The sequence below is a fragment of the Notolepis coatsorum genome (genome assembly GCF_963971535.1).
Source record: "Notolepis coatsorum genome assembly, chromosome: 18".
Classification (NCBI taxonomy): Eukaryota; Metazoa; Chordata; class Actinopteri; order Aulopiformes; family Paralepididae; genus Notolepis; species Notolepis coatsorum.
Genome location: NC_140182.1, coordinates 63,441,210 through 63,513,298, shown reverse-complemented (window position 1 = coordinate 63,513,298; position 72,089 = coordinate 63,441,210). Strand labels below are relative to the sequence as shown.

General features: G+C 42.8%; 4 protein-coding genes across 4 annotated transcripts; 2 read left to right on the top strand and 2 right to left on the bottom strand.

Annotated features, from left to right (window-relative positions):
* Window positions 1–12,278: 12,278 nt before the first annotated feature.
* Window positions 12,279–13,115, bottom strand: ch25hl1.1 (cholesterol 25-hydroxylase like 1, tandem duplicate 1; the record flags this gene model as incomplete). Its single annotated transcript, XM_084335220.1, has 1 exon — window positions 12,279–13,115. The coding sequence occupies one exon, from the start codon at window positions 13,113–13,115 to the stop codon at window positions 12,279–12,281; it is 837 nt and encodes a 278-aa protein (XP_084191346.1).
* Window positions 13,116–14,467: 1,352 nt separating this feature from the next.
* Window positions 14,468–32,665, bottom strand: LOC311245156 (uncharacterized protein). Its single transcript, XM_084334956.1, has 12 exons — window positions 32,512–32,665; window positions 31,148–31,831; window positions 29,657–29,716; window positions 29,239–29,291; window positions 27,076–27,220; window positions 25,649–26,022; window positions 24,550–24,778; window positions 20,632–20,746; window positions 18,908–19,025; window positions 18,697–18,808; window positions 16,535–16,647; window positions 14,468–14,851 (listed from the first exon to the last, which is right to left on the bottom strand). The coding sequence occupies exons 1-12, from the start codon at window positions 32,539–32,541 to the stop codon at window positions 14,782–14,784; spliced, it is 2,103 nt and encodes a 700-aa protein (XP_084191082.1). The 5' UTR covers window positions 32,542–32,665; the 3' UTR covers window positions 14,468–14,781.
* Window positions 32,666–33,462: 797 nt separating this feature from the next.
* On the top strand, window positions 33,463–34,260 carry ch25hl1.2 (cholesterol 25-hydroxylase like 1, tandem duplicate 2; the record flags this gene model as incomplete). Its single annotated transcript, XM_084335219.1, has 1 exon — window positions 33,463–34,260. One exon carries the CDS (start codon window positions 33,463–33,465, stop codon window positions 34,258–34,260), a length of 798 nt encoding a protein of 265 aa, XP_084191345.1.
* A 3,204-nt stretch (window positions 34,261–37,464) lies between these two features.
* On the top strand, window positions 37,465–70,284 carry LOC311244739 (tetraspanin-3). Its single transcript, XM_084334418.1, has 7 exons — window positions 37,465–37,673; window positions 45,363–45,554; window positions 53,156–53,230; window positions 58,910–59,011; window positions 59,173–59,325; window positions 59,445–59,528; window positions 69,096–70,284. The coding sequence occupies exons 1-7, from the start codon at window positions 37,611–37,613 to the stop codon at window positions 69,186–69,188; spliced, it is 762 nt and encodes a 253-aa protein (XP_084190544.1). The 5' UTR covers window positions 37,465–37,610; the 3' UTR covers window positions 69,189–70,284.
* Window positions 70,285–72,089: the final 1,805 nt, after the last annotated feature.

Below are 72,089 nucleotides of genomic sequence, written 5' to 3'. Positions count from 1 at the left end.
CGGCTTGACGTCTGGAGTGGGAACACTGGCAACCTCCCGTAGAGAATTAGAGAGCAAAGGCGGTGTCCCACTCCAGGCACGGAGATCCTCTTCCTCCTCCTCGGGGGGGCCGGGCACGGAGACTTGACTTGACTTGACTTGAGACAGGGGCCCGACAGCGGAGGCCGGGGGGAAGACCAAGCTCGGTTGAGACGTGCGGTTGGAGAGAGGGTCGCAGCCAGGAGTTGATTGATTGAAAACTTTATTACCAGATTGCAGAATGGGTACAATACAGTAAAATACTTCCCCAACCCTAACCCTAACCTCTATGGTTGAGGGCCTATGTTGCTTTGTTACAGGAAGGATTACCAGCCCTGACTGTCACTCTAACCTTAACCTCTCTTAGACGAGGGCCTAAACCTAACCAGTGTCGTGTTGCTGATATCAAAACTGGTTGCACGCACGCTAATGACGCCACGTGCACGCGCGCTCCCGTTACCTAACCCTTAAGAGAAACTTCCGCTCTCTGTGGCTGCCACAGTGTCTAGTGAGGGGCTCGCTCCGCGGTTGCAGCTGGAGGCTATTGCAGCTTCTTCCCCTCAGCTGTCATCTCTCTGAACTCTGTACCATGATGACAGCCCCACCCCCAAAAATTCTATACTACGTATATACATTTATCCACATCTGTCTGAATATGTTACTTACTATGTTACTATGTTACCTACTATGTTACTTGTTTATTTCACAATGTTGTTTTATTGGATTTTATTATATGTTGTTACTACTGTATTGCACATCGTTGCGGGCAAGACCACCCGCATTTCATTGTATACTTGTATGCCATGACAAATAAAACTCTTGACTTGACTTGACTTGATATACCTGCATATATTTTTTATATACCTATTTATAGGCAACAATATGTGCAGTTGGCAGATGTCAAATCTGAGCTCATGAAAATTGAATGTGGGGTACCGCAAGGTTCGGTTTTGGGGCCCAAACTCTTTCTTTTATATATTAATGATATTTGTGATGTTTCAAAACTATTACAGTTTGTCTTGTTTGCTGATGATACCAATTTTTTTGCCTCTGGAAATAATTTAAAGGAACTAGCAGAATATATTGTGTATGAAATGACAAAGCTAAAGAAATGGTTTGATGTAAATAAGCTATCACTGAATCTGAAAAAAACTAAATTTATGATTTTTGGCAATCGAAAACTAGATGAAAATATAGTACTGACAATAGATGGAGTTGATATAGAGAGAGTTAATGAATTTCGTTTTCTTGGTGTGATTATGGATGATAAATTAACATGGAAATCGCACATAGCACACGTTAAAAAAAAGATGTCCAAGAGTATTTTTGTTATGAATAAAGTAAAGGATGTGTATGAGGCAATGAGAACACTCTACTGTTCACTCATCTCACCTTATATCAGTTATTGTATTGAAGTATGGGGGAATACTTATGGGACCATAAGAATCACACATAAAGTGAGTTATCGAGAACACACATACATTATTTATTAAATCTAGAATAATTAAACTTGAAGACATGGTTAAGTTTCAAACAATGTTAATTATGTTTAGGGCAAGAAATAATACACTGCCAGAAAAACTACAAAATATTTTTCATTTAGAAAGTGAGTTTAGTAGGAGAAAATACAATTTTAAACATCAGTTTGCACGTACCACACTTAAACAGATGTGTCCTTCAGTTATTGGTGTAAAGTTGTGGAATTCTCTCCATAGCGAGCTTAAGGGATGTAATAGTGTTTATCAATTCAAAAAAAATTATAAAAAAGAAATATTTAGTCAGTATGAAAATCAAATGTGATCTGAATAGTGAGATATTTTCTTTTCTTTTTTTTCTCTCTTTCTTTTATTCTTTATTCTTTATTATTATTATTATTAAATTTTTTCTTTGTTTAACTAACTGTGGATTGTGAGTTTCTGTATAATGGTATAAATTATTATTGGTATAAATTAGGTTGTACGCCGACCATTAAGAAAATACTTTTTTAGTTTAGGAATAAGGGGCAGGTTGTTATGGTTTGACACCGACCCCAAACGCAACGACACAAGAGAGTAGGATTCAGAGTTGCCAAAAACAAGGCTTGTTTATTAAGACTAAATAAACAGCACAGACTTGGAAGAGTTCAAACAAAGATTGGAATACAAGCAAGGATGAATGTTGCTGCTCTGCAGCTTCTCCCGGGATGGTAGTCAGGGGAAGCAGACGCTGACGTCAGAGCCGCTCTGCAGACTTCTCTCGGCAGAATCTCCGAGGTGGTTGCGGGACCGAGAGAGAGAGAGGGAGCGAGTTAACTCAGAGTGCAGGTGGAACAGAGCAGGTGAACAGGAGAGGTGACTTGTACCCGAAAACAGAGTTATCCAAGTGACTGAATCTTCGGTGTAAATACACACTGTGAGTAACGTTCCAAACACAATCCCAAGTGATAGATATCTTCGGTGCAAAATAAACACTGTGAGCGAAGTCCCAAAATACAAATCCAATGTGATAATATCTTCGGTGTGTAAACACACAGTGGGAGATGTTAGGCCAAAATATTATCCCAATGAAACAATCCAAAAAAGGCTAAACGCTGGGTGAGTGACTGTCTGATAAAAAGCTGGAAATCTTCAGTGTTATATAAACACACGAAAAACGGAATTGGATCAAAGACAGTCATAAAAAACTCACCCAGGCGTTGTGCGTAAAGAGCGTTGGAACAGAATGGAACGAGCGCGTCGCCTCGGGGAAAGGGTGTCCAAGAGGAATGCTTCTTGAATATCCTGGAGGCAAAGCACAGGGAAACAACAGCAGGCAGCAGGAACGGCGAATGCAACTGAAATATCAAAACGATCCAACAAAACTTGAATGGGGAAACGGGGTATAAATAATACGGGAATGCTTAATTGACAAGCAGTGACAGCTGAGGGATGTGATTGATAAGCGTGTGGACGGGGGAGAACCAATCAACGACGTCTCTGGGAAGAAGCGTGTGAATAGGGGAATGAAATGATTAACAGAAAACAAATGGAAATAGAGCGAGGAGGCTTAAAGGAACAGAGCGAGTAAGTGAGCAAAGGACAAAAACCTCACAGTACCCCCCCCTCCACGGGAGCCACCCGGCGACCAGGCCGACCCGGCTCGTCAGGATGGGCACGATGGAAGTCAGTGATCAAGCCGGGATCCACGATGAGCTGCCGGGAGACCCAGCTACGCTCCTCAGGGCCGTAACCCTCCCAGTCCACCAGGTATTGGAACCCCCGGCCCCGCCGACGAACGCCCATCAACCGGCGGACCTGCCACTGGGGGTGACCATCCACCAACACGGGAGGCGGAGGATCAGGAGCTGGAGGCATAAGGGGACTGAGGGAGACGGGCTTAACCCGGGAGACATGGAACACGGGGTGAATGTGCATGGACGCAGGAAGTTTCAGGCGTAGGGCCGCCGGACTGAGTACCTTCAGGACCTCGAAAGGTCCGACGAAACGGGGGTTGAGCTTCTTGGCCGAGGACCGAAGCGGGAGGTCCTTTGCGGAGAGCCACACCCTCTGCCCAGGGCGGTAAGTCGGCGCAGGAACCCGGCGCCGGTCGGCACCACAACAGGCGCGCTCAGATGTCCGGAGCAGCGCGGTCCTGGTGATCTCCCAAACTCGTCGGCAGCGGTCGAGGTGGTCCTGCACGGAGGGAACTGCCACTTCCGCCTCCTGTGCAGGGAAAAGAGGGGGTTGGTAGCCCAGGGAAACCTCAAATGGTGAGAGGCCGGTGGCGGAACTGACCATTGAATTGATGGAGTATTCAACCCAGGGAAGGAAACGGCTCCAGGATGCCGGTCTCTCGGCTGCCACACACCGAAGAGCAGACTCCACGCTCTGGTTCATCCTCTCCGTCTGTCCGTTAGTCTGGGGATGATAACCAGAGGAAAGACTGACCGTCGCCCCCAATCCCTTGCAAAAGGCCCGCCATACCTGGGAGGTGAACTGGGGCCCCCGGTCAGAGACGATGTCCTGGGGAAACCCATGAAGGCGGAACACGTGGTGAGTCAGGAGGTCCGCCGTCTCGGCCGCCGAGGGAAGCTTGGAAAGGGCCACGAGGTGAACCCCCTTGCTGAATCGATCCACCACGGTCAGAAGGCAAGTGTTCCCCTGGGAGGAGGGAAGACCTGTGACGAAGTCTAGCGCCACATGTGACCAAGGACGGCTTGGAACGGGAAGTGGCTGTAAGAGCCCGGAGGGTGCCTGGTGTGAGGCCTTGCTGCGGGCACAGACCGCGCAGGCCAATACGAACTCCTTGACGTCGTTCCGCATGGTGGGCCACCAGAAACGACGAGCCAGGAAGGAGAACGTGCGATGGACGCCAGGGTGGCAGGCGAACCGGCTGGTATGGCCCCAAAGCAGTACCCGGGACCGGACAGAGTCGGGGACGAAGAGACGACGAATAGGAACGTTGCTTGGAGCACGCTGGAAGCGTAGGGCACGTCTAACCACACCCTCGATGCCCAAGGTGATGGCTCCAACCACTCGGGCCTCCGGGAGGATGGGAGTAGGGTCCTCAGAGGGTGGAGCCCCCTTGGAGTGTAACCGGGACAGGGAGTCGGCCTTCGTGTTGCGGGAACCGGGACGGAAGGTCAGCGAGAAGTCGAACCGACTGAGGAAACTGGCCCATCTCGCCTGCCGACCGTTGAGGCGCCTGGAAGCGCGGATGAATGTCAGGTTCTTGTGGTCCGTCCAGATGGTAAAAGGCTCCTCGGCCCCCTCTAGCCAATGACGCCACTCCTCCAACGCAGCCACGACCACCAGCAGCTCCCGATTGCCGGTGTCGTAGTTCCTCTCTGCAGGGAGGAAACGACGCGAGTAGAAGGCGCAAGGATGTACCTTCTGGTCTGAAAGAGACCGTTGGGATAGGACAGCGGCCAGTCCAGTATCCGAGGCGTCCACCTCCACAATGAACTGTCTCTTGGGGTCAGGGTGGAGCAGGATAGGGGCGGAAGTGAACCTCTTCTTGAGGGAGCGGAACGCAGCACATGCCGCTGGGGACCAGTCGAACGGCAGAGCGGGGGAGGTCAGCTTGGTAAGTGGCTCCGCCACTTGACTGTAGTTCCGGATGAACCTTCGGTAGAAGTTGGCGAACCCGAGGAAACTCTGTAACTCCTTCCGAGTGGTGGGTTCAGGCCAATCCTCCACAGCTTGGATCTTGCGAGGATCCGCTCGGGTCAAGCCCTTCTCAACGATGAAGCCCAGGTAGTCGACGGAGTCGGAGTGGAAACGGCACTTCTCCGCCTTGACGAAGAGCCGATTGTGGAGGAGGCGCTCCAGCACACGGCGGACATGCTGGATGTGTTCCTCGAGGGTCCTGGAGAAGATGAGGATGTCGTCCAGGTACACCACCACGAACACCTCCAGCATGTCACGAAGGACGTCGTTCATGAGTGCCTGGAATACCGCCGGGGCGTTGGTGAGGCCGAACGGCATCACTAGGTACTCGTAGTGGCCCCTGGGGGTCTTGAAGGCGGTCTTCCATTCATCGCCCTCACGGATACGGACAAGATGGTAGGCACTCCGGAGGTCCAGCTTGGTGAAGACGGAGGCCTGGGTCAGTGGCTCGAAGGTGGAGTTCATGAGAGGTAGAGGGTACTTGTTCTTGATGGTGATCTCGTTGAGCTGGCGATAGTTGATGCAGGGTCGCAGGTCCCCATCCTTCTTACCAACAAAGAAGAAACCGGCCGCCACCGGGGAGGAGGAAGGCCGAATGAGTCCTGCTTCCAATGACTCAGAGATGTAGAGATCCATCGCCTTCTTCTCCGGAACGGTCAGACTGTAGAGGCGGCTGCCGGGAAGGGGAGCCCCTTGGCGGAGGTCGATGGCGCAGTCATAGGGGCGGTGAGGTGGAAGGGCCTGAGCCCTGGATTTACTGAAAACCTCCAAGAGGTCGTGGTACTTGGGAGGTATGGACGAGAGGTCCGGAGGCGACTCACCAGCGGGCCTCCGGGGCGGGGGACAGGACGCCGCCTGCAGACACAGGGCGTGACAGGAGGAGCTCCAGCCCTTGATGGTACCGGAGGACCAGGCGATGTGGGGCTCGTGCAGCGCGAGCCAGGGCCTACCCAGGACCACCGGGACAAGGGGGGATTGGGTGATGAGGAACTGGATTCTCTCGACGTGGTTCCCAGCGATGGTCAGCACGACTGGGCCGGTGCGTTGAGAGATGTCGGCCAGGCGGTGTTGGTCCAACGAAAAGATCTCCAAGGGCCTCACAAGGTCCTCAAGTGGAATGTTGGCTCGGGTAGCAAACTCGAAGTCGAGGAAATTCTCGTCTGCCCCAGAGTCGATGAGGGCCTCCACCGTGGCTCGTTGGTCCCCCCAGGCCAGGGTGACGCTCATCAGATGGTCAGGTGGTGCGCGGCTCTGGGAATGGGAAAAACGGCTCACCAGGATTTCCCGGGGTCTCGGCGAGCCTGATCTTTTGGCCGGGTGGGGCAGTCTGCGATTCGGTGTCCCTCCCTTCCGCAGTAGAGGCAGAGACCGGACCTGAGCCTTGCCTCACGCTCCGCCTGGCTCAGATGAGAGCGTCCCAGCTGCATGGGTTCCTCCTCGCGAACCGAACGGGAGGACCCGCTACCACCAGTTGTGCTGAGGACAGGGCGTCCAGGAGTGACGTCATGCGTCCGGGGAATCCGGGGTACCTCAGGAGGTAACAGTCGGGTCCTCTCGCGCCTTCTCTCCTGGAGGCGTCCGTCGATGCGGATGACGAGGCTAAACAGGTCCTCGAGGGAGTCGGGCACCTCCCGGGTAGCGAGCTGGTCCCGGACTGCGTCACTGAGCCCCCTCAAGAAGGTTAGGCGAAGTGCAGGGTCGTTCCATCCACTCTCCACCGCCGCCAGTCGAAACTCCAGGACGTAGTCAGTTACCCTGCCGCTCCCCTGTCGGAAGGTCCCCAACCGGGCTCCAGGGTCCAGACCTCGGGCTGGATGGTGGAACACTCTGCGGAGCTCCGCCACGAAGTCTGGATAGGAGAAAACAAAATCTGCATCCATTGCCCAGGAGGAAGTGACCCACTGGGCAGCATGGCCTGAAAGCAAGTTCGTCATATAGGCCACTTGGGACCCTCTAGCAGTAAAACGGCTTGGTTGATGACGGAAAACCAACTCACATTGCATGATGAATGTGGCACACTCCTCGGGATTGCCGTCGAACAGCCGTGGGACGGAGAGACGGGGTTCCCGAGGTGCGGGATCTGCTGGGGCTGCGGGGAATGCTCCTGAAGGATGTGAGGGAAGTAAAGCATTAACGGTGTCGCTCAGCGAGTGAAGCTGAACGAGAATACCAGACTGTTGTCCCGCCAGAGCGGCCAGTGACCCTTGAATAGGCAGGACCTGTTCCCTGAGATCCTGCACCGCAGCCGCAGCCCTCTCTAGTTGGTGGCTGTGATCCTTGGTCAACTCGACTTGAATAGCAAGTGCGGTTCTGACCCTCTCTGTGTCGGCTGGGGTCGTCATTTTGGTTGGATCGTAATGTTATGGTTTGACACCGACCCCAAACGCAACGACACAAGAGAGTAGGATTCAGAGTTGCCAAAAACAAGGCTTGTTTATTAAGACTAAATAAACAGCACAGACTTGGAAGAGTTCAAACAAAGATTGGAATACAAGCAAGGATGAATGTTGCTGCTCTGCAGCTTCTCCCGGGATGGTAGTCAGGGGAAGCAGACGCTGACGTCAGAGCCGCTCTGCAGACTTCTCTCGGCAGAATCTCCGAGGTGGTTGCGGGACCGAGAGAGAGAGAGGGAGCGAGTTAACTCAGAGTGCAGGTGGAACAGAGCAGGTGAACAGGAGAGGTGACTTGTACCCGAAAACAGAGTTATCCAAGTGACTGAATCTTCGGTGTAAATACACACTGTGAGTAACGTTCCAAACACAATCCCAAGTGATAGATATCTTCGGTGCAAAATAAACACTGTGAGCGAAGTCCCAAAATACAAATCCAATGTGATAATATCTTCGGTGTGTAAACACACAGTGGGAGATGTTAGGCCAAAATATTATCCCAATGAAACAATCCAAAAAAGGCTAAACGCTGGGTGAGTGACTGTCTGATAAAAAGCTGGAAATCTTCAGTGTTATATAAACACACGAAAAACGGAATTGGATCAAAGACAGTCATAAAAAACTCACCCAGGCGTTGTGCGTAAAGAGCGTTGGAACAGAATGGAGCGAGCGCGTCGCCTCTGGGAAAGGGTGTCCAAGAGGAATGCTTCTTGAATATCCTGGAGGCAAAGCACAGGGAAACAACAGCAGGCAGCAGGAACGGCGAATGCAACTGAAATATCAAAACGATCCAACAAAACTTGAATGGGGAAACGGGGTATAAATAATACGGGAATGCTTAATTGACAAGCAGTGACAGCTGAGGGATGTGATTGATAAGCGTGTGGACGGGGGAGAACCAATCAACGACGTCTCTGGGAAGAAGCGTGTGAATAGGGGAATGAAATGATTAACAGAAAACAAATGGAAATAGAGCGAGGAGGCTTAAAGGAACAGAGCGAGTAAGTGAGCAAAGGACAAAAACCTCACACAGGTAACTATAAGATTTATTCTTCTTCCTGCTCCTTTTGTCCATGGAATGTTATTTATGATTGTGTAATGAAGAAACTCTGATTGTATGATTCCATGTGGCAAATAAAACTCTGAATCTGAATCTGAATATACCTGCATATAACCCATATAACTTTGTAGCATGTACAATACTGCTGTATATACCATATGGTCGTGGATTATCGTGGATTATAGGAGAGGACAGCAGGAGACGCACACACCACTGATGATTAACGGGGCTACCGTGGACAGGGTGAGCAGCTTTAAGTACCTGGGGGTCCACATCTCAGAGGATCTGACATGGTCAACACACATAGACACAGTAGTAAAGAAGGCGAAACAGCGCCTCTACCACCTGAGACAGTTAAGGAAGTTCAGAGTATCGGGGAAGATACTCCAGTCCTTCTACTCAGGAGCGGTAGAGAGCATCCTGACCGGAAACATCACTGCCTGGTATGGAAACAGCACGGCACAGGACAAGAAGGCCCTACAGAGAGTGGTGCGCTCAGCCGAGCGTACCACGGGTATTGCACTACCTCCCCTGCAGGTTCTATACAACAAGAGGTGCAAATCCAGAGCCTGCAGAATAATGAAAGACCCCCACCACCCCAATAACAGCCTGTTTCAGCTGCTGAGGTCAGGCAGACGCCTGCGAACCCCAGCTACTAGGACAGAGAGGCTTAGGCTTAGCTTCTTCCCCCAGGCCATCAGAGTCCTGAACAATGAACATTGAGTACCACAGAACACTGAACTATCCACACATAAGCACACATGAGCACACACACGACACGCACGCTGTGCACGCTCACACACTAGCAGCCACTTAACACTTTAACATGAGCGGGCACACACTCATGCGCACACACTCACACTTATTGCCAAAAGGAAAGGCCACTTTAAATCAGTAGTAGCAACAGTAACAGTGTATTGCACTACCAAAGCTACCTAGCATGTCCTATATGCTCTGTAAATAACTATGTACAGATACCGTTTTTGATATCACACCATGTTACCTGTTACCTGTTATTGCACAATGTTTTTGTTGGATTCTATTATATGTTGTACCCACTGTATTGCACATCGTTGCGGGCAAGACCACCCGCATTTCATTGTATACTCGTATGCCGTGACAAATAAAACTCTTGACTTGACTTGACTTGATATACATATAGAGATTGATATTTACCATATTATATATTTAAATATGGTAAATATCAATATGTATCTATTTATCCACATCTGTCTGTAAATACCTGCATATGATCCTTTACATATTCCTTATCTACTCTTACAGTAGTTATACCACTGGCAGTATGACTTATCATAGTGTCTTTATACCTGTATTACTGTACATAATAATAGTATAACACTGTACATACATCTGATTAGCAGTATTACTCAATAGTACTCATTTATATATTATACTCCAGTTTATATACATTGTATATTGCTATTGCACTTTACTGTTACATTTTCACTCTGGTTAGATGCCACATTTATTTTTGTTGTACTGTACTTGTGCTGTATAATGACAATACATTTGAATCTAATCTTGAATCTAATCTAAAGAACAATTATTTGCTGACTGTTGCTGCGTCTGAAAAGAGTGGTTTGCTGCCATCTTCTGTAGTTGAAGTGAACTGTTTTGCATGACAGATGTGATGATGTGATTGATGTGCTAGTGCCAAGTGCCTAAAATCACAAATTTTGGCAAAAAAGGGTTTCATTTAAATTACAGTCACTTAAAATTAAATGTAAGCCTAGACAATACAAACACCCTAAATGAAAACAATAATAATAATAATAATAATAATGTGAAAATAAATTATGTAATAATAATCTACATAATGACTGTCAGCTTTAGATAGAGGCCTATGGTGCTGAGTCAGCCTCTGCTTTAGATAGAGGCCTATGGTGCTGAGTCAGCCTCTGCTTTAGATAGAGGCCTATGGTGCTGAGTCAGCTTCTGCTTTAGATAGAGGCCTATATGGTGGTGAGTCAGCTTTATAGATAGAGGCCTATATGGTGGTGAGTCAGTTTCAGCTTTAGATAGAGGCCTATGGTTCTGAGTCAGCTTCAGATAGAGGCCTATGGTGCAGAGTCAGCTTCAGCTTTATAGATAGAGGGATATATGGTGGTGAGTCAGCTTCAGATGGCCTCTATGGTGGTGACACTGACATCTCACAATAAACTGAGTTGGTGAGATTCTAGTAAAATAAATGTTGTGGCCATTCCCCCCATTTTTTATGAATTAATGAATTCAAACTGATTTATATGTCGGAGACACATTGTAGGTGGGCCCTCGTATTAGATTACAGATCAAATACAATTTTTAAAAACATTTAGAAACGGTGTGATTAGAGATCGTGTTTATAAAATGCCCAATATATATATCCTAATATACTAACCAACACTATAGCACTCAACACTTTGATTAACATTGTTACTCAGCTGATAGAGTTGTACCCTTCCTGCTGTCTTGTTGTACAAAACTTGTAAGTCGCTTTTGATAAAAGCGTCAGCTAAATGACAAAATGTAAATGCCCCAAGGTTATCAGACTATCGATTTTGAAGATGTGTTGAATCAAGAATCAAGAGGTTTATTTGTCACATACATACCAGGGCTGAGGGCATACAGTGAAATGCGGGTGGTCATGCCTGCATCGATTGTGCAATAATACAATAATAAAATAGACATAGAAAAAAATAGGTAAGACACAAGATGTGCATGACAAAAAAAGACATGCTAAGTTCCTGAGAAACTGGTTCCTATGTACACTACTATACAATTTACAATTTTAACTCCGTAATCTTTATACTTAATGTATCTAAACTATAGTATTACAATACCTCCTTCCTTTAAAGTGACTTTTCCATTATTTAAAGTGACATTTTGTTTAAAGTGATTGTTTAAAGCGGTTGCAGCATGAGTGTTGTGTGTGTGCGTCATGTGTACTTGTGAGTGGAGAGTTCAGTGTTCTGATGGCCTGGGGGAAGAAGCTGAGCCGGAGTCGGAGCCGGAGATGTAAGTTCATTCCGTGTATCAGGGGCACAAAATCCAAATATATCCAATCCAAATAGTATTTCTGAGTTCAGATTCAGAATGAACTCTGGAGCATATGGTTGTTGTTGGAGCAAGTCTGATTTCCAACGATCCAGTCTAACAGTTGTATAATGCAAGAGAAAAAAGCTATTTACAAAGCATTATGCGCTTTGTACAAATACAGGTGTTTATCACATCTTGCAGACAGAGAAGAAAACATGTAAGAACATTCCTACAATGAGTGTAAAACAAACAAATGTTCTATATCTACACAACTATACACATACCTCAAACCATAGTCTACCCTTATAACTTTATGATAGCATGCACATGTGTATATATATATATATTAACCCAATTTTATGAAGTCTGTACTGGTGTATAAGGGCACGTTCACACCTACCCTGTTTGGTCCACTTTAACAGTAGGCCTACCTCTGAATGATCTTAAACTGAGTAAATTTATGCCGTACATGCCAACTATATAAGCGAAGTTTTGAGAAACAAAACCATATTTGGGTCATCATAAAGACAATGGTTATGCTGAGTTGTAGGAAAAAATATATTTATTCAACCATGTGAAATAAAACAAAACAAAAATAACATACCATTATTTACAACACTATATTTACAAAGTATTCCCATTTATATTTTACATTTCTTTAAGAGTCTTCTTCTCAAGTTGGACCTCGGTGCCGAAGATCCTGTCCCAGTGGCTGAAGAAGGGCGCGTAGTTACTGAAGGGCTTCTGGTGGTGCAGGTCGTGGGCCGGCGCTCCTCCCAGGAGCCCAAACGGCACCAGGTGGTTCAGAGTCCACGGCAGGTCGTACCCTATGTGGTCCTCCACGGACAACCAAATACTGAAGACGGTGACGCACCACGTGGTAAACGGGTGACACCTCAACAGAATCGGGTCCAGGTTGCTCCAGAACCCGACGGCCACCAGCTCCGGAACGCTTAGCTGCTGGGTGGCCCAGGAGAAGGGTGCCGCGTACTCGTGGTGGACGGCGTGCACCCAGCGGTAGAGCTGCGGGTGCTTGTGATGCGCGACGTGCCAGATGTAGTACTGGGTGTCAAAGAGGAGGAGCGAGGCCAGTCCGTCGACGAACACCTCGCGCACTGTGGGCGCGCTGTCTGGCAGCACCAGCGGAGGCAGGATGAAAGTGCCCATCGCAATGGCAGGCAGGACGAAGACCAGGTGGTTGTATACGGCCATCGAGAAGCTGTTAGCCATCATTCCCAGTGTCGGGCTCCTATCTGGTTGGAGCTTGTAGCGATGGAAGAACCGCAGCCTCTCTCCCAAGAGGTCCAGCACAGCGAAGGGTAAACTGCAGACGAAGTAAGAGGAGAAGACCAGCAGGACGGGGAAGAAAGGAGATGAGATGAGGGGCATGTAGTGGAGAAGCAAATAGTCCCAGAGGGGCTGCAGGAGCAGGTCAGAAGACCCGGGTGAAGGGAGCTGCAGAGGCAGCTCGCTGATGTTCTTCATCTTGGGTATGGAAGCAGTAGAGCCTGTTGCTGCACTTTTCAGGGATCAGAGAGAAAAAGGTGCTCCATTTATACAGTGCTGAGCAAGGGACTTTGCTCTCAAACAGAGCAATGAGACAGCCTTTCCCCAGCAAGATCCAATCTTCACAAAAAGTCATTCACCAGTAGATTAATGAAATCCATTCAGGAACACACCAGACCCCATGCACAGAGATTTCAGTTAAAATGAGGCGTTACTGGCAACAGGTCAGAATAACCCATTAAGCTGTGAACTATTACAACAGTTCAAACATTTCATATAAAAAAAAACTAACCCTAACTAACCTTACTGTCATGCACTTGTCCTAATAAACTAACCTAGACTTAGACTTTGATGAACATTATTACTCAGCTGATAGAGTTGTACCCTTCCTGGTGACTTGTCGTACAGAACTTGTAAGTCGCTTTGGATAAAAGCGTCAGCTAAATGACTAAATGTAAATGTAGGACAATAAACCTCCCCCCATGAATTAGTTTCAGAATGCTAACTCAAGAGATACAGAAGTGTCTCACGTTCTTTTGATATGAATGTCCTCATTTCTACACGTCCTGAAATTAATTCATCCACTTATTCAAGAATTTGTTAACACGATAAGCTATTATGTAAATTAATTATTAGCTTGCGGCACATTATAATTTGGTGTATCTATTGGAGTGATAGATTAACTGAAGACATGAGCGAGTATCAGCTTGAACTATATTTGAACCATCCTTATCATTGCGCTACATCTGTGTGGTGTGTGTACAACCACGGTTAATGTCAATAAAAGTTACATAAATACAAACTGGTGTCAAACACAGGTCATTTGTCACTTCTCAGAATGTACACTAAAAGCACATTTTGATTTGATACAATGAGAGACAATCAGATCCAAATTAAGTGAGAAACAAATAGGACTTAATGGAAAATAAATGTTTTAATGATCTTAAATAAATAGGAATATATTTATTAATATTTTATCATTTATTATAGTAAATAAACATGTAATACTTTATTGTGTCGTCATTTCACAGCTTACAGCATGTTTTGGTCCATGCCTTTGTTTTGTTTGTTTAATAGGATTATACTGGATTTGGCAGTGGGACTGTGCAGAATGTTGGATAACAGTAATTGCACGGTCTAGGGTTTCCAACTTTCCATACAGCTTGTGATTTCATCTCATTGCCCGTTTCTCATTGGTCATACAGTCAAACATGTGAAACATGGTCAGACTTGTGTGTGGAAACAGTTACACTGACATAGATATAATAATCAGAACAGTATTTATTTCAAAAATGAGGCATCATTGCAATGAAGAAAACAGCAAGATGGACTGTGTTTATATAGCAGTTTTTATTCAAAGCACTTCATGACTTGTGCCTCACTTTCACCCGTTCACTCACACACCGATGGCGGAGGCGACCGTGCAAGGTGCCGAGCTGCTCATCGGGAGCAGTTGGGGGTTAAGTGTCTTGCTCAAGGACACTTCGACGCGCTGCCAGGAGGAGCTGGAATCGAGCCAGGAACCTTCCGATTACCGGACGACCAACTCTACCTCCTGAGCCACTGTCGCCCCCGCAGAGAGAGAAAGAGCACAGTGAGTCATATAGTTTCATTATTACAAATCACTTATGTCCTCTTTCACGGTCTACTTCTTGTCACCGGCCGCTTTCCTTGAAATAGTCTTGTTGGTGTTGCTGTATTTATGTCGATCATTTCTGTTGATTATAAAAAAAGGAAACAATGTCAATCGATGTAACACTGAAAATATGTTACCCGCCCTCTTTTCTCGATCCTCCAATCACAACTGGGGAAGCAGCAGTTGTTATTGGAGGATCAAGAAAAGATGGCGGGGAGGGTGGCTGGGTGGCGCAGCGGAGATTGCGCTCGTCACCAATGCAAGAGACTCCGGTATCGAATCCGGGTGTCAGCATTGCCTCCGGCTTGGGCCGGCCGTCATACTGGCTCAATTGGCAGAGCCAGCGGGTGGAAGTCGATGGGTGGTGATTTGGACGTTGTGGACAGCGACCCCTACAGGTCGGTTGGGGGACGCCTGCACAGCAGAGACAGGAAATGACGGGGGTAGTGTGAGCCTCCCATGCATTACACCTCTCCAATGAGAGTCCGCGCTGGCAGGTGAAAAGATGCGACAGGCTGCCTCCTCGTGTACCGGAGGGGACACGTGATGCAAGGCTTCTATCCTCCCTACAACCGACCAGTGGGGGGCATAGTCGAGGAACGTTCAAGACAGGGGAGGGGAGAATTGGAAACACGAAATTGGGATGGGAGAAAAATTGCAAATAAGGAGAAAAAGTGGATAATTTTTTTTTAAAGATGGCAGGGCTTGAGATAGGTCAATTAACTGGTTCTGCGCCAAAAACGAGTATACTCGTTATTGGCCGCCAATCTAATAACGCCAACAACGAGTTTACTCGTTTTTATGATCGTTATTTCCTTTATTGGCATTCATAATTCATCCAGCAAGGCTCCGGGAGCCAGCTGGACTCTGTCTGATATTGGAACGCCTCAATACCACCGCCTGGTGGATTTCGGGCGAGTTGCACTCCACTCTAAACCGGATGTGGCACTCTGTGCATCGGGGAAAATGTAAAATATCTTGTTACGTGGATCCAGACAAACACCTCGAGTGCATTGGATCGCTTTCGAGACGCAAGAATCAATATGCTTTCGGCGTTTATTGCGTCGTACAAACGGAAAATGAATCTAGCAGATCAAAATCAAATAATTGGAATTTCTTTTCTCCAGACTCATCAGCCACAGGTAAGAGAAATCTAACGTTAATTCCAGCTTGTGCATTTATTTTATTGCAATCCATCTGATCACCGTATGATGTCGTACTAAAGAAAGCCGTTACTGACTATCAAGGAATCATAAACGACCCCCCCCCCCCCCTTTCCTTCACGCATGATGGAGCATAATGTATAGCGACCATATGCATTTAAATTTTTTAATATAGCGTGTATAGGAACGAAACGCCAATCAATTATGTATAATATGCGTCGGGCCTATAACTCGCGTTCTAGGAATTACTGCTCCACACTCTAAAAACATACTTATATTCACGACGGTACTAACACGACAATGTATGAATGGAAAAATATAACGTTCCCACATCCGGAACGATAGATACCCGATGTTGAATGGGCCATAGTAATGTCGATATAGCTATAATATTTAAAAAGTTATAGCCATGCAAAGAAGGTGAGCGACTCCATAGGGTTACAGCACTGGCAGAGAGTGGTATAAGATGGGAAAACTGCATGGCAGACAATGTGTTAAGACCGAATAAAACATTTTGTTTTGTTCTTTAAAAAAACAAAAAACTACATTTTATATAATGTTACACTAGTAACATACTAGTAAGTGAGTGAAAGATCTACCTGTTCATTTTGATTTTGTTCCTGCAGCCTTGTCCTCCCTCCCAGTGGCTGGTGCGGCTGCCCCTCGTCATCATGCCTCCACAGGTCACACAAGGTGTTCCATTGCTGTATGGCTGCAAAAGATTTCAAGGGATTGTGATAAAAAAAAAAAAATTAAGGAAAAAAAAGTCCATTTCTAATACAGTACCTTGGGTATTCGTGCTTCCAATAGGAATCCAATACAGGATTATTTGACGGAATTGACGCGTCATGCTAATTAGGCCAAACAGGTTCCCACGGATTTCTAATTAACTCAATGGCCGCCAAACAATGATTATATACGTGTTTGGCTGACAACCGTTGAACGCCAACCACGTATATATACGTTATTTGATCGTTTTCCCTTTTTTTCTCTCGATATATTTTTTTTTCTCCACTTTTTCTCTATTTTTCTCCCATCCCAATTACCCGCTGTGCCAATTCTCCCCTCCCCTGTCTTGAACGTTGCTCACATATGCCCCCCACTGGCCGGTTGTAGGGAGGATAGAAGCCTTGCATCACGTGTCCCCTCCGATACACGAGGAGGCAGCCTGTCACATCTTTTCACCTGCCAGCGCGGACTCTCATTGGCGAGGTGTAACGTGTGGGAGGCTCACACTACCCCGCCATTTCCTGTCTCTGCTGCGCAGGCTTCCCCAACCGACCTGTAGGAGTCGCTGTCCACAACGGCCAGATTACCACCCATCGACTTCCACCCGCTAACTCTGCCAATTGAGTTAGTATGACGACTGGCTAAGCCGGAGGCAACGCCGACAGCCGGAGTCGAACCCGGTGTCTCTTGCGTTGGTGACGAGCGCAATGTCCGCTGCGCCACCCAGCCGCCTCCTTTTTTCCAATTATTCAGGGACCCGTATGTTGCCGGTAGAAGGCATACTGCGACGCCAAGGGTGCAGTACCGGCCAGATCCTCCCAGGTGGCGGTATCGAGCACCCGTTGAAACCTTATATCTTGGCCTGTGCGTCGATCAAATGTCTCCGGGTAGTTTTTTTTTCTTCTGGCAATCTGATCGGTTATAACGGTCAGAGTGAGAAGGATCAAATGCTCCCGATGCATGATGTGTGGTGGATTATGTTGGCGACACGATGGAATCGCGATCAGATCATTGGAATATTCTTTTTGGGGTACATCCTAGTCAAGGTAAGGGCTATATGATATCAATCTTGTGTTGATCCAACCATGTCTTCATATCGATCCGAACGTGTGTGTAACGTTACTCCACAACGTATGCCGTTGGTGACGATCAAAGCATCATGATGAAACATAATACCTATGATATAGATTTGATTCGAGAATAATAGCAGGTCCAGGCAAGAAACGGCAACAGTTATAGTATAATACACGCATAAGGCTATTCCTCAGCATTTCGGGAATTACCCCAGACCGATCTAAAACCACTCATATTCACCACGGTATAAAACGGGAATGTATGGATGCATTTATTTTTTCCCACATATTGAACGATAGATACTCTATGTCAAATGGGCCATAGTATTGTATCCATAGCTATAATATAGTTATAGCTCTACAAACAAGGTGACTCACTCCTATCTTTTAAAGCGTGGCAATGCTACCACAGGGCCAAGGCTAATAGCTGGCAGTCAATGAGTTAAAGGTGCTGTAAGTGGTCTACATGTTAAAACAATAGCTCTACATTCTGACAGCCATCACTGAAGTAAAAAAAATCTACCAGTGCAGTGATCTAATTTGGCTTGGCAAGATTTCTTGAAATAAGTAGGCTATATCTAGGTTCTCTCTCCTGATTGGATGAAGTGGGAAGGGATACCAGAAAATTTATTTTCTGTTTACTACAAAGCAGGAGGGACTGGGAGACCAATGTTACTGACCAAACACTCTATATCAGTGATGACTGTTGGAATCTAGAGTGATTCTTTTAACATGCAGACCACTTTAATTTGTTCACTTTAACCCTTTCACTGCCACACGGCAAAGGGTTAACCCTTTCACTACCACACTACAGAAGGTTAACCGTTTACTATTACACTACAGACTGTAGTTTGATAGTAAAAGGTTAACCTTTTGTAGTGTGGTAGTGAAAGGGTTAACAAAAGGGAAAGCACCACTTACAGCACCTTTTTAAAGGGTCCAGAAGGGTCTGAGCTCACCTGCTCTTTGGCACAGTGTCCACAGATCATCCTGGTGGCCAGCTCCATCGGGTGGTCCTGGTCCTGGTCGTGGCACGCGTCACAGGGGTAGGCCCGGCCGCAGCATGGGAACCTGACGGCACATGGACCCGACTTAACTTCCACCGGCACGGCTCAGCGCTCCGTCATGCACTTCTCTAATTTACAGTCTATGAGCGAAAGAGACGGGTACCTCAGCCAGCGGTGACTCTGGTTGTAATGTTTGCACGTTCCCTTCCCCGGCAGCGGCTTCCCTTTCTGCACGGCGGGGTCTCTTATGTTCCTCCGACCCAAAGCTGAGTCACTCGGCCCTGAGTGAGAAACACTTTACAGTTGAGGAGGTGCAACAGCCATTCAGAGTAGGAATAAATAAACACTTTATTCACCTAATGCAACTACGATTACAATTTAGTCATTCAGCTGACACTTTTATCCAAAGTGACTTACAGATTGTGAACAACAAGTCAGCAGGAGGGGTACATCTCTGGCAGGTAAGGGTATTTTTGACATTTTATTTCAGATATTGTTTGAATTGATGTACAGGATTTATTTTCTGCTGACACTTAACACATTGGGCGCCAGAGGTCGCTGTGGGCGTATGGCCATGTGTGCCAGCACTGTAATGAATGGGGGTACATGCCGGTGTTTGCAGTGCTAAAACTATATTAAATATTATAGCTATGGATCTAATAATATAGTCGATTGTCATTGAGTTTCTTTCGGTCAAGATGCAAAACACAGATAATTTTTTCATCAATACATTTCCGTTTTATACCGTGGTGAATATGAATATAGTTTTAGAGTAATTCTGTGTAATCCCAAGAAACGCAGCTAAACAGCGTTTTATTGCATTTCACTATAAAGCGTGCCATTCCTCGCTTGGATCGACAATCAATCTGAAATCAACGCTAGATTATCAGTATTATGTTTCATCATGCATGCATGAAAGGGGGGACCGCCGCCGCTCAGATCTGAAAAAAGCGCCCCCTATCGTCTCCCAGGTGGTAAATCACCCTTTTGGAATGGACTCAATGAAAGTGAATGGGAGAACGGATTTCTGACTCCACATTTTACTTTTCACTGATGCAGCCGGGGTTACCAGAGTTCATCCTGGAGTCTCTGAGCCACGTGGATCATGTGTTATACTGTATACACGTTGGATCTATACACTTATCGATTTTTTTCGAATGGTGATCAGGAATTGGAATATACCATTTGGATACCATCTGATGTCAGGTAAGGAATCTATGTTATCAGTGTTAGGATAATCAGACTCGTTTTCACAGAGATATAAGCTTTTTTGTGATATGTGCTCTAGCTGTTTTCACTGTAAAAGCCATGAGGAATGAGAGCAGCTATTATCAGCGCGCGGCTCGAACGTGCGTGCACATATACTATCGATCATCTAGCGTTTATTTGAAAACAATTCATAAATAGGCCGACAAATATCAACGTTCTGGAATATTCCAGTAAAAGGCGATTATCATAGAATGTGTTGTTTTTCACCTGAAAACGGGTGCTTTTCAAAATGCTATCAAACGGAAATGAAGCGATAAAAAACCAATCTGCCTTGACAACATTGACTGGAAAATGATTCTTTGATAAGCGACGGGCAGATTAGACACATAGCCATCATTTAAAACATAGATTAGGCGATATTAACGTTAACATTGGCGCCGATGGTGGCATTCAAGGGACTAAATGGGAATTAACCTCCGGCGCTCAAAGTGTTAATGTGCAAAGACACGTCAACAACTTAATAAGTTTAAAGCGCAACAGACACACATGGTGCAATAATAAAAAATACAATAATAAAAAAGGACCTTACATACAGTGCACAGCGATAGCACAACAAACTAATGTCACCTCGCATCACACCCTGTTGACCCGTGTGTAACATGGTATTTGAACTCTAACCTCTATTGTTGGAACGTGGCTGAATATACTGGAATCTTGTGCTGTCGGCCAGGATGCTGAGTTTGCTGTGGCAGTGCTCACAATTAAACTCCTTTGTCTGACCGTAGGAAACATTCTGAAGAGAAACAATAAAGCACAAATATCCCCTCAGATGGACCCATCTTATAGACCTAATAGAATCCTTCAGACGAAGAACTATATAATTCTGTTTTGAGAGTGTTGTTTTCTAATTTCATTATGTTACAGTAATGTGTCAATTAATTGTTAAAAGACCACGCCAACATTATGGGAAATGCACTTACGGTAGATGGATACCAATTTCTTCTCTGTGCATTCAGTTGAAAGCTATCCGGCCGCGAGCTAGCCTAGCTTAGCACAAATTAATGGTAGCGCATACGGACCACTTGCCTATCTTTAAACTCCAGGGCCCAGTAGTTCAAAACTTTTAATCTCAATCAGATCAGCTTTTGAAATCCCATTTTTTGTGATCCAGGATCAGACAACTCGACCAGATTTTGTCCCGGTATTTCAAAGCAATTCAGGATAGGATCACCCTGACTGATTACTATATCCTGGGCCCAGGAGTTAAAAACGTTTAATCCCCATCCGATTGGTGATGGATAGGATTTTGGGTAGTTGAAAACCAAAAAACAGGATTAGGATCACTTTGATATCCGATCAGATCAGGAAATAAAATCCAAGCTTTAATCTGGATAAAATCTTCAAATGGGTAGTTCAAACCGACAACACAGGATTTGGATACGTTTGATCCCGAAAAACTGGATTATCTTGATCCCACCAGAGGGGTGGATTTCCAGTGGATTACCAGAGCAAAATGTACTATACAATTTATTTAAAAATATGTTTCAATATAAATAAGATGGCAAAATGTGTTAAAAGAAATACACAATTTCTAGCCTCCACTAAAATTTTATTTTAAAAATGTTGGTCACATTTGTGGTGGCCTATTTTGTTTTTAACCAAATGTTGAAGACATAAATGTTTATGCTCATAAAAGTATCACAACAAAGATTGTCAATCACAAATGTAATTTAGATTAAAGAAAAAACATTCAACAAAAAAAGTCCATCATCTGTCATCATCACCTTCGGCAAACTGAAACCTCACTTAGAATTCAGCTCCTCAACGCACGACCGGAAAATTATGGATTTCATGACACCCAGAGCGCTTCACAGAGTCCATTATTCGTTCATACACAGTCATACCGGTGGTGGTAAGCTACAATTGCAGCCAGAGCTGCCCTGAGGCAGACTCACGGAAGCGTGGCGAATAATAATCGCCTACGGCCCCTCCGACCACCACCAACATTCATTATAGCTCAGTTGTAGCTGTAACAGAATAATTGTATTAACTATTAATTAACTATTATTCAATAGCGTTTCAATTATAATGAATTAAATAATTGTATAAATAATTTTCAATGTTCCGTCATCTAATAATATATTCCATTGCCTTTCCTATCTGTATCAAAGTCAAAATGTTGGTATCATAACAACACTACAACATACAAAAGCAGCTTGACAACCGATATCCTTTGCGTCTAGTAGGCATTGGCCAATTTGTGATTTTGGTGGTATGTGCTATTTGCACAGATGTTTAGCCCTTGAATGAATGAAAACTTTATTTAACAGATTGCAGAATGGGTACAATACAGTACGGCTCAATACACACAATTGTTAAGGGGATGCAGACCAGAGAAAGACTTTCATCTTGTTTACATCAGGGTCCCCCATTTTCAATTCATAGTGTGCACACGCACAGTATAATATGTATGTGATAAATAGTTTGTTAATAAACTCTGTTTTACTTGAACAATTTTCACTGTGCTCCTAAATTTCTTTGTGTGCTCCTAAATTTTTATTTAGATTTTATTTATTAACATTTTATTTAGGAGCACATGTGTTCCTTGGGAAAAAGGTTAGCGTAGAGCCCTATATATGGAGACATAATTAACATTACGTTATCAAACATAGGGACGAAGACCGTTAAAAAAAGTGTCAACAATGTTTTATAATCTTTATGTTAATTTATCATAAAAATTCTGTGCCCCCGAAATACAAAAAAAAGCCCCCGAAAAAAAAGCCATGACATTTTTTTTTAAATTTCTAACCCTGCTAGCCATGAATTTTTTTTTAAATTTCTAACCCTGCTATAAGGGGTATAATATTTCCATCTATGGCACAATGAAATCTAATGAGAGGTATGTGGCTGGTTGAAGTTTTCAACCAGCAGATCTATTCTGGGCTTGGTTTTTGAAAGTGCTATTCTGAGGTCATGCTGAGCATTTAGTCTGTTTCTGTATTTGTTTTTCAGCTATGCTAGAGTAGAAAACCCAGATTCACATAAGTATGTGGTGCCAAACTGAATCAACACATCTACAGCTTTCCTAGCCAAGCAGGAGAACTCTACCTGCTGGAGATGAGCAATCCAAAAATGTATTCACATATCATAGAATTGTTCAGATAGGGGAGCTCCAGTAGCTCACCGCATATCTCGGCGCTATTTCTGCGTCGGGGAAAACCGTGCTGCGTCACGGATCTGGTGGACTCCGAGTTCGATTCCCGGACCCGCCGTCATTTGCCAGAATGTCTTCCCCTGCTCTATATCCCGTTTCACCCTGTATCTGTCGGTCATGCTTGACCAGAAACGCGATAAACGAAAAATAAAAAAAAAAGTAAAAAAAAAAGAATTGTTCAGATAACTTAATATAACATTTAGAAACAGCAGCAGTCTTTCAAGTGTATTTAAAGGTATGGGCTTGTTTGTCAGGTATATGTACAGAGATCAGTACAGTACAGGTAGTGCAGGAATACTTGCATGATTGACAGCCTTTATGGTGGTTGTATTCAATTGGATGTCCTTTTCTGTACAGTTGCACATTGCTGTACTCCACCCAGTAGGTATGGGAGTTTTCCGTTATTCGTCATGTTTCAAACTCTCTTTGGGTGTTTGCAATTCATGGGAAGTATATGTCTCTGATATCTTGGTACAGTGGGCAGGTTGTTAGAAAGCACTTGAGAGGCTCCGATTGAATCCGGGACACAGACATGCAGCCAGTGTGACTGACAATGGCTCCGTTCATGGTCACAAATGGATTCCAGCTTCATTGATTTACTACAGATGCCAACCTCTTAGTCAAATGCAAACGTGTTGTTTCTGTTTTTCTTTTCGACATACTTGCGGCACACGGAACAACACATCATCACTACTGTACTGTAGCCAGTCTCTTGAAACACCGCTATCTCCAAACTACCACTCCTCCCGAAACTTTATTTCATTCTGTGGTCCCGCAGTGAGTTTTATTTTTAGCGGTTGGCTTACTCCTTCCATAGTTACACATATTTGTAACCATTTAACGTTACTAAGCTAACGTTAGCTAATCGTTATAGCAGCTAACGTCGGGACAGAAATATAGCGGATGTGACGTCGGTAAACAAACCATCAAGCTCACGTTTGATTGGTTAGAATGGTCACTGTCAACTCACAAGGCACGAGTGTACAAACTAGCGATTAGCGAATGTACAGAAAAGGGACGTTCGGGGAGGGGGGAGGAGGAGGGATTTCGAGCCCTGTGTTATGCATTTTAATTGGCAACCCAATAAAAACGGGTCCGCGACCCATTTTGGGTCGCGACCCTAAGTTTGGTAAACGCTGCAGTAGAGTAATGGAAGAAGAGCGTCATTACCTGCACGAGGCTGACCTCTGTGCAGTAGAGTAATGGAAGAAGAGCGCCATTACCTGCACAAGGCTGACCTCTGTGCAGTAGAGTAATGGAAGAAGAGCGCCATTACCTGCACGAGGCTGACCTCTGTGCAGTAGAGTAATGGAAGAAGAGCGTCATTACCTGCACGAGGCTGACCTTTGTGCAGTAGAGTAATGGAAGAAGAGCGTCATTACCTGCACGAGGCTGTCCTCGGAGCAGTCTAGGCAGCCCACGACGAGCTCACAGTCCTGCAGCACCAGGTCGACGGGGGCAGCGTTGTTCAGGTCCAGGTAGCCCAGGATGTCACTGTAATGGTGGAGCATGCTGGGCCTGAACGCAGCACTGATCCCAGCGCTGCACTTCTCACACTGGGCCGTACACGGCATCCTCCCGGTCAGACTCAGGTCCGCAGGCACCTTACACCTGCAGACAGCGTGCATGCAGATACACACACACACAAACTTATCAGTGATGTGGAACGTGCCCCGTTGAGAGTGTACATGCATGTTAATATCTTTATTGACATCAGTTCGGGAATTGAGTTCGGTATACGGGTTGAAGCATGTAAACACCATATAACATTTACAATAGCTGGACCAAGTTCACATCTTGGCTATGAGGGAAGTGGAGCCCAAACTAATTAATAAGCCCATATTAGCCGGGTTACTGAGGCATGTAAACACATTATCCCATTGTTAACGTTTGGGTCTTTGTGAGTTCTGGTTCCATGGTAAAGCTCGCAATATGGGTGGGCATATTCGTAATGGCGATATGAAATCACTTATAAGCGGCTTGTCCCGTCTCTGACCTGTACTGGGATGAACTAGTATTGAGAATATTAAAGGGATAGTTCTGATTTTTGGAACCCTGACCCCGTTTCATACTCGCCAATGATGATGTTGATCGGTAGAATCCTTTCTCAGCACAATCCATGCTCTTCCTCATGCTAGCTCTGGATAGTTGGCCACGAACCGACTCAAAGTCAATGGGGTCGAACTCCCGTCTGTACAAGCTGACTGAATCTCACTGAAATCTACTTTGTGTGCGCCGTGGAATACATTTCAATGAGCGTCAGCTTGTACGGACAGGAGCTCGACCCCGTTGACTTTGCGTCGGTTTGCAAAGCTGGAGCTAGTATGAGGACCGGCTTGGATTGTTCTGAGACAAGGTTCTACTGATCGACATCGTCATTGGGAAATAAGAACTAGGGTTTCCAAAAACAGAAGCATCCCTTTACAATGGAACGTAAACACACTCGTTGTTAATCGCGCCCCTCTGGCCCTCCCTTCTTACCGGTTGCACAGCAGACAAACGTTGATCTGTCTGGCTACAACAGTGGCTGTTCTCTCTCCCAGCTGGAGGCCCAGAAGCTTCACCTCTGTGCCTCTACGTGGTTCACTGATCTTAATATTCTCCACTAGTCGACTGCCCTCCTCCTCCTCCTCTTCCTCCTCCTCCTCCTCCTCCTCCTGTTCATCACTACCGGAGCTCTCCTGCTTCTTCACCACTCCTCCGTCCACCGTCCTCTCCTCCGTGTCCTCTGGGACAGGATGGGCCTCGGGATCCGATGTGTGCTCCTCCGTAGGCTCCTTGCAGACCATGGCCTGGAGCTGCTGGTATGGTACAAACTGTAATCCAGCTCTTTCTATCTCAATGTCTTTTTTCAACTGTGGAGGAGGGTCAGAGAAGAGACAGAATTATTGTCAGTGTTCAAAGTGTTCTGTAAAGTGTCTGATAAACTGTGTATAGTAGCGCAACAAGTCTATTTCGAAGGCTGGGAGGTTACTGTCAAATGACCAGGAGTCCTAAATAGTATACAATCATCTACATTTAGTTATTTAGCTGACGCTTTTATCCAAAGCGATTTACAAGTTCTGTACAACAAGTCAGCAGGAAGGGTACGACTCTGGCAGCGACATGTAACGGTAAGTAACATTGTTCATAAAACAGTGTTGAACTTGAGTGTTACAGACTTGATTGTGCATATTAGCACAGTAGCATAGTCGAACACAGGTGTATGGCGACTGTCCAAACATTTATGTAATCACCGAGAGACTAAACCGGGGAAATAATTCTACCTGCCAGACGCGCTGCTTGTCATGAAATCACTGCTCCAGGATACTGCGTTTGGTTACTTTATTGCGGTTAAAAACAGTTCATATAGTAACGTCATTAAAAAGCGAATCATGGCTTGATTTACTATTGTGTAGCGTGCGGTCAGCAAAGTATGACTTCCCCGTTCACCCCCTCATCATTTCCATACCTGAAACCTGCCGGTGACCAGCTGACTTTTACTCCTACTACAACACCACGTGACTCCTTTGTGAATGGCGTAACCCATGTTGTCTAGACCTGTCACCAACAACAGGGGTTCTCAAACTTTTTCATACCGTGACCCCAGTTTTTTAGGATTTTTTTTGGGGACCCCACACTTAATGTATCGCGTAATTTTAACGTGGAATTAAGGAATATCAAAATAAAAGCACACGTTGTTGAACTTGATCATGCATATTTATTAGAAAATGTAACTACATCACTATGTTATCAATACACATTTATAAAACAAGGCACATTTAACCAAAATATGTTGCCAGAACATATACTTAAAAAAAAATATTATGCAATTAAAAAATATATATATTTTTGTTTTACTTTCCAATGCACGACCCCACTGTCACCTACCCGCGACCCCAATTTGGTCTAACAGGTCGCATGCGCACCTGCCTGGCTCCTTCGGTGAACAGTCTCTCCATGCTGCGGTCCAACCAGCGAAGGAAGGGCAGGAAGAGCAGCTCCATCTTCCCCATCAGCTGGTTGGTTGCGTGCTTGGCCTGAAGCCACTCCAGAGACGCCTGCTGTACGTGCCTGCGTGGACAGATACAACTTAGCACCGACGCCGTCTATCGATTGCTTCAAAGTAGGGATGGGACTTTCTAGCAAAAGTGCTATTCGGAAAAACGCTGGTTCTTAACCCATTCTGCGCCAATCACGAATAAAGTCAGGTTATCTCGCCAGTAGTGGTTGAGCGCCAAACCCGAGAAAAGTCGGGTTTTGATCCTTTGATATTTTTCCTCTGATCCCCGTTCTAAATCATCATCCGGATCATTCTAGCTGTCCCTGGCTCGTTTGTATAATCTATGTCTATTTTACCGAACCTGAAACATGTTTTTCTAACGATCACAGTTTTGTGTTTTACCGGACATAAACATGCTCGACAAACACGATCACGGTTTTGAGTTAAAACGACCCCCCTCCCCTTGATGATTAATTTTTGAAGGTACAATGTGTGTACATGGTATATACCTTTGATTTGGGAGTATTTGGGGTTTCAGGGGATCAACCAGAACGGTTTGGGCTTATTGCACATAACACGTTTTATCTCGCGATCTATGGAAAAAGACTGGATTATCTTGGAAATGCGCAATATTGAGCGTGTAATAAACTGCAAACTAGAGTGTGTAGAAACAAACTCTTTTTACCATGTTGGACTACAAGCAGTGTCTGTCAAATGAGCCACACATAATACAGAACACACAGCTCTGCAAACATCGTGAAACACAGCGAAAATTACCATTTTAAGCTGGCCTTTAAAGGGGAACTCCACTTTTTTTGGAAATTAGCTTATTTAACATCTTCCCTGGAATTAGACAAGAAGATGCATACCTTTTTTGTCTCTGTGCGTGCATTTTAGCTTTGGGAATAGACGCTCCGTTAGCATAGCTTAGCTTCATCACTGGAAATGAGGCAGGACAGTAGCCTTACAGTGCCTTACAGTGTATTGCAAGGTCTGACATTGACCAAACTTGATATGCATGACCTTGGTGGGCTCTAGGTCAACTCCTGAAAAGGGGGTCAATGTCAGACTTTGCAATCAAAAGTTAGGGGGCTAATAACCCTTGCCATAATTTCAGTGCGCCCCCTAACTTTTGATTGCAAGGTCTGACATTGACCCCCTTTTCAGGAGTTGACCTAGAGCCCACCAAGGTCATGCATATCAAGTTTGGTCAATGTCAGACCTTGCAATACACTGTAAGGCACTGTAAGGCTACTGTCCTGCCTCACTTCCAGTGATGAAGCTAAGCTATGCTAACGGAGCGTCTATTCCCAAAGCTAAAATGCACGCACAGAGACAAAAAAGGTATGCATCTTCTTGTCTAACTCCAGGGAAGATGTTAAATAAGCTAATTTCCAAAAAAAGTGGAGTTCCCCTTTAAGCGGCAGAGATGGGGACAGTTTATGGCGCTGAAAGTGTTAAGACTGAATATTCTAATATTCTATTCGTCGTCATCCCCCCCCCCCCCCAAAATAGAAATAATATATATATTTTTTTATTATATAAAAAATATATTGTTATTTTCTGTTTCGGTTTAAATTCAGTTAAAATGTCCAGTTTCAGTTAAATTCAGTTATTCTTTTTAATAGAATGGATCATTAAAATCAAAGGGTATTGCACATAAATAGGCACTTCAGAATCTGAAGTTCAGATAATCCTTCAGAACGTTGATTGGCTCAGCTGACAGACAATAAATCAAAATGCCACCATTCACCATCATAGCCTATAACAGCATTGCATTGGCCTATCAACCGGTTTTAATAAAGAAACAGTAGCATGTGCATCTTTTAGATCAATTAGGCTATGAAAATTAGGCTGCCTCTAAATATAAAAAGGAATTAAATAAGAATAGTTTGCTTCAATTAAAAAAATGAGTATTTTATATATAAAAAAAAATACATTTTATTTTAATTATATATATTATATAAAAAATTCAACTCTGACATGAAAATCGGATGTGGAGACTGGCATCGACTATTCAAAAATTTGAATATTCTATCTCATCCATACTTCAAAAGGTGTAAATGTCATAAAGTGCATTTATTTTCACCTTCCCATCACTGACGGCAGGTCCTGGTCTGCTGGTATAACCAATGTGAAAATCTGAGAGAGAGGGAGGGGGGGGGGGGGGGGGTCAATTAATGTACATCATTACAACATATACCTTGTATTGTATACGTTAGCATAAACAGAATATATACGTTGTGTTGTTTAGTTTTATAGTTTAGTTTATTTATAGCTTATCTAGTTTATATTTATAGTTATAGTTATAGTTTGTATAGATAGAATATACGATGTGTACTATGTTTACAAATCTACTATGGTTGAGGAGCCGGGAAAAACCTGAATGTATGTATGTACATTTGGAAAAACTGTGACAATAAGAACAATCTGAATCCGAATCTGAATCATTATACCGTGTGTTGTTGTGCAACAGGTTTTGTGACAGGGAGCACGGCGGTAGTTACCTCCTGAGGGTACGTCTCTGGGAAGCTCACCATGATATCAACTTCTTTCAGGTCAAAAGGCTACGAGTCAAGAGAACAAAGCAAATCAGTATAATCCTCCGTATGCCATAATGACCTTAAACCATATCATGTACGGTTCAGGAGAGGGTCAGTCAATAATGATCTGCAGGGAAAGCCAACGCCTTGTGGACTATGGCCCCGGTGAGAGCGCCAGGCAAGTGTTATGAATGTGCAATCACCAATGTGACGTTGCCGTTATGAGTTATTAAGCTAAGCAGATAAGTGACACCATTTTATCATACGATGAAGGGCAGCGGCTTTGAATGAGATCTATGACTGGGTTAGCAGCGAAATGTTTGAATTGGTTCTCCATCAAACTAACCAAAATATAAACGATTTTAAGCACTGCTTGATCCATTTGCATTGACCACATAGAACTACTACAGTCTCAGTGCCGTCGTGTGATGCTGGCTATGGATACTGTGGTATAATTGTGGTATAATATAATGTTCTCATGTAAATATATTCCCCTCCCCTGTATCCCCTACCTGTGCCCCCCCCCCCCCCCCCTCTGTGGAATAAGACATTCCCCTCCCCTCTCCCCAAACCTGTATCCCCCCCCCCCATTTGACCTATCAAATGGGACCACACCCCCCCCCCCCCTTGTTTAACTATATAGGGCTCCTCCCGACCACAATCCAGGTCTTCTTACCTGGGTCATTTCAGCTGATCACCTGGGGGAAACCCTCAGCCATTCTCTCTATGTATTCTATCTGTTTGGTAATAAACCTTATTATCCAAACCTCGGTTGACTGAGAACATTCTTCATCAGAATATCCCACAATACCTTAATTACTGTATCAGCTAACATTACTGCGTCCTAATTAAAAGCTTTCTGTAACAATGACATTGTTATAAATCGTTATACAAGTATCACAGAGAAATTTCAAAGGTACTCACAGTTGCACGAGGGTTTCGAACAGACAAGCGTTAGGGTTTGCTTAAAACGGCTTTAGCTGCCTGATGCGCCTGCGCTGTGATCACAGCGCAGGCGCATCAGGCACCCAATGCCGGAAATAAAGCTGTGTTGACCAGTTTATAAAAATTATAAAAAAAAATTATTAGCAACGCCAAGCTTTCAAACCCTAACGTTTCTGTTCGAAACCCTCGTGCAACTGTGAGTACCTTTGAAATTTCTCTGTGATACTTGTATAACGAACGGTTTGGTTAGAACCAGTTCTTCAGGGTAAATCTAGGTTGGTTTGCCATTGAGGAGCAAGGGACTGTGGATTCACTCGGCCAAACCTTGTTGGCGTGCATCACAGTCACGAAAGGGGCTACCTATTTCTTAAACCGGGTTACATACAACAATGTCCATTTACTCAAAACAAAGACCAAATTCATTCTGGTCACCAAGATTTATATATATAATATATACAATAATATATATTATCGTTGTTTTTTTGGAAGTTGGGGAAAAGTATATTTTACCCAATCTGGATCAGTGGCCCCTACAGTAGCCCTGTAGAAAGTGACTTGGCCATCGTCTCGTTCCTGAATAATAAGCTGATCTTTGGAGAAACGCTTGGTCATCTGCCTGATCTCAGTGTCTCGCAGCTGCGTCGTGACCTGCTCCGTCATGTCACAGAGCTTGACCTCCTGCAGGGCGCTGGGCCGGGTGGCGGCCACTCTCTGCCGGGGTCTGCTTTCAGCTCGGGGTACCGGCTGCTCGCTGACCAGTGGGAACTGCTCCGGGTGCCAGAAGCGACACCTATCTTCCATGGTGCAAAAGCCGGAGAGAAAGTACCGACAGGGCCGCCGGTTAGCCCTCTCGCTCCTGGCGGCTGGCGCGGCCCTAGTAGGGTGGGTGTGCTTGATGTGGCCCGCATCCCCAGGACTCTGTGTGTCCTGAGGGACAACAAACCGGTCGTGTGGTGTTCCATCCTTCTGCTCCGGCTCGGGTCGTCTGCTGGCCTTGCTGTGGTTGACCTTGACAGTGTCTCTTATGTGGAGAAACCGGCATTTCTTCCCAAAATTACAGTGTCTTCCCTGGGAGAAATAGCGGCACTCCTGCTGCGTCCAGGGGCCTCCAGAGACCGGGGCAGGCTCACCCCGGTTCTCTTTCCCGTCGTGAGACGGGGTGACACATTCCCCATTGCTTTCGACAGCTGAAGCCTGTGAGAATATGAATTATATATTATGTTAGAGTTAGGCTCCAACAAACACATACAACATACATGCAATGATCATAACAGGTAAAGGTGGGTCACAGCTAGAAAACATTGACAGATAGTGGTAGCAGCTAATGTTTACTGTCACATAGAATTACTCTTTAAGATTAGATCAGATATTCCTTTATTGATCCCCTTGGGGAAATGCAGGCATCATAGCAGTATGGGGGGGGGGGTACAGTACATGTAGCGCCTTTCGTGACTGTGATGCACCAAGTGAATACCTACCGAGTGTATATTCACTCGGTGCATCAGTCACGAAAAGGGCTTTAGGTAACTATGCTAACATGATAATAGTATAAGACATAATACAATTATAGTATAGTAGAAAGGTAAAAATAGACAGTGTAAAGTAAACAATATAACAATACAATTACATACGATTATGTATAGATGTAGGCAGTACTGTCTATCTGTATGTCGTGTGTGTCATATGATGAATTGAAAATGGAGGACCCTGATGGAAACAAGACGAAAGTCTTTCTCAGGTCTGCATCCTCTTAACAATTGTATGTATTGAGCTGTACTGTACTGTACCCATTCTGCAATCTGTTAATAAACTTTTCAATCAATCAATCAATCAATCAATCAGCAAGTAGGCAGTGTAGTCAACAGTAACGCTACCTTTACTGCGGGCAGAGAGGGTTGTTCCATTGTAAATAGTTTGGAGCTAAGAGTTTCTTCAGTATTCCTATGTGACTCAATGAAGGTTTTAAAAGGCACCAACTTTATAAATTCTGAAATTAATTCCGAATTTCCGACCTGCCTAGCAAGTCACTGTTACTAAACAACACGTGACGTCGTGTGGTCCTCTTCTCTTGTACAATGAGTAGCAGCCGTGTATTGTCGCCCCCTACCGTGTAGGAGTGTGAGAGCAACTGTTGGTGGTATCCATCAAGGGCCAGTGGGATTCACAGTCTGGGAATATTCTATTAACGTTTGAATTAAGAATTACGACGAGGATAGTTTAAATCTGACCTGGATTCTCAAAAAATGAAGGAAATTAAATAGCAGAAAGAGTCAAATGAGCTAGTGGAAATACCCTTGAGTGTTAAAAACGATTCATGAAATATGAAAATATTCATATTCATATTATTTAATTATTTTATTTATACATTCAGAAAAACGTGAGATGCTTGTTTTTCCCGGCTCCTCAACCGGTGTAGATTTGTAAACAGCAATACACAATGATCTATACAATCTATACAATACAAGTTCAAGTTTTGTTTTATTTGTCACATATAAGGTACATGTACATGTACAAGTTAGATGTTTCATGAAATATCATGAAATAGCTTATAATTACAAGTAGGCTACAGTTTATTATCATCCAGAAAGGTTCCAGTGATATGTTGCAAGGCCCAGTTACCCTGAGTGTATGAATAATTTGTAGCATCCTGTTAGTTGATACTAGTATACAGTGAGAAAAGCGCAACAAGGCACTCATGCAAAGAGGTCTTTTTCAGATGCGATTCTTCCCTTGAACAATTGCATTTGATGGAATTAACTAAACATTTTTTTACTTCTATCTTTTACATAATGGTTCAAGAAGATTTGCATGTTGGTCTTTTGAGAATGAGCCTGGGGAACGATGACTCTCTGCTACAGCTTCTATGGGACTATGTGAAACTTAATTACAGGGACTCTTTGAGATCACCGCTGTTCCCCATTGTTTTGACCGTCTCTTCATACTTTGCCTTCTGTCTTCCCTACCTCGTCTGTGACATCATGGGGGAGCGGTGGCCTTGGGTTCAGCGATTCAAAATCCAGCCGAGCCGACGACCGACGGCCTCAACGCTGCTACACTGTGCGGGGGTCACCCTGCACAACCACGTGTTCCTCGTGCTCCCCGCGTCGGTGGCTCAGTGGGCATGGAGACCACCCGTGGACCTACCGGACCGTGCTCCCTCCCTGCTGGAGATGCTTGCGGGAGTGACCGGGAACCTTCTGCTCTTCGACGCCCAGTATTTCATCTGGCACCTGCTTCACCACAGGGTCCGCTGGCTGTATGTCACGTTCCACGCGATCCATCACAACTACTCGTCTCCCTTCGCTTTGGCCACACAGTGTCTGGGCGGCTGGGAGCTGGTCACGGTGGGCTTCTGGACCACCCTGAACCCCGTCATCCTGGGGTGCCACCTCCTCACCACCTGGGTCTTCATGGTGCTGCACGTCTATGTGTCTGTCGAGGATCACTGTGGCTATGACTTCCCCTGGTCCACATCTCGGGTGATACCCTTTGGCATCTACGGAGGGCCCAGCAAGCACGACGTGCACCATCAGAAACCACACACCAACTTCGCGCCCCACTTCACCCACTGGGACAAAATATTTGGCACACACGCGGAATTCAGCTTTTCTAACGCTCAGTAGCAGTAGTAACTACTGCTGGTGGCTGAAGACCTATGTGTGTGTGTGTGTGTGTGTGTGTGTGTGTGTGCGCGCGCATAGGCTTAGTTTTAAGGGGGGGGGGGGTTGCAGGGGACTTGTCCCCCTCAATATTGAAAAGAGGTAAATTTGACCCCCTCAAAAAAATATAGCTATTATGAAAGACAACCCCCTACCTAAAATAGGTACATAAAAGAAAAAGAAAAAAAGGGGTCAATCATTTATATATCCTTCTTACCTGTAACCATATATTAACCAACCCAAAATATGTGTGATGTGTTTTGAATGCAGAAAAGGCACAATTTGGTGCATAAAAGTACACCAGAATACAGAACATTTAACGTTTGAATTGAGTCAAGTGTGTTATATAAAATGTCTGGGTGAGTCTTTGCTGGAGAGTGTCAGATTGCTTTACTATGAAAGTGATCCTCATTCCTCTCAACATAAATAAACATGGCTTGACCTACTGTACCTTTCGGTTGTGTCATGTTTCAAACATGCATTTCTTTAGGGAATTGAGGTACAAGCTAAGCCTTCTATATGGCTCAGGAATCAGAATTGTTTAAGCTAATTTGCCTAATCCATGTAAAAAAGAAAGTAGCCTATAGTAAATGTATACTACACACACAAGAGAGAGGGAGAATAGCTTATAGCAGACTTAATGATTTTACAATATTTTTGCTAATGAAGTGAAATGTTTATTATCGTCAAAAATCCAGTTAGTTTTTATAGTGTAACTTTAGGCTATTTCATTGATCATCAGCTTGTGACTGCAACTTGTTCCTGTTCACGGACGACTCAGCCCTGCTGGTCTCTGACAAGAACAAGTTACAGGTTGAAAAAGCCCTCAGCTCTGAACTCGGTCTGCACCTGGCTCGCAGATAACAAACTATCATTACACCTGGGTAAAACAGAGTCCATTCTCTTCGGAACAAATAACAAACTCAGCAAGACCGACAGTTACACAGTGGGTGACAATATTGTCACAAGGAAAGATGAAATTACATACCTGGGTTCCATCCTAGAGGCAAATCTTTCCAACAAAATGGCATCCAATATAATCAAAAAAGTCAACCAACGAACTAGATTCTTGTACCGGATCTCCTCTCTGGTAAACAAGAATACCCTGAAGACTCTGGCAGGAGCACTAATTCAAGGGTACTATATATGCTTGCACCCAGTGGTGCATTATTGAAATCATCTGGGGTGACACGCACCACGTGCACGCGCGCTCCCGGCGCGTGCACACGCTCCCGCGAATGCACATTTAATGTCCCCTCGTTTGAGCACAGACTACAGACAGTGCCTAATTTCCTCTACGAATGGAATGTAACACATGTCTTCACAACAAGTTAGGTGTGAATGTATCTGAGAACGTATTTAACACACCTGACGACCGGTGCTATTGATATGCAAATAGCGAGTACTTATCATGGGGTGGCACGGAGTGCAACCCCGTCCCATGAAGAACGCATGCCTGCTTGCACCTCATGGTACCAAAGCACCTCAAAGGCGCTAAAAACAAGATTACAAACATCACAAAACAAACTGGTCAGACTACTTACTACTTGACCTTACTCCTAGAACCCACCTCACCCCTGCCCACTTTGACTACGATGGCCTAGAGTAGACGACAGAGTACAGCAACTTGCAATGGGCCTGGTCTACAAGATACACTACACCACACAGGTACCCATGGCATGTACATGTCCAAATACTTCCCAAAGGTCAGTGAATACCACGCCCACAACACCAGAGGGAGTTCCACAAATCATGTGCAACCCAGATTCGGCACAAACAAGGGACTAAACACATTTAGCAATTATGCCACAACAATGTGGAACGCCCTACCCACAGCCGTAAAAAGATGTGATGCCCTACCCACATTCAAAACCGCTCAACACTTTCAGAGCCCTTGCTTAACCTTGATTTACCCGTTGAATGACAGCATCCACTTCAATGTTAGCTTAAAAACGCCTAATCTATGTTTTAAATTATGGCTATGTGTCTAATCTGCCCGTCGCTTTATCAATGACTCGTTTGCAGTCAACATTGTCGAAGCGGATTGTTTTTTTAACGGTTCATTTTCGTTTTATAGCATTTTGAAAAGCCCTCGTTTTCAAGGAAAATATAAAGATTCCATGATAAAAGACATTTACTGGAATATTCTAGAATACACAAAAACGTTGTCATTTTTCGGCCTATTTATTAATCGTTTTCAAATAAACGCTAGATTATCGATATGTGTACATATACACGCTATGCACGCGAGCTGAAAAATCGATTATCTTATTTCCTCATCAGCGATCGCGCACACACAGACACATCACACATAGGGCAAACGCTGAGATCTCAGCGAATACAACTCTGATTATCCCAAGACTGGTAAAATAGATTCCTTACCTCAGATCAGATGTTCTCCAAAAAGATCATTCCAATTCCTGATTGCCATTCCAAATATCTATCACGCTTATTGATTGAGTATTGGCTGCTGTGAATATATATTCCAGGCTGATTCCTGTCCCGCGATGACTTCCATGTTGATCAGACTTCTTGCCAGCACAAGGAACCAGCTGGCTCCGCCTCTACATATCTACAGATCCCAGGTCTGACCTGCAGTTACACAGGGATAGACGAAGGGGATCCGGTACAAGAATCTAGTTTGTTGGTTGACTTTTTTTATTACCTTGGATGCCATTTTGTCACAGGAAAGATTTGCCTCTAGAATGGAACCTAGGTATGTAATTTCATCTTTCCTTGTGACAATATTGTCACCCACTGTAACTGAGAAGCTGTCGGTCTTGCTGAGTTTGTTATTTGATCCGAAGAGAATGGACTCTGTTTTACCCAGGTGTAATGATAGGCCAATTCAATTGTACCAATTCTGCAATCTGTTAATAACGTTTTCAATCAATCATCATTGAATGTAGAGAGAGAGAGAGAGAGAGAGAGAGAGAGAGAGAGAGAGAGAGAGAGAGAGAGAGAGAGAGAGAGAGAGAGAGAGAGAGAGAGAGAGAGAGAGAGAGAGAGAGAGAGAGAGAGAGAGAGAGAGAGAGAGACTCAGCTATTTTCGCAGGCCAGTGCTGCTGACCCCCCCCCTCTCTCTCCCTCGCTCTGGCAGGTTCATCGTCACGTGACTGTGTTACCAGCTGGTGCGCCCATGCGCCTTGCTGCATGTTGTGGTGGCGCTGCTGTCGGACCAGTCGAACGGGGACGCGGGGCATGGAGTACATTTGTTGGAATTGACTAGGACATGATTGGATATATAAACGTTTTTTATTACCTAAAAAAAATAAGAAATACATAGCGGTTACATTGATTTCCCTGACTTAAACATGGGGCAGTGTGGCATCACGTCGTCGAAGACCGTGTTGGTATTTCTAAACCTCATATTCTGGGTAAGTTGGAACGATTATCGACGCATAGACGACTTCCGTTACATGGAGCTCGTGAGGGGGCGGGGGGCTCAGAAAATGAACTAATTCATTAAACCCAGTCATTCACGCGCTCCCTCCCCCAGATCTCCCATGAGCTCAAAATACCGGAAGTGTTGCGGAGGTCTATGCGCCACAGTGTGCTAGCTAGCATTAGTTAGCTGTGTGGGATAACTGACCTTTGTTCCACCTGGAAAGGAACCGTTTGAAAGTTAATACGAATAATTAATCAAACGTTACGTTAGCTGCTCTCTCACAACCACTGTCTACTATACATTAGTCCAACAATGCCAATCATTTCTGTTCACAACAACTAGCGTCAATGACCAGCTGGATCACACTGATCATGCAGGACAAGATCAGAGCAGCCACAAAGTTCGCCTCGTTTCTGGGACAGCATAACGTTTTTATTTGTAGGCGTGCACGGTACATGTACCATTGCAAGGAGTAGTAGCCAGCCAGCAATTACAATAATTATATATTCAAATAAATTATGATTAAAGATGCTGTACTTTTCTGGTTAAAATAATTGTTCTCTACATTCCGACAGCCATCATTGATATGGAGTGTCTGGTGAATAACATGGGTTTTGATTGATTGATTGAAAAGTTTATTAACAGATTGCAGAATGGGTACAGTACAGCTCAATACATACAATTGTTAAGAGGATGCAGACCTGAGAAAGACTTTCGTCTTGTTTCCATCAGGGTCCTCCATTTTCAATTCATCATATGACACACGACATACAGATAGACAGTACTGCTACATAGATACATTTATGACATACCAGATTTTCAAATACAGTACTGTTTGTGATACTAAAAAAAATCCAGAAAAAGAGTGTATATACATTTGACATAGAAACTGCATTGGGGGAGGTTGGGTAGGTGGGGTGGGGCTGTACATTGGAGGTAGGGGACACACACTGTACATTGGAATACTGACCTACATTTGACATAGAAACTGTACATTGGAGGAGGTTGGGTAAGTGGGGTGGGGCTGTACATTGGGGGGGGGGGGGGGGGGTACATTGGAATACTGACAAAGCCATGCTTGGTCATTATTCTACAACTGGGTTAGGACATTTGTAGGGGCCAGTTTTGAATTGCAGTCTCCCGTAGGTGTTCTTTGAGAGTGTTTTTGAAGGTGGGTAGTGATTCACATTCCTTTACAGCTTTGGGTAGGGCGTTCCACATTGTTGTGGCATAATTGCAAAACGTGTTTAGTCCCTTGTTTGAGCCGGGTCTCTGTCCTTCCGCTCTGCAGTAAACTCAAACTACATGTTCTGGTATCCCTTCCCACTTTATCCAACCAAGAGAGAGAACCCTAGATATTTTAAAATCTTGCCAAGCCAAGCTCACTGCACTCGTAGATTATTTTAATTGTTTCAAGGACACATTTGCTAGTTTTTATTTATTTTTTCTCTCTCCTGATTGGATAAAGTGGGAAGGGATACCACATGTATTTTCTGTTTACTGCAGAGCAGGAGGGACTGGGATACCCATGTTACTGACCAAACACTATCGGTATATCAGTGAGGGCTGTCAGAATGTAGAGCTACTTAACACTTATTTTACTTACTTAGATAGCAGCACATTTAAGCTGCTGCGTAGATTGAGTAGAGTTTTTGATGGATGCCATTATCCCAGACTAATGTTACCTTGCTTACAAGTTACAACTATCCTGCATGTGAAGAGTATAATGGTATTTATCAGCTGATGTATTCAGGGGCGTAGCTGGGGGGGGGTAGCTTAGGATGATTCCAAGGGCCCAGCACTGAGGGGGGGGCCCCAATTTTTTTTTTTTTTTTTTTTTTTTTTTTTTTTTTTTTTAAACTAGACATCACTCGGGTGTATTATTGATGCTCTCATTGATACTATGTTTGTTTCTGAAGTGTGTGTGTGTGTGTGTGTGTGTGTGTGTGTGTGTGTGTGTGTGTGTGTGTGTGTGTGTGTGTGTGAGATATATAGAGAGAGAGGGGGGGCTTTGGTAGACTATTGCATTGGTCCATTCATTGAAGATGAACACAATGCGACATCCTTTACTAGGCTCACCCACCAACAGTGCAGGTGCTGAACTGCTGATCCGAATGTATAGGAAAAAACCATATTATGCGTTTTCATCAATAAAAAAATGGCAAAAAAAAACACTGGGGGCCTACAAATACATTCTTTCATGGGGCCCAGAATCTGGAGCTACACCCCTGCATGTATTGTCCACACAAGGGCTAATCAATATTTTCTTTACCCCCCAATCATTGACAATACTTTACTCAAAGCCAGGGATAGTATGTCTTGATCATCCTTGGGACTGAGGGATGCACGACTATAGTGATACTGGATATCAGGCCAACAGCAGACTATATAGGGCATCAGTATCAGGAGAATCCCCCCAGTGCTAGGATCTTACACCAAGAGCAATGCAACTAAATTACTATACTTTTCAGTAAACATAATGGATCAAATCTGTACTTTTTTTTTTTAATATTTTTTTTTTTTTTTTGGTTTATCTTTTTTTATTGGAATAATTTGTACAGATTTATACATTTCAGTTATCCAAATTATACAACTTCCATTTCCTTCCCCATTCCTATCCCCTAATCCCACCCCATCACACCCAGTGAGGGCGACGACAAACCTGTTCCACCCCAGGTGAAAATCTGCATAAAATGTATACCTAGGTAAATGGAATATTGCTCCACTTCTACAAGGGCTATTTGCATATTCTTGGTATCTAGGTACATCTATGGACCTCAGTGAATGTATTCACAGTGTCAGAAATATTGTGTCTATTACTAGGCTTGCTTAAATTGTGATGAAACAAAGGAAAATATGAATTATGATTTTTCTTTTCATCTTTGACAGTGAATAACACCATGATAATAATGACCAGACTTAAAAAACTGCCACTGACCTCGTTCAGTACCCTCTTGAGATCATGTGTACAAAAAATCTAAGGAAATTAATAAAGGGAAGATGATAAAACCGAAGGTTCTGTATATACAGTACTGAATTCTCCCATCCGGACCAATGCTATTTGAAATATTATTATAGAATATACGCTTATACATTACCTTATTATAGCCAATTCGCACATTTATATATATATACATATAGTATCTTTCAAATGCCCGAGTTCAATTTGGATTTAGTATCACCAGGCGTGCATAATAACAGATAATGTTATTGTACTGTAATTTACTGTAGTTTTAAATTTTTCTCACAGTGCAACCATTTTGAAACTAATTTCAGATCTAATTGTTCCTACATGCTAACAATATGGAGGAGAAACTAACTGCGTTTCAATATTTGTCAAATCGTTACCTTTTGTGGCTTATTATCGCAAATTATTATATTTATTGCCATATTCATAATTAAACTCTGAACTTTGAACCCCCATAAAACTTGAAGGGAAATGTAGTTCGGAAAAATGTCAATGCTGACCCACAGCTATGAATGCCCTCGACAAAATGGCCGCAAAAAAACTACAATTTTGTTTTTTCAAGATTTTCAAAATGGTCGCCGGCTCGGATTATAGTTCTCCAAAACGAGAAGGTAAAACCATATTATGACACTTTTAACCTATTGCTAACCTATTGCCAACCTAACGTTTTACATTCTACATGCTTTTGTGACATGTTAGTGATGTTAATACTTGAAAACGGTTGATTTTAAAATCGCTAATTATTTCCATCACTCATAAAAATATGCCTATATGATCATAATGTCAAAATGGGTCGGTACCGACCCCGTGGGGGGGAACAGGTTTTTAAATAATTAAACATAAATACAGATGTGACAGACAAAGCTACGCAAAAAGAAATGAAGTAAAATTAAAAGAAAACAAGAAAAAATATAAATAGGAAAGACAGTAATAATAATATATAATATAACTATAAGTAATACTCTCCATTTTAGTAGCGTAATTTCCAGATGGTAAAACAAATAAAATGGAAAGTAAATTTAACACCCTTAGCAGACCACCACAATGCCATCTCCCCAGCCATACGTGGGCTAGCAGTGTCAGGAAGGTAGATGGGGGATGGAGGGGGGTCATGGGGTCCCAAGTTTGGAAGGAGTCATATGGGTTTTGAAATGAGATAGGAAAGGCTGCCATGTTTTGTGGAAGGTATCTGTGTGGCCTTGTGTTGTAAATCTGATTTTCTCTATATGTATAAGAGACATAACATCCCTCATCCAGTGTAAGTGTGAAGGGGGAGTGGCTGCCTGCCTTCCAGTTGAATAGGATGAGGCGTCTGGCAATGAGTGAGGCAAAGGCCATGGCATTGGATTGCCCAATAGATATTGCAGCGTTCTCCGGTGTCAGACCAAATAATGCAATAAGAGGGCATGGGTCAACATTCATAAAAAATATGTCTGAATAAGATAAAAAAATGGAAGTCCAGAAAGGGGCCAGTGCTGGACAATGCCAAAACATATGAATAAGTGAGCCAGGGGCTTGGTGGCACCGGTCGCATGTGGGATCCATGCCAGGGTTTATCTTTTATTTTATTTGTATTCTTTTTTTACTATGTTTCTCTGCCTATTGTCAGCGACTTCGGGTCCTTGAGAAGCGCTATATAAATAAAATGAATTATTATTTATTTACTACTAAGTATATGTACATATCAGCAGTTAAAGTGGTAGCCCCCCCAAGGGGCGACTGTAGCTCAGGGGGGTAGAGCGGTCATCTGGTAATCGTAAAGGTTCCCGGTTCCAGCGTGTCGAAATGTCCTTGGGCAAGACACTTAACCCCAAATTGCTCCCGATGAGCAGGTTGGCACCTTGCATGGTAGCCCCTTTCGTGACTGTGATGCACACCAACATGGTTTGGCCGAGTGAATCCACAGTCACTTGCTACTCCATAGCAAACCAACCTAGATTTACCATGAAGAACTGGTTCTGCCCGAACCGTTCGTTATACAAGTATCACAGAGAAATTTCAAAGGTACTCACAGTTGCATGAGGGTTTCGGACAGAGAAGCGTGATGGTTTGAAAGCTTGGTGTTGCTAATAAACATTTTAAATAATTTTTATAAACATGTAAACATCACAGAGGCGGCGTTGCATTAAAATGTCTTCTCTTCTCTTCTGCATTTGTGACATGCCTGTGCTTTTGTGACATGCCTGGTGCGCCCAGCAATCACAGTGCAGGCATGTCACAAAAGCAGTCTAGGGCTGTCTTAAATGCTTCGAAGCTTCGAACGTTCGATTCGATGGCACAAGCTTCGAACATTAACACTTTGACTGCCATGAAACGTCTTTTCACGTCATTGCTGGCCATGCTCAAGTTGCCGGGGGACGCTGTACAGCGTCCTTATATCAATATTTCAAAAATCTGCGATCGGATTCATATGTCCCCTCCGCTGGCCTGAGATCCACCAGCAGGACCCACTGAGCTCTCTGGCGGTTCAGGAGCGCCATCTGGTGGCCGATCGGCGCAATCGCCAAACAGGATGTTGAATAGAGGTTGTCATGACGACCGTAGTACTTCCGGGCGCTCGCTATAGTTCATGGGACTCTGGCTCGTCACGCTACACGGTGATCGATTGGCAATAACTCGATAAACAACATGATTTGGACGTATATACCATTATACAAGCTGGAGATGGACCGGGTAAAAATATATCCCATAATGATAAGATTTCTACTCGACGATGATCGCCCAACGGCGCGCGGAGACTGGGGTGAGTTTCAGCGTGTAACGTTACCGTCTTCGATACTAACTGCTATTATCAACATTTGACCCACATTAGATGATTGGTATAACGCTGCCCACGGAATTATAAACGCCCCCTCGCCCATCCGGTCAACATCAGATGACGTGTAGTAACTTCTAGAAGTACGTCTAGTTGGAATTTTTTATATCGCGCTGATTGCCATCAAACTGTATTTCATCATCAATATAATGCATTTGGGGCTATATATCACGTTCTGGAGAAAGCTGCAGAAAGAGATGAAAACATACTTATACATTAGACCATACTTTACTATGAATATGTGAATGAAAAAGTTTAACGTTGCTACACAATGAACAATACATATAGGACTTTGAATGGGCCCTAATAATGGCAATGTAGCAATAGAATTTAAAAAGTTATAGCCCTGCAAAGAAGGGGACTTTCTCCATAGACAAATAGCGCTGGCAATCTATGGTATATCATGAATTTAACCTTAGGCAACCAAAGTGTTAAAAAAAAAAAAAAAAAAAAATCAAAAAAAAAATGTTCAATTTTTTTTTTTACTTCGATTTGTGTGTGTGTGTGTGTGTGTGTGTGAACTACCCATCCCAGTTAGGACAGCCCAATCCCGTCCAATCTTTCGCCGTCGACTAAAGACTCACTTCTTCAACCATTATCTGAAATGATAAAAAAAAAAAAAAAAAAAAATCTAACCGTGACTAACCTTACTGTCATGCACTTGTCCTAATAAACTAACCTACACTGTAACACGCAACACTTTGATGAACATTGTTACTCAGCTGATAGAGTTGTACCCTTCTTGCTGTCTTGTCGTACAGAACTTGTAAGTCGCTTTGGATAAAAGCGTCAGCTAAATGACTAAATGTAAGTGTGTGTGTGTGTGTGTGTGTGTGTGTGTGTAGGTGTGTGTGTGTGTAGGTGTGTGTGTGTGTGTGTGTGTGTGTGCGCGCACCTTGTAGAATTCCACACATAAGAAAGAAAGATACTGGGATGAATAAACAAAATAGGAAATAAAATGTAGAAATGCATGCAATACATAAATAAATATGAATCTCCATATATGAAATATAACATTTAGATAAGGTGCTACTGAGATGTTTTGGTGAGTTCTTTGTTTTTTTGTGGAAGTTGCCCTTCTTAAAAATGCATGAACATTCACTGATAATTGGTCTGTAGTGGAGTCTACAAGGTCTACATTGCCGGACCATGTAGAATCCGGACCTTGTAGACTGACATAATTCTGTGCATAGTTTAGTCTACACAGGCCATATTTCAAATAATCAAAATCTTACTTCATTCATCTTAAACATTCTTGATTTGGGGGATTGGTAGTTCCCATGAAATCTGAAGTTGTTCAAACGACAACAGCGATCCACCTTGAATTAAATCACACAGCCGAGTGAAACCTTGTTGGATGCGTCAGTCACGAAAGGGGCTACTTAATTAATTAATCCAACCCACTTTATTTATAGAGCACATTTAAAAACAACAACGTTTACGAAAGTGCTGTACAAGTCCCACAACATAAGATAAAAAAAAAAAAAAAAAATTTTTTTTTTTTTTTTCGAAGCTGCGAATTAAAATCGAAGCTCGGCCCCGAAGCTTCGATTGCCAAAAAAAGCTTCGAAGGTCAGCCCTAAAAAGCACAGGCATGTCACAAATGCAGAAGAGAAGAAGCCATTTTGATGCAACGCCGCCTCGGTGATGTTTACACGTTTATAAAAATTATTTAAAATGTTTATTAGCAACGCTGAGCTTTCAAACCATCACGAAAGGGGCTACTTTGCATGGTTGCCTCCGCCATCGGTGTGTGAGTGAATGGGTGAATGTGAGGAACAAAAATTGTAAAGCGCTTTGGATAAAAGTACTATACAGTAAATGCACCCTTTACCCCACACCAACACACACACACTTTGATTATAACTAACAAGTGTTTCCCTGTCCTCCCATAGGCGGCTGCTGGTATTCTATGCTACGTCGGAGCCTACGTCTTCATCACGTACGACGACTATGACCACTTCTTTGAAGATGTCTACACCCTCATTCCTGCTGTGACCATCATTGCGGTGGGAGCCCTCCTGTTCCTCATCGGCCTCATCGGATGCTGCGCTACGATCCGAGAGAGCCGCTGTGGCCTCGCAGTGGTCAGTGGTTATTCCTCAGTGGCATCAGTGTCACAGTTAAAGGGTCTTAGTCCTATTTGTTACTGAGTGACCAATTATGTTGTCGATTGTCCTTTCTTAGCATAATCCATACTTATGCCTAATTTATACTCTGACGTCAAAGTGGTTGCAAAGGTTGCAGCGAACCTGCTGAGCTTCTGCAAGCCTACCGGCGAGGCCTACATGCAGCTGTCCAAAAATGTAACTGCGTGTCAAATCGACGCAAGCTGACGTAGACAGCGGAGAGCTGTGATTGGCCGCTGCCCTGAGCTGGGCCTGACATACTTCCGTATTTGCCATTTATCATCTCGGGAGCTTGGTCGGAGCATTCCATTATCGATCGTAATTAACTACATTACAAACATGGACCTAATCGGAGAAAGACTGGCTGAGGAAGTCCGAAAATGTAGCCATTTGTAGAACACAACGCAGCACGGCCACCTAGTGGTTAGGCGGCGTACTGCAAGCCACGCATTGTACTAAGCTGACTGAAGACAACTGAAATCTACTCCACACAGTGCACACAAAGTGGATTTCTGGTCTCAACTGTTTCAGCGTGTGACATCAGGGATTCATCAGCTGTGATTGATCAAATTTTCAGCTAATTCTTAGCTAACGCTGCAACAGCATATCAACTGTAGTTCAAGTAGCGGTTCCCTGGTGACACATAAACATTCCATGAAACCATTTCATAGACTAACTTGGATAAAAACTATGGGGGTAGATTTCTATCAAAAATAAACAAACGCAAAAGTAGAATCCATAATCGTAAAGTAGAATCCACAATCGTAAAAACTATCCACACACACACACCTCAGAATCCACAATCATAAAAACGATCCACACAAACACACCTCAATTTGTGTTTCATAAATCATAAAAACACGCTTGATTTGTTTATATTTACGTACGGAATTCTAAAAACAGCTTGATCTGCTTAGATTTACGTACGGAATTCTAAGGACACACTTGATCAACTTGGAGTTACATACGGAATTTTGAGACAAATATTTCGCTGTTTTCCCCGTGGGGATTTGTGTGTGACGCTTCTTCTTCTTAGAGGTCTATCAAAAATAAACAAACGCAGAAGTAGAATCCACAATCGTAAAAACGATCCACACAAACACACCTCTCAATTTGTGTTTCATAAATCATAAAAACACGCTTGATTTGTTTATATTTACGTACGGAATTCTAAAAGTTACGGACAGAATTTTTAGACAAATTTTCCACTGTTTTCCCCGGCGGGGATTCGTGTGTGAAGCTTCTTCTTCTTCGGCGCTACCGAACACGGCCCGGGGTGTCTCTGGCTCATGAGCGCTACCAGTGGCCAAAATCGCACATTATCTTTAGCCATCATTAGGCATCAACATTTCATTATGAAAATGAATGCTCAAAGTATATATAGTACCATTTTGAAGATAACAAATAGGGCTTTCAAATGATATAAAATATCTGTATGATTATCATGATTATTATTATTAATATCTTTCATATTTGATACAGAAATTATTACAAGAATCTTGTCCGGGGCCACCACATTTCAACAAACTGCATTTTCAACCACTTTACTGACAAGCTAGCAGGAAACTTAGATGGTAAGGGATATAGACAATTATGTGGGCAATATAGAACAGCTGACAGATTAGAAATATAATTTATTGTTCAAAAGTTATGATAATTATAGTGATAGTAATAAAACAATTCCGTCTGAAAATTAACTTGAATGGGTTTATGATGAATATCTGTTTGTGGGTATGCTCAAAGTAATATATTATTCATATCTTTCATATTTGATACAGAAATTATTACAAAAATCTTGTCCGGCCACCACATTTCAACAAACAACTGCATTCTGAATTAATTTAGCCTTGTAGTTTCTAATCCCATCGTTTATTAGTTATATTTGTATTGATTAAACATAAGTCAGTTACTGTACATGTCAAATATGCTAAGGTAATTAGCTTTAACTTATTGCTTATGGAGCAGTGTCCCCATTTATCCCAGATGAGTTGATGAACACTCACTGCAGCTTTATTATCTAAGAAATACATACAGTATATAATAATTGTAACATGTTTTTTGATGTTTTGGTGTAAATCTAATATAATATATAATCTATAAATGCTAAATGATCTGATAAAGTATACAGTATTCACATGAGGTGCTATAGGTTCCTAGTTGGAGGTCTGGTAGCAGTCCCTGCCCACTGTTGTGGAGTCTGATGGCCGCTGGTATGAAGGACTGGCCGAGGCGGTGAGTGTGGGGGGGGGGGGGGGGGGGGGCTTCTCATCTTGACTAGCTCGTCATAGAGGGGGTGGGAGGGATTCTCCAGGATAGCAGCCAGCTTCCTTCTCATCCTCCTCTCTGCCTTTAGATTGGCAAGAGTATAGGGTTTTAGGATGAGGTGGTCATATAAGTTCCTTGGGGTACACCTGAACAATAAACTGGACTGGTCGGACAACACAGAGGCCCTCTACAGGAAGGGACAGAGCAGACTGTTCTTCCTGAGGAGACTCCGGTCCTTCAATGTTTGCAATAGACTGCTGCAGTCATTCTACCAGTCTGTAGTGGCCAGCGTCCTCTTCTATGCTGTGGGGGCTACATCAAATCGAGGGAATTTGAATTTGAATACAGAAAATTATCACTAAAGTGCTATCTGTTGCAGCTGCAGTTTTCCCTAAAAATACCATATTTGGATAAGTTTGACAATTTCTCAAAACTGAAAATCATTCTTTTTAAAATAGTCTTTAATATGTCTTTGGTAGCTTTTTCATTTGTTTATTGGACAAGTCCGGCAGAGAGGAAGGATGGGAGAGAGATATGGGGGAAGAAATTCAGCAAAGGTCAGGACGGCCACGTTGCACTGCAGCAGTTACATGGTTCACCACCCTGGTGCCCTGAAAATCATTATTTAATAAAACACAGAAAAGTTCAAGTTCAAGTTTGTTTATTATTTGTCATACAGACAGAATACCTTGCATGAAATGTTTCTTTCTGTTCTGCTCCTGAGAGTGTGCTAGACAATAACAGATAAATAGAAAGTCAAGAGTCAAGTAAAACAAGTGTAAACAACAATTGTTCAGTATACCTCTATTTACAGTATGTACATCTGGTACAAAAATGGTGAGGTAGGATGCATGTTTTTATGATTTATGAAATACAGATTGAGTGGTGTGTGTGTGGATCGTCTTTACGATTGTGGATTCTAAAAGGATCACCAAGTTACTCTGGAAAAAGAACCCCTTTACAGACAACATTGAGACGAAGCTTCCTGACACATCTCCATCCAAACTCTTGGAAGAACTAATTTAAATTTAAATCTCATCTGATACCACCTGGAGAGCTCGTTTCAGTGAAGTGCCCCTGGAAACATTTTGGTCTGAGTGTGGTGCTGAGTACCAAGTATCTCATGATGCAGCAGTTAAAAGGGGACATGCATTGCTATTCCTTCACTATTTGGGCAATTTTACACAATTCCTGTCAGTCTATGGAAGACATCTGTAAGGTTTATTTAAAAAATAAAATCAGTTTTATAGGCCAAGTCATATTCTTATTTTAACCTCCACTGTATTTTTTTTAATAGCGTTAGCGTTTTAAGGGAGCCTACTTGTAGAGCCTACTGTCCTGACTTATTTTTTTTCTTTTTAAGTTTTAAAGTTAAATGCATAAATCTGGTGCACTTTGAGAGCAAAATTAAAAGGCTAGATCTATGATGAACGTTGTGCTCGAAACACAAAATCGACTAGAGACTACATTTGAGCCATCAAAGAAATTAATTAATATATAAAATTTACAGAAATCAGTCTCAAGACGGAACGCTTTAATGCCTGTATATATAATATATGAAAAGAAAACGTTAAACTCTGGTTACCTGATCAGCTTGTGATTTGTGTCTATGTGCACAAGGTACTTTGGACAGGGCACAGAGTATGTACACCTGATGACGCATCCCAACTGAGTCATTCTGGACAAAACCCCAAGACTGTCCACACGGTACATGGATGCTCTGACTCTGTCCCATTGCAGACGGTGTCCCTGTGCCTGCAGACTCCCTTTCACAAGTCGATAGCCGACATGGGGCATCCTCGTCTTAATTTCTGTGACCATTGCATCCAGCTCTTCATCGGTACAGGTGGTGTACAATGCCCTGACTGATATGTTGTTGTCTTGCATCCTTCTGTAGAGGGTGGCATATGACTAGGGCTGACCTTCAAAGCTTTTTTTGGCAATCGAAGCTTCGGGGCCGAGCTTCGATTTTAATTCGAAGCTTCGGGAAAAAAAAAAAAAAAAAAACGTTTTTTTTTTTTTTTTTTTTTTTCTTATGTTGTGGGACTTGTACAGCACTTTCATAAACTTTGTTGTTTTTAAATGTGCTCTATAAATAAAGTGGGTTGGATTAATTAATTAAGTAGCCCCTTTCGTGACTGAGCCAACAAGGTTTCACTCGGCTGTGTGATTTAATTCAAGGTGGATCGCTGTTGTCGTTTGAACAACTTCAGATTTCATGGGAACTACCAATCCCCCAAATCAAGAATGTTTAAGATGAATGAAGTAAGATTTTGATTATTTGAAATATGGCCTGTGTAGACTAAACTATGCACAGAATTATGTCAGTCTACAAGGTCCGGCAATGTAGACCTTGTAGACTCCTCTACAGACCAATTATCAGTGAATGTTCATGCATTTTTAAGAAGGGCAACTTCCACAAAAAAACAAAGAACTCACCAAAACATCTCAGTAGCACCTTATCTAAATTTTATTTCCTATTTTGTTTATTAATCCCAGTATCTTTCTTTCTTATGTGTGGAATTCTACAAGGCATGTAGGTGTATATGTATTTGAGGATGATATCCTTCAAACAGGCAATAGTGATGATATAATTTGGGCAGTGCTGAGCTGGGTTACTTTCCTCCAGTGTATTTGTCCCCCGGCCCCACCCAATGGCCCCATGCGCACACACACACACACACACACACACACACACACACACACACACACACACACACACACACACACACACACACACACACACACACACACACACACACACACACACACACACACACACACACACACACACACACACACACACACACACACACACACACACACACACATATTTAGTCATTTAGCTGACGCTTTTATCCAAAGCGACTTACAAGTTCTGTACGACAAGACAGCAAGAAGGGTACAACTCTATCAGCTGAGTAACAATGTTTATCAAAGTGTTGCGTGTTACAGTGTAGGTTAGTTTATTAGGAAAAGTGCATGACAGTAAGGTTAGTCACGGTTAGATTTTTTTTCTTTTTTCTTTTTTTTTAATCATTTCAGATAATGGTTGAAGAAGTGAGTCTTTAGTCGACGGCGAAAGATTGGACGGGATTCGGCTGTCCTAACTGGGATGGGTAGTTCTCACACACACACGCACACGCACACGCACACACGCACACACACACACACACACACACACACAAATCGAAGTACATTTTTTTTTTTTTTTAATGTTCGAAGCTTGTGCCATCGAACGAAGCTTCGAAGTATTTAAGACAGCCCTACATATGACATCCCCAACAAATTGGCAATGCAAGCCACAGGCAGCCCTATCTCAAGGAGATTAACCAAGCGATCCATGTCGACTACTACCCTTGGGCGTCCAGGTCCAGGTCCTCTTTCCAGGTGCATCTCTGGAGGTGGCAGTTGGTTTTGTCTGTGTCTCTGAATCATGTTGTGCAGCTCTGTCAAACATTCCATAAACCCCTCAGACATTTGAATGTGCTGTGATATGGCATCAATAAAAACCATTTCCTGACTGCACACAAACTCAAGATAGTCGATATCCAGTGGTGGGTGCTGGAGCACGTGTGAAAGGCGGTCTTGCAACCTCGCCATGATGTGCTGTTTTAACAATTCCTACGGAGAAAGGAAAAACCTGTGAGGGGACAATTCAACTTTGCTATATTTTACACTATATGTAAAGAAAATCTCCTTTTGTATTTACCTATATATAATCCCTTCTGCTTGAATGAGGGTAAGCTAATATTAATATGGCTCTCCAACAATAATTTACAATCTGATTAAGATAAGATAATCCTTTATTGATTCCCTTGGGGGAAATTCGGGTGTCAAAGCAACATGGGGGGGGGGGGGGGGGGCATACAGGGTGGGGGATCCGGGGATGCATAGCTTCACAATACAAATACAATATAGTAATATAAAAAGTACAAACACAAGATAGTCCAGTGGTGAGAGTCCATTGATATGAGTCTCTAGTGCAAAGAAACAAGATAGTCGGTATGGTGATGTGAGTCTCTAGTTCTCATACATATAAATAAAGTCATCCACCCCAAATATTTCCCTAAATGTGTATAAATTATTAATCTGAATCCATTTAGCCTTGTCGTTTTCTAATCCCATAGTTTATTTGTTCTATTTGTGTTGATTAAACATAAGTCAGTTACTGTACATGACACTGTACAGTACATGTCAAATATGCTAAGGTAATTAGCTTTAACGTATTGCATACAGTTATTGTGGGCTACACCTGCATGCTATTGATTGATTGAAAACGTTATTAACAGATTTTCAATTCATCATAACATGTGACCAGCTAGCTACACAATTAGCTAGCTGAAGCTACCAATGTAGGTATTCATATACCCTGTTTGCCCATCATATATTTACTGTACTTACCCATCCAGCTTGCTGGTTCCTGGCACCGTGCTCCATTACAGCATGGATTATATACCTGTATAGTGTATACCTGTATGCCGTGATAAGTATGTATCTTTATTATCCATTCGGATCCATTACAGATAATGTGCGATTTTGGCCACTGGTAGCGCTCATGAGCCAGAGACACCTCGGGCCGTGTTCGGTAGCGCCGAAGAAGAAGAAGCTTCACACACGAATCCCCGCCGGGGAAAACAGTGGAATATTTGTCTCAAAATTCTGTCCGTAACTTTTAGAATTCCGTACGTAAATATAAACAAATCAAGCGTGTTTTTATGATTTATAAAACACAAATTGAGAGGTGTGTTTGTGTGGATCGTTTTTACGATTGTGGATTCTACTTCTGCGTTTGTTTATTTTTGATGGACCTCTAAGAAGAAGAAGCGTCACACACGAATCCCCACGGGGGAAAACAGCGAAATATTTGTCTCAAAATTCCGTATGTAACTCCAAGTTGATCAAGTGTGTCCTTAGAATTCCGTACGTAAATCTAAGCAGATCAAGCTGTTTTTAGAATTCCGTACGTAAATATAAACAAATCAAGCGTGTTTTTATGATTTATGAAACACAAATTGAGAGGTGTGTTTGTGTGGATCGTTTTTATGATTGTGGATTCTGAGGTGTGTGTGTGTGGATAGTTTTTACGATTGTGGATTCTACTTTACGATTGTGGATTCTACTTTTGTTTATTTTTGATAGAAATCTACCCCCATAAAAAACCAGCTAGAAAAAACCCAACTTTAAATACAGCAGCTGTATGTAATTATGTCATCATCACACCAAAGAACCTTTATCTCAAGTGTATGTTATGTCTCAATGTTGTAGCCTAAATCTTGTGTTATAATCCACAGTTTGTGATAATCCTCCTGCTGGTGTTTATGACTGAAGTGGCCGTGGTGGTTCTTGGTTATATTTACAGAGCGAGGGTGAGTCATTTGAATACTAAATCAATGTTCAAAGTGTTTTAAATTGTCTTTTTTATTAGAATTTGTTTGACCTAACTCTGTAAACAACGGGATGTAACGCGTCTCTGATTACTACCCAGAAGATTTCAACTGTCAGATTAATTCTGTTAACTGTACATTTACCTTAACACATTGTGCGCCAAAAACGTGATAATTCGTTATTGCCCGCCATGCTTTGTGCGCCAACAACGAATAAACACGTTTTTGGGATCAATATTTCATTTTTTCGCCATGGCATTCATAATGAATCCAGCCTCCCTCCGGGACTGCAGTTGGACCCTGTCTGATATTGCAACGCCTCATTACCGCTGCCTGGTGGATGTCGGGCGAGTTACACTCCAAGCCAAACCGGAAGTGGCGCTCGGTGCATCGAGGAAATTCCTCCGGCAGTAATATATTGTAACGTGGATCTAGATACACACTCGAGTGCATGGGATCGCTTTCGAAACGCAATAATCAATATGATTTCGGCGTTTATTGCGTCATACAAACAGGAAATGGATCTAGCAGATCGACGTCAAACAATTGGAATATTTTTCCTCCAGTCTCATCGGCGAACGGTAAGAGGAATATAACGTTATTTTCAGCCCGATTGTTTATTCATTTCACGGCAATCCATCTGATCAACATATCAACCCATACTAAATAAAGCCGTTACTGACGATTAAGGAATTATAAACGACCCCCCCCCCCTTTCCTTCACGCATGATGAAGCATAATGTATACCGATCATATACATTTGAATTTTTTAATATAGCGTGAAACGCCAATCGATAATCTATCATATGCGTCAGGGCCTATAACTTGCGTTTTAGGAATTACTGCAGAAAACCTTAACACTTATATTCTCGACGGTACTAACACGACAATGTATGAATGAAAAAATATAACGTTCCCACATCCGGAACGATAGATACCCGATGTTGAATGTTTAATGTCGATATAGCTATAATATTAAAAAACGTTATAGCCCTGCAAAGAAGGTAAACATCTCCATAGAGTTACAGCACTGGCAGACTGGGCATAAGGATGGGTACAATGCATGGCAGACAATGTGTTAAGGCTGTGATCACATTGGAGGCCTTTTTCTTTTGCGCTCAAACGTGAGGCGTGGCGGTGTACATGGAGAATCGAAAGTGCACAGGGCACACAGAGCGATAGGGGTGGGACGATACATCGATCCAGATCGATATATCGATCTATTATCAATAATCAAATAGGATCGATGCAACGTAAAAAGATCGATTCATATTGCGATACTCTTATTTTGAAAATCCCATGTGTCGTATCCGCTCGGCTCGGATCAACAGCACACAGCAGTAGCGTCTAGAGCGTCACTATAGCAAGACTAGTGTGCCTATTCTGTGACCCAAAACATGTCCCTGCTGTTTTATTCCACAACGGGTCCAATGCGTCTAACCTGCTTTGCAATCCTCGCCACTCCATTATGCCCACGTCGCGTTAAAGATTGAAGATAACGTTACGTTAGCGTAAGCTAACAAGCTAACCCAGAGCCATAGGCAGAGAGAAGTGGGGACTGGGAAGGAGGGTGCATTCTCGGGATAGCCCCACTAACAGGATCTGGCCGGTACTGCACCTTCGGACTCCCAATATGCCTTTTCCAGCCAAAATACAGCTCTGTGACAGTGAATAGGATATTAATATCGAAAAAAAAAAGAAAAACGAACCAAAAACAGTGAACAGGAGGTCTATTTGTATCAAAAACAATAGATTGTTTTTCATTTTAATGTCTGGAAGAGCTTAAAAATAAAAATGTCAAATGATATTTCCATTGCCTTTTTTTTGTTGATTTAAATGTTACTGATTGTGTTAAATGGGCATATAATATCGTCTCATATCGATCGCAGGCACCTGAATCGAATCGTATCGTATCGTGGCAGACTGTGTGATATCGGATAATATCGTATCGTTGTCCAAAGAATCGATATCGTATCGTATCGTGATGAAACTGGTGATTCCCACCCCTAAGCGATACCACTGATTACCGTTGCTACCTCAGCTAACTTTACATAAGTTACATACATTACTACTCACAGCCTCCCAGGTGTTGCTGTTCACATCTCGGTCATGGTGAGACCTGTTAGACGCATGTCTCAAGCATCTAACATGATCGGATGTCGGATGTCCAAGTCAGATCAGGGATCTTGACAAGTTGATGGTATATAACTTACCCTTAACCAACTGCCAATTGGTTAAAATGTTTGTGGTAAGAAACTATTAAAACAATGCTGCGTTAGCGTAACATTTAATTTAATTTCAAACCTTTATTTAAACTCGAAAGGCAACTGAGTTTTACACGTCAAGTGTACTTACAGAGTTAAGCAAAAAAAAGCATATAAAATCACAACAATAAGACAAGTAAGGATAACAATCAATTAAAACATGACACAACTTGATTGACAAAGGTTGGATATCAAGGTTTTAAACTCTGCAACAGAGGGGAGAATCAAGCTTTAAGGACTGTTGGAGTTAATTCCATGAGCTAGAGGGGCATCATAGCGAAATGCAGATTTACCCTGTTACATTTGGTAGCTGACATAGCAGCTCTAATGTCTGGTAACAAATGCACTGCATTTATATAGCGCTTTTTATCCAAAGCTCTTTACAACTTATGCCTCACATTCACACACCGGCAACCATGCAAGGTGCTGACCTGCTCATCGGGAGCAGTTAGTGGTAGGGGTGCACCGATATATCGGTCGGGTATCGGTATCGGCCGATAAGTGCCTTGTTGACTGCCATCGGCCTATCGGCCGATAAGCAAAAATTTGCCGATGGCAGTGGCCGATAAATATCCGTCAATTTGTGTCGAGTCAATCTGGTCCACACGTTCAAACTTTGAAAAAAGTTTCAGTCAAGCGACCTGCACAACGCCGCCCCCACACACATCAAAGTTACTTATGATTAACAAAGGCATTCGTTTTGTGGCATTAATGTTATATAGTTACACGTTCAATAACATCAACATATTTACCCGAGTCGACCATAGCAAGCATTACTCATTCATATCTCTCACTTCCTTCCTTTGCTCAGAGAGCCCGTACTGAATTGTACCCATTCTGCAATCTGTTAATAAAGTTTTCAATCAGACAAATGTATAGAAAAGCGTTTATTATAACATTTGTTGCAGTAAAATCATTATGCCTCGTTTAGTACTCCTGCGAAGCGCTGGTAATCTACTCGTGGGCCGCGGGGAGCTAACGTTATTAGCTTTGTTGTTGATCTCTCGGTAAAAATCAATGGCGGACTTCCCGGAAGTAAAAAACAAATAAGCGCTTGCCGATTGGTGGTAAGAACAGCAGGAGGTGGGTGCTAGCGGTGTGACGTAATTGGCAGAATCGACTGTCAATCAAAATTGTTCTGTTGTACCTGACACGACACATGCATTGCAAACTCAGATTATGGAGATATTACTGGAGAACATGGAGCTTTGTTTGAGAGAGATACAGTGAGTGCTGTCTCTTAAACTCTTAAAACTCATACACTTTTTTGTCTTTTTAGTCAAGTTAGTCTGTTGAAGATGAAAGCCAGTGGGTATTGTATGACTCAGACTTCAGCAATAATCATGAGCATTATAAAATACTATATAAAAAAACACACATGGCATGATGGAATACCATAAACATATTTCTTGATGTTTCCTTTTTTAAGTAAGTAAATAGGCCTATGTAGGGCTGGGCGATATGGCCTAAATATGATATCACGATATTTTCTGACCTTTCGGCGATACACGATACACATCACGATGTTTTTTCTTTTTTACCCCAAACAATTCATTATGAGGCTTACCAAGACAGTATTTGATTTAGCAAGCTAACATTAAAGACAAAATAAAATACCCATGCATTTAGCATTTTTATATTATATATTAGATTTAGATTATTAGATTATATATTGCATATATTTAGCAATGAGATATTATATGATTTAGATATGAAATATGATTAATTGAAAATGGGGGACCCTGATGTAAACAAGACTAAAGTCTTTCTCTGGTCTGCATCCCCTTAACAATTGTATGTATTGAGCTGTACTGTACCCATTCTGCAATATGTTTATAAAGTTTTAAATCAATCAATCAATCAATAAATAGCATTTTAGCATTTTTATGAAACTACTGTATATATGTATGTCTCTAAATGTTTTGATGAATTGAAAATGGAGGACCCTTATGTAAAAAAGTCGAAAGTATTTTTCTGGTCTTCATCCTCCTGTACTGTATTGTACCCATTCTGCAACCCTTTAACAAAGTCTTCACTCATTCATTCTGACGGAAACATAATAATTTTGATTGACAGTCGAGTCTGCCAATTACGTCACAGCGCTTGCACCCGCCCTGCTGTTCTTAGCACCAATCGGCAAGCGCTACTAGTTTTTGACTTCCTGAATGTCCTGTGTGCTGAACAACGTCAACAAAGCTACTAACGTTAGCTCCCCGCGGCCGTCGAGTAGGAGACCAGTGCTCCACAGATTGACTAAATGAGGCATAATGATTTTACTACAACGAATGTTATAATAAAAGCCTTTCCATACATCGGTCTGATTGAAAACTTTATTAACAGACCGCGGAATGGGCATATCTCAGCACGGGCTGAGATATGAACGAGTAACGCGTGGACAGATTGACGCGACACAATCCTCTTGGGCAAAACATCACGATATCCACGATACGTTGAAAAAGTGTATCGTTAATGAACTGTACCCGATATTTATATAATATCGTCATATCGCCCAGCCCTAGGCCTATGTTCATATCGGTGAGCACAATTTGTAACACAAAAAGAGACGTGTAGCCTATTTATTTATTTAATATTTTATTTATTCATTTTATTATTATTTTATTTGTTGCCATGCCTAAAATAATAGTCAAGCATAGGGCTAACACATTTTCATAAACAATATCATTTTCTGTTATATGGTTATAATAAAAGCTTTTCTATACATTTGTCTGATTGATTGATTGATTGAAAACTTTATTAACAGATTGCAGAATGGGTACAATACAGTACAGCTCAATACAACAACAGTGCTAAGACTGGAGGATGAAGACCAGAAAAAGACTTTCGGCTTTTTTACATAAGGGTCCTCCATTTTCAATTCATCAAAACATTTAGAGACATAGAAATATACAGTAGCTTCATTAAAAAATATATATATTGCTTTTTTATTTTATTTTTTTTTTATTATTTTTTACAAATATCGGTATCTGTATCGGCCGATTGTGTGTTAGTTGAACAATCGGTATCGGTATTGGCCGCAAATTTTCATATTGGTGCATCCCTAGTTAGTGGGTTAAGTGTCTTGCTCAAGGACACTTCTCCTGGGCCACTGTCCCCTGATGTTTGCTAACAGCCAACGCCTTGCATCGTGGGATAGATGGGCAATTTGTGACATCAAACATGGGGGCAGCCATACTTTATACAGTCCCTCACTGAATGTAGGCAATTAAAACGTTATTAGTTCATAGGATTAAGTAAAGTTTATAAATTCCTTACATGAATAACACATTTCTCTTTATCTTATTACACTTTTATTCTAATCTGTACAATTCCGTGTTCACATTCACACTGACAATGCGACGATTCGTTTTTTTACACCCCTGTCACTGATTGCTTACAGGTTGAAAACGAGGTCAACAGCTCCATCCAGAAAGTATACGACGAGTACAACGGCACCAACTCCAATGCCCCGAGCCGCGCCATCGACTACGTGCAGCGACAGGTGAGACTCGGGGCACGTTGAGGTGGAGGGTAAATCCCTGTTTTCTGTAAACCCAGATAAAGCGATAATGTTGTTGCCGCGTCATCCGGTGGAATTGTACTAGTGGAGCAAACACCCAGCGGGAAATGTAATCCCATAATTCCGTGCTTTCGTTCCCGCAGCTCCAGTGTTGCGGAATCCACAACTACTCGGACTGGAGGGATACCCACTGGTTCAAGGAGTCCAAGAACAACAGCGTGCCGATCAGCTGCTGTAAACCCAGCGCTGGCGCCTGCACAGGTTCTCTCGCCCGTCCCGGAGATCTCTACCAAGAGGTCAGACGACGTTGTAGAAACCCGCCACATTGCCCCTGTGTGAAGTTAGAATAACCTGTCTCAATGTTCCCGAAGTGGTCTGACCTCTCTCTCACAACACGCGTGTCGTTTGTCCGCAGGGATGCGAAGCTCTGGTCGTGGAGAAGCTGAAGGAGATCATGATGTATGTCATCTGGGCTGCCTTGACGTTTGCTGCAATTCAGGTATCAGAGCGTTCGTTGAAGTACCTTGTCTTGTACAATGTCAGTGGTTTTAACAAAATGTCACATTCGAAAGGCGGTTAACACATTAAAGCATTGCACCTATTTACGTGACAGGCCTTTTTTCTCTTGGGTGGAAAGGAATCCCAACCTGAGCATGACATAAGAACAAAATGGCCGCCGTGTGAATGTGGTCAATTGGCTTTGGACTTGTGGATGTGCTCCACTAACCACCTCCCCCATGTCTTCTTTTTTTTTATCTACTTTTTCTCCCATTTTCTATTATTCTCCCATCCCAATTTCGTATCGTCCAATTCTACCCTCCCCTGTCTCGAACGTTGCTAGACCATGCCTCCCACAAGCCGGCTGCAATGTGGACTAAGCCTTACATCACGTGTCCCCTCCGGTACTCGATGAAGCGGCAGTCGCATCTTTTCACCTGCACAGCGCGATCTCTCAGCATCGGGGGTCTGCGTTTGGAGGGCACGCCGCCCCCGTCGCTTCCTGATTCTGCTGCGCAGGCGCACCAACCGACCTGTAGGAGTCGCTGTCCACAGCGTCCGATCCCCACCCATCAGCTTCCCACCCCCTAATACTGCCAATTGTATTAGTATGAACGACCAGCCGAGCTGATAGCAATGCGGAGAGCTGGGCTCGAACCCAGCGTCTCCTGCATTGGTGGTGAGCGCCTTGCCCACTGCACCACCTAGCCGCCCCTCCCCCATGTCTTCTAAGATAAGATATTCCTTTATTGATCCCCTTGGGGAAATTCGGGTGTCACTGTCAACATAGCAGCACGGGAGGGGAGGTACACAGGTATGGGCAGGGTAATAGTAGAAAGACATAAATATAGGCAATAAAATGTTATCTGAATATGAGGAAGTAGAAGAGGGCTTTAGCCTGTGTTAATGCTGTCCAGGCCTCGGCGTCGTGACCTCTATTTGGTTCAGGCAGAGCCTGGAGGAGTAAGACAAGGCGCTCGCTGCCTCTGTGCCACTTCTGTGGCAGAGAAAGTGTACAGCTGAGGAATTGCACACATCTACGGTTATGCATCAAAGTCATACAAGCACTGGCTTACTTCAGAGTTACCTTTATTAATGCAGATATTTTTCTGTATTAAGAAATGAGAACTGTGCTTATCAAGGCTTCTTTTTACACATTTGTATGTAACTTTTTGAGCATTTCTGTTATTCGACAGTTCATAATGGAGAGGAAGGGCCAGGCATGTGATGTACATTTTGAATGGGATGAGTACATGGTTTGCACCTTCCTCAACTGAGCCACAGAATGACAGGTTGTTGACAATCAGCCTACTCTTCATTAGACCCCATCCAAGGTTCTACAGTGATACGATTTTGGATTTGTTCCTAAATTGATTCTATGAAAATCATAAAAAGAGCACATGTGCAAACTGAAGTTTAAAGTAATTGTGGGGCAATTTCAGATAATTCCCCAGATAGTGCTCTTAATTCCCCCCCAAAATGTAAGAAAACAAAATTCATCACAAAGCCCATCTGTCTAGGCTTGTTATTTTAATGCTTGCATTGATTTCTGTGGCAGTGAAATACAACCCTGTGTCAAATGGTGTAAGATCTGAGTACAATTGACTCTTTTAAGGCCTTACAAATCCCTTCACTTGAATACAAAAGGAGAGACGGCTGTAGACGGTCTTGGAAGAGGCTTTGTCCTGTCATTTCTTCTCTAGAGCTGTTGCTATACATTTGTGAAACGGCCCGCAGTTGGTGGCTCATGTCGGAAAATCAGATTGCGAGAAAATTAATGAAATGTTTTTTCTTTATTTTCTTTTCGTGGTTTTCCCCATATTATCACAGTTTTAATGTTTAACGGTTTCTGCACCAAAAACTAGTTAGGTAACTCGTTATTTCCGTCCAATCGTTGAGTGCCAACATGTTGTGATCGTTATTTCTTTTATTCGCTATTTCCATTCATAATTCATCCAGCAAGGCTCTGGGAAACTCTGGCACTCTGTCTGAGATCGCAACGGCCCGATACCGCCGCCTGGTGGTATTCTGCCGATGTTGCACTTACTTTCTGCAGGAAGCATGGCTCTGTGCGTCGGTGAATGTCGTCCGGGCGCTGTTATCTTGTAACGTGGATCCAGATGAACAGTCGAGTGCATTGAATCGCCTTCGAGACGCAAGAATCAATATGCTTTTGGAGTTTATGGCCAAATGGAAATACGATCTAGCAGATGGCAATCAAATAATTGGAATATTTTTTCTGCAGTTTCATCGACTAGAGGTAAGAGCAATCTAACGTTAATTCCAGCTTGATTGTCCATTTCTATCATTGCATCTGATCAACGTATGCAGTTGTACGTATGCAGTTGTACTAACGAATGCCGTTATCGACAATCAATTAATCATAAACGACCCCCCCCCCCCATTTCCTGCATGCATGATGGAACATAATATATACCGATCATATGCATTTGAATTTTTTATTGTAGCGTGTATAGCAGGGGTGGGCAATTATTTTTCCCAGGGGGCCGAATGAGCAACTGAAAATATGTTGGGGGGCCGGGCCAAAATTCCAAACTCAATTATGCATAATATAAATTTTATTTCTATATAAAAAGCAGTAAATGGCATTGTTTTGACCCCTGGTAAGAGTGTATGTTATTATTTGGCAATTAAAAGGTGAGGTTAGCTTTCAAAAATATCATTTATTCAAATAGAATTTATTTCCAAAATGATAAACAAAATGTGAAACATTAATAACAAAGGGCATTTTGAGTTTCATATACTATTGAAACAAGGATTTTCTTAGCTTTCTAAAGACATCACATCATCTTATAGCAAAAATAAAGAAGACATGTCACTGAACTGTGTAAAGAAAAGTGTCCCAGTTTTGTAGCCTTTTTTACTTTACATGCCTATATTAAACATTTAATGTTTTCAGAACTGTGCAAAAAAAAGAAAAAAAATATCCCATTTCACTTGTTATATTTCCACATTTTAGTGTTCTTCAGTTCTTTTTTTTTTCATTCAGTGTGAGAAATCCAGTCTCTGTTGAGCTTTAACAAGTCCATCAAAGTCAGGTTGCATGTCTGAGGTGGAGATGCGAAGCACAACTGCCAGATGTTCATCAGTGAGAGAGGATCACCTGGACTTGGTAAACGTCATGACTGAGAATGTCTGTTCACATATGTAGGTGGATCCAAAGAGAACCAACATCTTCTGAGCATGTCTCCTAAGCGTATATTGTGCGTGTGAATGTTGACATGAAAAAAAAAAGTAAAAAAAAAAAAAAAAAAAAAATTATTTAAATTTTTTTCTACTTTTCTATTTTCATGTCAACGTTCACACGCACAATATACGCTTAGGTAAGGAGACATGCTCAGAAGATGAAAGAGAACCAACATCTTCTGAGCATGTCTCCTAAGCGTATATTGTGCATGTGAACGTTGACATGAAAAAAAAAGTAAAAAAAATAAATATAAAAAAAAATATTTTTTTTATTTTTATTTTTATTTTTTTTATTATGTAATATTTCGCGGGCCGGTCAGAATCATCCCGCGGGCCGTATCCGTAGGTCTGGTGTATAGGGACGAAATGCCAATCGATTAAGTATAATATGCATCGCGGCCTATAACTAGCGTTCTAGGAATTACCCCAGACCACTCTAAAACTATTTATATTCACCACTTTACTGTAACAGCTTACAGTTATAGTATCTCTAAATAGTAAAAACATTTGTTTAAAAAAGGCAGTTTTTGTCTGAGTTTGGGGGCAGAGTCACATTTACATGAGTGGTTTCGTTGACTAATCCAATCACAGCAATGTTCCGAGGAATATTGCCTTTGACACTGTTTAGGCTAATTGTTTTTTCAGCCTGTTATTCGTTTTTAACTTCTTTAATTCACATTTTAGTTTGCAATAATAATTCAATCGGCTAATTGTTTTTTCAGCCTGTTATTCGTTTTAACTTTCAGCCTGTTAATAAATGTGTCGTTAATTCAGTATTTAACTTCTTGAATTCATATTTATTTAGGCTATGCTAATTAAAAAAAGGCTACATGTTTAATTAAAATAATATGCAACGTGAGGAGATTGGAGACCTATTTCAGAATCTATTCTATTCCATATGTTACTTTGTTTATATTAGATATTTTTTTATATACACACCGTGGGAAGGGGGAAACGCAATTAACACTTTAAGTGCCGAAAATGTGTTTAGGCGTCTTTCCTAGCCATGCTAAAGTTGCAGAGGACGCCCTAACTCGTCTTTAATATCAATATTTCAAAAATCTGTGATCGAAATCATATTTTTCCTCCGCAGCCCTGAGACACAGTGCTGGCCTCCTCTCAACCCTCTAGCGGTTCAAGAGCGCCATCTGGTGGCCGATCGGCAGAAGCGCCAAACAGGAAGTCATGTGGATGAAGTGCTGATCGTCCATATTACTTCCGGGCACTCTCTATAGGTCCCGGGACTCGATCTCGACACAATACATAGCGATCCGTTGCCAATAACTCGATAAACAACATGATTTGGACGTATATACTATTATACAACCTGGAAATAGATCGCGTATTTCTACATCCCATAATAGGAATATTTCAGTTCCAGGCTCATCGTCCAACGGCGCGAGGAAGATACGGTAAGATTCAGCGTTATTTTTGAACGTGTTCGATATAAACTGCTCTGATGATCATATCACCCACACTAGATGAATGATATAACGCTGCCCACGGAATTATAAACGATCCCCCGCCCATCCGGTCATCATCAGATGATACGTAGAAACTTCTAGAAGTACGTCCAATTGAAATTTTTTTATCTCGCACAGATTCCTACCAAACTGTATTTCATCATCAATATAATGCATTTGGGGCTATAAATCACGTTCTGGAGAAAGCTGCAGAAAGAGATGAAAACATACTTATACTTTAGACCATATTTTACTATGAATATGTGAATGAAAAAGTTTAACGTTGATACACAATGAACAATACATATAGGACCTTGAATGGGCCCTAATAATGGCAATCTAGCAATAGAATTTAAAAAGTTATAGCCCTGCAAAGAAGGGGAACTTCTCCATAGACAAATAGAGATGGCAACGGATGGTATATGCAAAAAAAAAAATGCAGCCAAACTTTAGATAGTCTTCTCTCAGTTTTCCTCTGCTCTGAGACTAGTGGTTTAACAAGATTCAAATAAGCATATCTTAAAATATTTCCATGGGTCACAAATTGCTGGACACAGTCACATTGTATGCTTGCTCCATCTGGAGTAGGGCTGAACGATAAAAAAAAAATCTAATTGTGATTATTTTGACTGATCTGGAGTCATTGCTGGTTGCAATGGAGGTTAGAGGCTTCCCCATTAGCTGCTGATGTTTGTCAGGTTTGTGTCTCTGTTCTCAGACCTTTCCGGGTAAGTGGCACTGGTTGGATCATCAACTGTCTGCAAGTGTGCCCTTAACACTTTGAGTGCCAGCGACGTGTATTGTCGTCTTATCATGCCCCCGCGTTGAGTGCCGACGACACAAATTGTCTTTTTTTTAATAGTGATCTGAATTCATATTTCATCAACCGAGTCTCCCGTTGGTACAGCAGACCCTCTAGGACAGGGATCGGCAATAGGCGGCCCGCGGGCCGAAATTGGCCCGCCAGCAATCATTTCTGGCCCGTCAGTTTATTTTGAGAATATGATATTTATTTTATTTTAATCTTTTTTTTTATTATTATTATATTTATATTATATTATATTAATATTATATATATATATATTCTTTTTATTATATGCATACTTTATGTTTTATCCATGTTGAGAGTGAATAACAGGTGAGTGCAATGTACTGTGCTATAGGCTTGCTCAAAGTGAGGTGGACAGCGCTGGTGCTGAAATGGGAAACACGCAAGTCCATGAAATAAAAACACCAGTTCAGTAAATCATTCAAGCTTTATCTTTACTCGAGTCATGACTGACGGCACCACACATGCATGTGAACAGTAATGCAATAAAAAACAATGGAAAAACAATGCAATTAACTTTAAAGAAAAAGAGTGCTTGAAGAAGCTCCTGAAATGACGGCGCCGCGCTATAGGTATTTGAATTAAATGAAAAATACAATTTGGCATTAAACAGTAATGCAATTAAACATCTTTAGGTAGCTTCTTGCAAAGAGGAAATACCAACTCAGGCGCCAGAAGAGGAAACTACGACTTCCAAGACACAAACAAAACGAGGAGTCATATTTAAAATACGGGTTTATCGCAAAACGTGTCTCTTGCGTGTTCACATGGCAACACGAGGCTGATTGATTGATTGATTGAAAACTTTATTAACCGATTGCAGAATGGGTTCAATGAAGCAAGCAACTGTGTTCAAGTTGGGTGGACATGGGTGGGCATTCAACGAGAGTGGACATTTGACATATTTCAAACATTAGCATGGATTGAGGAGGAAGCAGAAACAATTATAAGCCCAGGTCTGCCTGCATTATGGTGAGTTGTACATTCGATGTATAATACACCCGCTGTGGTGCTTCAAATCAAATGCACCCTACTGATCTGTTGATGTGTTATTATAATAATAATAATAATAATAATAATAATAATAATAATAATAATAATAATAATAATACATTCGATGTATAATACACCCGCCGTCGGTGCTTCAAATCAAATGCACCCTTACTGATCTGTTCATGTGTTATACTAATAATAATACATTCGATTTATAATGCAAGCACCTGCATTAAAATCAAATGACTGATCTGTTCATGTGTTATGCACTGTGTGAGAGGCACTTTATAATAGAAAAAAGACAGTGCAAACATGTATATGTCGTTTATTTTGACAGAGTTAAACATTTTTCATTATCATTGGCCCGCCACACAATGGCTTGGGGAAAATTTGGCCCGTGGGCAAACCTAATTGCCGACCCCTGCTCTAGGAGCTCAGATGGGAAAATACCGCCCCCTATCGTCTATCCCTGTGTAACTGCAGGCCATTCGATTATACTGCTGGATCCCTGTGGGGGGAGCCAACTGGCTCCATTATGCTGGCGAGGGATCTGATGATGAGGGAAGTGATCGTGAGTTGGAAAGCAGCGTGGAATATATATTTACAGCAGCCAATAATCAATCAATAAACACGATCGATATTTTTGGAATGCGATCAGGAATTGGAATAATCTTTTTGGAGAACATCTGATCTAAGGTAAGGAGTCTATGTTACCAGTTTTAGGATAATCAGAGCTGTATTCACTGAGATATCAGCATGTGCCGTGTGTATGTGTGTGTGTGTGTGTGTGTGTGATGTTGAGGAAATGAGAATAGATTTTTCAGCCCGCTTCTATAGCGTGCATAAGTACACATATACTATCGATAATCTAGCGTTTATTTGAAAACGATTCATAAATAGGCCGACAAATGACGTGTCTAGTGTATTCGAGAATATTCCAATAAATGCCATTTATGGGGGAATCTTTCTATTTTCCGGAAATCTTCTAGAGAACGATAGCTTTTCGAAATGCTATAAAAATGATATGAACCGATTTATATAAAAAAAAAAAAAAAATCCGTTTCGACAATGTTGACTGCAAACAAGTCATTGATAAGCGACGGGCAGATTAGACACATAGCCATAATTTAAAACATAGATTATGCGTTTTTGACGCTATCATTGAAGTGGATGCTGGCACTCAACAGGGTTTTCAATGTTAAATGGCCGGCACTGATCTAGTTAATGTTGTCTTTTGTAGTTTAACCCTTTCACTACCACACTACATTTAGTCATTTAGCTGATGCTTTTATCCAAAGCGACTTACAAGTTCTGTACGACAAGTCATCAGGAAGGGCACAACTCTATCAGCTGAGTAACAATGTTCATCAAAGTGTTGAGTGCTACAGTGTAGGTTAGTTTATTAGGACAAGTGCATGATAGATTTTTTTATTTCAGATAATGGTTGAAGAAGTGCGTCTTTAGTCGACGGCGAAAGATTGGACGGGTTTCGGCTGTCCTAACTGGGGAGGGTAGTTCATTCCACCATTGTGGGGCAAGGACTGAGAAAAGGCGGCTTCTCCTTGATGACCCTCCCGGAGCTCGGATAGGAGTGGGTCTGAGACGGCCAGAAGATGCAGAGCATAGGGGTCTTGAGGGTGTGTAGTTAGAGACCATTGACCGGAGGTAGGCGGGAGCAGTTCCCTTTGCCGCACAGTATGCCAGGTCGAGGGCCTTGAAGCGGATTCGTGCAGCGATGGGGAGCCAGTCCCTAAGAAGTGGGGTGACATGGGCTGACTTCGGTAGGTTTGAGATCAGGCGGGCCGCTGCGTTCTGAATGAGTTGAAGAGGCTTGGTGGCTGTGGCCGGGAGGCCAGCAAGCAGTGCGTTGCAGTAGTCGAGGCGGGAGATGACTGTTGATTGGACGAGGAGTTGGGTGGCTTCTTTTGTCAGGAAGGGGCGGATCCTTCTGGCGTTGCTCAGGAAGAATCTGCAGGTTCTGGTTGTCGCTGCGATGTGAGCAGAGAAGTTCAACTGGTCGTCGAGGACAACACTACAGAAGGTTAACCCGGTTACCGGGTGATGTAGTGTGCAGTAACTAATTGTACTTGTAGGGCTGTCAACGAATATTCTATATTGAAATGAATAATCGACTTGTAAAAAAACTAAAAAATAATAATAATTATATTGGATTGTGAGAGCCCCCGGTGGGCAGTCGTTAGTGGTTAACATACCGTTGTATTAATTCGGTACACTACACAGCCATTCGGTATGGTACGGTACACACTGAAACGGTTTGGTACGGATACGTGTACCTTTACACTCGCAAGCAGCATGACTAGTAAGAGTCAATCTACAGAGCAGCAGAGTAGGGCAGGGCAGATGGAAGCAGGCTTACAGCAGCACAGCAGAGTAGGGCAGGGTAGATGAAAGCAGACCTCAGCTACAGTAGAGCAGGTGGAAGCAGATCTCGGCTACAGCAGCACAGCAGAGCAGGTGGAAACAGACCTCAGCTACAGCAGCAGAACAGGGCAGGTGGAAACAGACCTCAGCCAGCACAGCACACCTCTCCAACGATCATCAGGGGAAGGAATCCAGGCCACAGTCCACAGAGCAAGTAGAAACTCCAAAAAGTCCACAAATCGCTGAATGAAAAAAATATAGGATCAAATGAAGACTACCACTTACTAAAAATGGATGTTTAAAAGTACTAGAAACCAACAAAAAAATACCAAACACTAACAAACATTCAGCCGGTAGGGTAGGTAAACAAAACCCTATACTCGAGGTAACCTGACTATAGTCATGTTTGGCCATGAATGAGTTAAGTTAAATGTGTGCTGATATATTGGTGTCTCTAGATGCTGGGGATGCTGTGTGGTGATATATTTGTGTCTCTCCAGATGCTGTTTGCCGATATATTGGTGTCTCTCTAGATGCTGTGTGCTTGTGTGCTGATATATTGGTGTCTCTCTCCAGATGCTGGGGATGCTGTGTGCTGATATATTGGTGTCTCTCTCTCCAGATGCTATGTGCTTGTGTGCTGATATTGGTGTCTCTAGATGCTGTGTGGTGATATATTGGTGTCTCTCTCCAGATGCTGGGGATGCTGTGTGCTGGTGTGGTGCTTTGCCGGAGGAGCCGAGATCCCACCTATGAGCTGCTCATCACGGGGGGAACCTACGCATAAAGTCTTCCCGACGTTTATGAGAGATGACGTCGTACATAAGTCACAGGTGGTATAATGTAACCCCCCCCCCCCCCCCCCCCAAAAAAGCTGTTGGCAGAATCTTTGAATGGTCAATGAAACTGATATTATTGGTGTGTTATTTTGCTCTGACTACCTAAGTTTTACCCTGTGTTGTTTGAGGGAGACAAGACCTTCTGTACTGTATTGGAATATGTGGACTGGGTACGCTCCTCATGTGTCAGTTTGCACTATATGTACTCTTATGTCTTTGGAATATTTTATAAATATTTAAAATCGAATGTGTAGTAAAAGAAAATTCTTCCTTTGTAAATTCTTTACCCTGTACCACTGCTGTTACTCTCGTTTTGTGTTGGAACGTCACGGTTCACCAACAGTATGTTGTTTCTGTCGAGAAGAAAAAACGTAAAGCATTATCAAAGTCGACGGCACTGCAGGATTTTACAATAACATAATATCTTTTGGCTTATTATCTGATCTGTTGGCAAGAATTTGGGCAATTTTTTTTTTTTTGTCTTTCTATAATTTTTTTCTCCCATCCCCCAATTTAGTCATTATGCCAATTCCCTTCCTGGTCGTTTGCTGCCCCACTGTCGGCCTGGCAAGGGTGTAGATTGTCACACGCCTCCTCCGATACATGTGGAGTCGCCAGCCTTTTCACCTGACAGCAAGGCGTTTCACTGGGAGATCGTAACGCACGCAGAGGTTCACGCTATCTCCCCCAGGTCCCCTCCCTGCTGAACGGGTAGGAGTCGCTGTTTCAACGACCAGGTCTCCTACCCCCACCGGCTTCCCACCTGCGAATACTGACAATTGTGTTCATAGCAGGAGGTACCGCTATCTAACCCAGAGTCTCTGCGGTGGTAGGCAAGTGCTTAGACCTCTACACTACCCGCACCACTATATGGGGGTCTTTATGTACACTCTTGCTTCCTGTAATGTTTGTCCTGTTTTGGTTTGGGCAGCCTACTGATGATAGTTGTACAGCTTGATTTGCTGTTATGTAGCCATGTAAAAGAATGTAAATAGAAGACGGGAAAATGTAGAAAATGAAATAAAACCTGTATATTATATCCAACATCTGTTCAGTTTTATTTCCGTCTCTGGTTACACTCGAACAAAGAATGAAAGCCTTTGGTTTTCCATATTGTGGTCTTCACCACACAAAGCACATACCGTATCCATTAGTTGAGGGCTTCTAGTAGAAAGCCTAGTCCCAAAAGGCAAGGGTCAAAGTTCAGCTCTTTCCGATGAGGGTGGGGTTCGAGGGGTTCACGCAATCAGAGCCAGATGGTTTGATTTGTCTTCAGTTTGAATCTTCTGTGGTGTAGGGTGTCCTTTGGTCCTCAAACTGGTGTAGGGACAAGCCTTGTCCTTTGGTCCTCAAACTAAGTCCCAGGTTGCCATTGGTTGTAACTAACTTGTCTGTGTCATCAGCAGGGGGGAGGGGAGGTACAGGTATGGGCAGGGTAAAAGTAGAAAGATATAGGTAATAAAATGAGATCTGAATATAAGAGAAAAAATTAACTAAATAATATAATTAACTGAATATAAAAATAAGAAAATAAACGGCGTAAACAAAGGTGCAAGTGAGGGTCTGTATGCCCTATTGATTATATTATACGTTACAATAAATGCAATAAAGGATTTTAATCTCAATATATAAATCAAATTTATTTATAGGGCCCGACAACACACGTTAATGTCCCCATGGGCCGTACAGGTCTTCTTTAAACAAGTCAAGAAGAAAACATAACAATAAGTCAAGAACAGAACAAGAACACCATAAGGTCCAAACATTTTTAGATGAATGCAAATAAATGAAAGAATGCAAGCACTCCCAGACATACCCCACGCGAAGGTAAGGAAAAACTCACTAAAACCTAACAATAGGGAAAAAAGCTCCACAGGCAGTGTGGAGGAGAGAAACCTTAGAAGGGCCATTCAAGGGGGGATCTCCCTTCTTAGATGTTGGTGATAGTAGTGTTGCAGACGGACAGTTGGTAAGCATGCACTCATGTGTGTAGTGAAACACAGATGAGTGCATGCAATAGCAACTGTACATTTTGAAAGATTAAAGATAGAGCTAATAGCGATAGCAACTGAACATTTTGAAAGATTAAAGATAGAGTTGATAGCGGATCTATTTGAGGCACAGGGGCGGCGCAAAGAGGGTCACGTCCTCCCCGTCTTAGTCACGGGACATTCAACACTCCGGTCGTTGCTCAGGGACAGCCGGAGACAGGGAGATAGGGGGTGGCGCAGAGAGAGTCGCGAACTCCCCGACATCATCGCGGGACATCCGGCACTCCGGTCACCACTATGAGACCTCCGGAGACAGGGGGGCACGCAGAGGGGGTCGCAATCTCCTGGCCTTCGTCACGGGACGTCCAACACTCCGGTCAACACTCCAGGACAGCAAGTCATAGGGAGACAGGGAGACGGGACAGGCGTTAGACAGCTCATGAGATTGTAGTAGGCGGACATAGCAATAGATACAAGTGGTAGGCATATATGTGAATGGAGTAGATATATGAAGTAAGCGTATTATGTGAATAGAATAGAAGTACTTAACCCAGCAATGAAACCGCGTTGACTGTTAATCTGTTAACAGTCTGTTAATACTGTTAATCAGTTGACAGGACCACGGACAGACGGCTTTGAATAACTGATCCAAGGCCTCGGAGGTGCATGTAGAGCAGTCACTACAATCTTGGCCAAGACCCCGAGGCATCCATCACCTTAGTCAGCGCCAGGAGACGGGCACTCAGAGAGAGATACTATGAGTAAAAGTTAAGTAAACACTAAACAGTATATACAAGGTGCAGTATTCACAAGGTAAAATAACTGGCATGATATACGTCATACGTATCTCATAACTCA

Coding starts and splice junctions, on each gene's coding strand:
- LOC311245156 (XM_084334956.1), bottom strand. CDS start 32,541: ATGGAACAACCCTCTCTGCCCGCAGTAAAG. Junction 16,648..18,696: donor GACACTGTGCCAAAGAGCAG/GTGAGCTCAGAC, acceptor AATCTTTTGCAG/CCATACAGCAATGGAACACC. Junction 14,852..16,534: donor AACAAAATCAAAATGAACAG/GTAGATCTTTCA, acceptor TATAATCAACAG/AAATGATCGACATAAATACA.
- LOC311244739 (XM_084334418.1), top strand. CDS start 37,611: ATGGGGCAGTGTGGCATCACGTCGTCGAAGACCGTGTTGGTATTTCTA. Junction 59,012..59,172: donor TCGACTACGTGCAGCGACAG/GTGAGACTCGGG, acceptor TCGTTCCCGCAG/CTCCAGTGTTGCGGAATCCA. Junction 59,529..69,095: donor TGACGTTTGCTGCAATTCAG/GTATCAGAGCGT, acceptor GTCTCTCTCCAG/ATGCTGGGGATGCTGTGTGC.